The 71,285-nt window shown below is 46.3% G+C and overlaps 3 protein-coding genes, 2 long non-coding RNA genes and 1 pseudogene across 7 annotated transcripts; 4 read left to right on the plus strand and 2 right to left on the minus strand.

Annotated features, from left to right (window-relative positions):
* Positions 1 to 8,606: 8,606 nt before the first annotated feature.
* LOC136457975 (uncharacterized) lies at positions 8,607 to 9,279 on the plus strand. The gene is made up of 2 exons (XM_066457994.1): positions 8,607 to 8,731; positions 8,887 to 9,279. The coding sequence occupies exons 1-2, from the start codon at positions 8,686 to 8,688 to the stop codon at positions 9,081 to 9,083; spliced, it is 243 nt and encodes an 80-aa protein (XP_066314091.1). The 5' UTR covers positions 8,607 to 8,685; the 3' UTR covers positions 9,084 to 9,279.
* A 1,663-nt stretch (positions 9,280 to 10,942) lies between these two features.
* On the plus strand, positions 10,943 to 11,798 carry LOC136457976 (proteinase inhibitor PSI-1.2-like). Its single transcript, XM_066457995.1, has 2 exons — positions 10,943 to 11,081; positions 11,261 to 11,798. Exons 1-2 carry the CDS (start codon positions 11,036 to 11,038, stop codon positions 11,455 to 11,457), a joined length of 243 nt encoding a protein of 80 aa, XP_066314092.1. The 5' UTR covers positions 10,943 to 11,035; the 3' UTR covers positions 11,458 to 11,798.
* Positions 11,799 to 22,374: 10,576 nt separating this feature from the next.
* On the minus strand, positions 22,375 to 25,022 carry LOC136457977 (uncharacterized). 3 transcript variants are annotated; one of them, XR_010759861.1, is made up of 3 exons: positions 24,470 to 25,022; positions 23,127 to 24,336; positions 22,375 to 22,990 (listed from the first exon to the last, which is right to left on the minus strand). It is a non-coding gene; the product is annotated as an uncharacterized lncRNA (long non-coding RNA). The 3 variants fall into 3 exon arrangements; XR_010759860.1 differs by having other exon boundaries at positions 22,977 to 23,189; positions 23,442 to 24,336; XR_010759859.1 differs by having other exon boundaries at positions 22,977 to 24,336.
* Positions 25,023 to 25,723: 701 nt separating this feature from the next.
* LOC136457978 (uncharacterized) lies at positions 25,724 to 27,197 on the plus strand. Its single transcript, XR_010759862.1, has 3 exons — positions 25,724 to 25,880; positions 26,166 to 26,232; positions 26,310 to 27,197. It is a non-coding gene; the product is annotated as an uncharacterized lncRNA (long non-coding RNA).
* A 32,351-nt stretch (positions 27,198 to 59,548) lies between these two features.
* On the plus strand, positions 59,549 to 60,933 carry LOC136457979 (geranylgeranyl pyrophosphate synthase 7, chloroplastic-like). Its single transcript, XM_066457996.1, has one exon. The coding sequence runs from the start codon at positions 59,589 to 59,591 to the stop codon at positions 60,711 to 60,713; it is 1,125 nt and encodes a 374-aa protein (XP_066314093.1). The 5' UTR covers positions 59,549 to 59,588; the 3' UTR covers positions 60,714 to 60,933.
* A 2,220-nt stretch (positions 60,934 to 63,153) lies between these two features.
* Positions 63,154 to 71,285, minus strand: part of LOC136460419 (uncharacterized) — a 30,523-nt pseudogene continuing 22,391 nt past the window's right edge.

The following is a 71,285-nucleotide window of genomic DNA, read 5'->3' on the forward strand; positions in this document are numbered from 1 at the left end:
ATTTATTAAACCTAATTAATCCGACATTAGCATATATTTACTGTAGCACTATATTGTCAAATTATAGACTAATTAGGTTTAAAAGATTCGTGTTGTAAATTAATCGCAAATTATACAATTAGTTTTATAATTAACCTATATTTAATACTTCATATATATATATATATATTCTGATGAGGCAGTGACCCAAGTTTAGCACCCTTTTAATGTCGAAATCCTTAAATCCCGTGGTACTGATAGCAGCCGTCGTGCGCGGATGCTGTGCAGGCGGCCGTGCCACCTGCCACGCTCGTCTCACGGGCCAGGCCGGCCTGAGCAACCACGAGGCTGGGCGGTGTGTTGGGCTGCCGGCCGGAACGAACCTAGTTTTCCCTCCACCCACCCGTGCGCCCACAGACGCTCGCTCGTGCCTCCAGCTGTGGGCCGCGTTCGCTCCAGCGGATGGACCATGCTCATTCAGGCGTGGGCCGCTCGCTCCAGCGTCCGTTCGACCTGGTCGAATCGGAAGATTTGTGGCCCTACAGACCTCGCGGTCTCACCCGTCATTAGCAGAAAGGACCTGTTTGGATGGACGCCTCCCATGGAGGAGCATCACCAGACACATCCATCTCGACCCCGACTGAGAACGCTGCCTACGCCAGGCGGCTCAATGGGAGGAGCAAACCAAACACGCCCAAAGTGTCATGGTACCAAACTACCATGTCAGAATTTTAGGTATTTAGTTTTTTTTAAAGAATTTCACATTTAGTTTAGAGATCACTAAAAAACAATAATAGACCAAAAAAAAAAACATCAAAAGTTGTTATGACATATACAGTATTTAGATACAAGCCCTACTAGAGACAAGAGAAAATTTGGTCATGGCCAAATCACGGCATGACCAAATTTTTGTCATGTTAGATGTGTTTGGATGGTGACCGTGTTAAAACATGGCCATCGTTGAAAAAAATTGTTGTTTGTTTGGTAACCATGATAGTTTTTGTCATACCTGAGTATGACAAGTAGGGTCCATGTAACTTTTTTTTTCATCAAATCATAGGCATGTGAGATCATATTTTGTAAACAAATTAAAATCATAAGGAACATTATGGTGACAACATATTATATACCGGGTATGTTGCAAGTTTAAGAAACCTCAAATAACGAATCAGTGCCATGTCAACTCAGAATTTGGCATGCATGTCTGCCAAAGTGGGGCAGCCAATTTGCTGGCCATTCTATGGGCCGACAGGGGCTATTTGTTGTAGCAAACATCGGCCAAATTTTCTGGGGCCAGATAATTATGGGCCCGGATCCAAACAGTAGCCACGTTTTCTGGGTTTGCTGAAGATTGGCTTCGCTGTCATTTGCCTAAAATCAAACACGCGGTGGCGCCAATGTCCATTGGTGGCAAGGCCTGCCTACACGGACGTTATGTGGCATGACTTCATACAGACCGAGGCACCGAGCTTAGTGCTAAATAGTCTGGCGCCGAGGCCTAACTACTGCAGAGCTCTAACCATGGCTGCATGAACCTAGTCTCCAGCGGTCAGACGACCATGTTCGCTTGATCGTTTATGTGGCTTATAAACCGGCTGATGTTGCTTTATTGTGAGAGAAAAAACATTGTATCATACCTGATAAGCATGGCTGATACGATCAAGCAAACATGGTATAGCTTTACTAAAATTCTTAGATCAGAAAGGTTGGTCTTAGCTGAGAAGACATGAACAACATAGATCCATATAAGCAATTATTTCTATAATGCAGGCCCCACTATCCTATTTACCTCTTGGCCCCACCACTATATCTCTCTCCAATGGTCGTTTTCAAAGAATTGCTTTTTTAGTCTATCAGCTAGCTAGTGTCATCCATCCTCCATCTCAATTCTAGTGGAAGCTACCGCTTTTTTAATGAGACTTTTGGCCCTGTTTAGAACTTCTTAATTATTTGCAGCTCCTGCTACCTTTTAAGGCATCAATGCTCCCAAATGCATAGCTTCTTGTGGGTTTATTTAAGATGGACATGGACACTTCAGTAGGCTTCCACAGGAATAGGGGAGAGGGATGCTTCAAGTAGCTTATTTCTCTAGCCCGCGCCTCTCTCCGCCTGAGCGTCATCCGAAGCTCCCAAGCGTCGCCCGCAGCTGGTCCTAAGGCTGCCCCGCTTCTTTGCTGAAGAAGCATCATGTTAGGTTTTGTCCCACATCAAAATTTATGGTGGAGGAGCATAATATATAAGATGGATGTAACTCTCACGTATCAAACTAGTCTTTTTGGTTGAGTTAGGCTCGAGGCCTTGGCTTGTTGTGGGATCCTGTGGACTTGGACCTAGGGGGCGCCAACTCATGATCATAGCTAGCTAAGCTGGATTCACTGAGCACTCTAACAAGTTGTACGTATTAGAGCCTATGGTTAAAAAACCTGGAAAACCTGGAAATGTTAGAGTCTTTCGACCATCCGTGGTGTAGATCAGTGGGGTTTCATTGGGTTTCTTGTAGAAATGGTGTGTACGAAGAAGGACAGAGAGGGAGATGGAGAGTTAGGGTTAGGCACTGACCATCGGTAGGCATTGAGGAGGCGGATCCGGCCATCACAGGTTCACCGGTGAAGATCTGCGCTAGGCAGCGATGGTCGGAGAAGAAGAGCATCGCAGTGGAAACCGGGGTGAAGACCGTGGTGGCGTAGTGCCGTGGCGGCGGCGGTGCTTCCTGTCACTGGCTGCGCCCCTCTGTTAGATCGGAGTAGGGTTTGCCGGTGGGGCGTACGGCTCAGGCCAACCTCGTACTGAGAGCCGCCGGCCCCCACCTCTATTTATTGCGCAGTGTGACGGGGCCCGCCAGCCATAGATGGACTGGGCGCCCCCGATCAGGGCACGAGGTCAAGGCCCAAGTGGCCATTGGGCCACTGTGGTTGGGAGATCAAACCAACATTCTCCCCCTTGATCTCAACTCATACTTTAACTTTAAACTTTGACTTTTAATCCCTTTCACTTTTATTTGTTCCATCACAGATTAGTGCATAGATCATGTTTCATCGTCACGGTCAATCACCGATAGATTTAACAGCTACAATACACGTCTCTGTTCTAAAACAGATTCTTTAACTTTGGGCCCTTTATTGTCCGGAAATCATAGGCTTTCCCATAAACCCATGTCGACTGTGTGTTCTCTGAACACACTGGGTGGTAAGCCTTTTGTACGTAGATCCGTAAGCACTTGCTTGTTACTTATATGATCAATACTTTTAGTATGATTCCGGACTTTCTCCTTCACAACGTATAACTTTAACGTCAATGTGTTTGGCAGCACACTTGACCCGTTGTTATAGGAGCGAACTACTTAAATGGTTATTGCTGTTGTATACCATTATCAATTCCGGGTGTAAGTTCTTTTAACCATTTCGCCTGTCCTTAAGCCTCATAACAAGCTATACTGTGGGTATGCATCTTTGATGACACCACAACTGTTTCTTTGGAGCTTTTCCACAATAAAACTCCAACTACGAGTGTTAGCTACTATGTGGGTTTCACTAAACATCTCGCCAAAATTTAACATTTGTACCCACAACTATTTGAGAGTATTTATTCTTTCTTACTCACCATGAGGCCTATAAATCTTTGCACAATTGCAAAACATTCTCAACTCCATTCCAGTGATCTATATCTGGACTGGACTTCTGCCAAAACATCCTGGATACATGAACTATGTCAGGGTAAGTTCTTACTTATAAGCACTCATTAAGCTTCCAACAGCTGAAGCATATAGGACGTCCTTTCGATCTCACATTGGTTCTTGGAACACTGAAAGTTCCCAAAACTATTACCCTTGACTTTAGGAACAGACGCAGGTTTATTCACATATATACTTTATTTCTTTAGAATCTTCTCTAAGTATACACTAGAGATAGTTCTAATACCCCTTTTCCTTTTGTCTCGGTAAGTTCTAATTTCTGGAACGAATGACGCTTTACCAAGATCATTCTCATTGAAACTTGAGGACAAGAATTGTTTCTTCTCCAATAGTAGATTAACACCACTACTAGCGAGTAAGGTGCTATCCACATGCAGGATTAGGAAAAATAATTTTCCCATGTTTAAACTTTGCATAAATACAATTGTCCTCTACATTCTCTTTAAACCCAAACTTTCTTATTGTACTGTCAAACTTCAAGTACCAATGTCTTGAAGCTTGCTTTAATCCATAAATGGATTTTTTTAGGCAACATCCCTTACGTTCTTTTCCTTCCACGACAAAACCTTTTGAGTTATGCCATGTGAACTTTTCCATACAAATCCCCGTTGAGGAATGTGTCTTTACATCCTTCTGATGTTACTGTAAATCATGATGTGCCACTAACACCATTATGATTCTAAAAGAATCCTTGCATGCTCATTATAATCTATTCCTTCTCTTTGTGTAAATCATTTCACCACAAGTGGTCCTTTATAGCTTTTAATATTCCCTTTGGATATCTTTCTATATTTCCTTTGGAGTCACCTTTGTCTTGTAGACCCATTACAGTCTACTGTTTTGGCTTCATTAGAAATTTCTTCTAAGTCCCAAATATCGTTGGTATTTATCGATTTCATTTCATCTTCCTTTGCTTCTTGCCATTTAGACGAGTGAACGTCTCTCATGGCTTCTTCAAATAAGGTGGAATCACTCTCTATTTGAATTTCTTTCTTAACTTTTACTTCTTAGTCACCAGAAATATATGATTTTCTTATTCTTTGAGACCTTCTAGGGCCTCGTGGCACTTCTTTCATATGGGGCTATTGTTACTCTTCATTGCCAAAAGGCAATTATTCTATAGCCTCCTATATCACAAGATCCTTATTTACTTATTCATCTTCTTTAAGAGCTAACATCAGGTGTTGTATATGTCATACAACATCAACATGTATTAAGCAATTTGTTGCTCTAAAAACACTGTAGTGGATATGTAATCCCACTTCTATTCAAGCCTTAGGTATCTATATACCATGCTCCCCCAGATTACTCTATCTTCTGTAAAGATGGTGTATCTTCAAATTTCTTATTTTGGGTTTAATCTGCTAAAAACTCATATGGCGCGTTTAGCACCGCCTTGATAACTCTGAACTCGTCCAGTATGAATACTAGCCGACTATGCTATCTTCCTATTGGAACTGTAAAAGGTCCAGGAATTTAGCTATTTCTTTACTTTAGGGGTATCGTTATTATGACTGTCTTACTCCCTCAACGATCACATTTTTATAGATCACTTTTACCTTCAATGCATAGTATGCATTGCATTATTTGAAGTATGGGGAAGTATCTTTCTTAATTGTCTTTCTTAATTAATCTCACATTTCTCCCCCTCGAAATGTGGTATGAACTTTTCTACCATAATTTCGAAAAACATTCAGAACTCTTGTGAATGAGGAAACTTTAATTACTTACTTCATCCACATGATTACATCATGCAAACAAAGTTATTTCTTAATTCGTATGGGAGTACATTTTCCTCATTTCACTTCAAAACTCAACATAGTCTATTATTATCAATACTTCTGCAAGTCACGCTTGCATATCATTCTTATCTTTTGGTTCACATGTAACTTTCTTTTGTTCTTAAAGTCATTGAGTACTTAATGACCATGACACAATCAGAGTGTACGGTAAATTCTAGGATAGCATAAGAGCTACCCCAAACTTCTCTCCATGTGCGGAATACACTTAGAGCACATGAGTCATTATTTCCTTCTCCCGCCATGCGGGATAAGTACTATGCCAAACTCTCCCGCCATGCAGGATTGGTTAACATATGTACTATGCCAACTTTACCCCGCCATGCGGGTATTTTCTTAAACTTTTCCCGCCATGCAGATACTATCATAAACTTTTCTCGCCATGCGAGATAATTCCCTTGAACGGACATAAATGCCAGGATTGGCTCATGTTCAATCATCAAATTCAGAAATAAATCCGAATATTCTTTTAACACACATGTTTAATCCAATGTTGGTCAAATTAAACATGCAAGTGACTTTTACAACTCTCATAAGTGACACTAAAAATAAATTCTTCTTCACAGAGAGTACATAAAAGACATTTTTCAATGAAGACTCTCATTGATCTATCTCTTTTCTTGGATCAATATCCTAGAATTCTTTTCTTTTGAAGCCATTCTTTAAAGAGAACACAGTCCCTTAAGCAATGGCATTCTTTCATACATAACTTGCCCTTAGGCATTTCATCATCTGAGTCACAAGTACCCAGCTCATTTCTCTTATTGCCTTCAAGAATGAAAGCATGGAGGTCTTTTGTGTGAAAAATATTCAACAATAATGCTCATTAAACTTTAAAATCTTTATGCTCTATTCTATATCACCGTTGGGCAGAAATAGAATAAAACATCATTCTTCTACATTAATTCCACATCACCGTTGGGCAGAATTGGAATTAACGTATATAAACTCAATAATCTTGAAAACATAGAACTGCTCCTCAAAATTAAATTCTCCCGTTGGTTCGAATTTAATTAGAAGACAATCAACTTCATTGTAGCGGAAACATGAAAATACATTTCTCTAGTTTAAGAGCATTCCTTGATCTTTATCTATTCTCTGAAAAATTGGTCACTTTGATGCAAAATTTATCAGAGATTTAAACATTAATCATAAAACTCATAGAATTATAATATTGTTATCATCAACGTTGGTCAGAAAATAACAATACCATAATCTATCTTTAAACTTAAACTCATAAATAAACTTATAATATTGTTATCATCAATGTTGGTCAGAAAATAATAATATTATAATTCATTTTAATTATAAATAGACTATTCCTCCAAAAAAATCCTGTTGGTTCCAATTTTAACTGGAGGATAAACTTTTCATCATTTACTGAATAACTATAACTGCTCTTCAAATTAAATTCTCCCGTTGGTTCGAATTTAATAAGAAGACAACATCGGTGGTAGCCCACGCGCCGACGAGGAGTCATCGAGCTATGGCTCGGGGAAGGTAAGCCCCGTCTTACAGTACCATCTAGGGTTAGGGTTTCAACCAAAATTGAAATTGTTTCATCTCCTTCTATCTTCTTTCTACCCTAATCTAGATCAGACTAACCTGGCTCTAATACCCATGTTAGAGTCTTTCGACCATCCGTGGTGTAGATCAGTGGGGTTTCATTGGGTTTCTTATAGAAATGGTGTGTACGAAGAAGGACAGAGAGGGAGAGGGAGAGTTAGGGTTAGGCACTAACCATCGGTAGGCATTGAGGAGGCGGATCCAGCCATCACAGGTTTGCCGGTGAAGATCTGCGCTAGGCAGCGACGGTCGGAGAAGAAGAGCATCGCAATGGAAACCGGGGTGAAGACCGTGGTGGCGCAGTGCCGTGGCGGCGGCGGTGCTTCCCGTCACTGGCTGCGCCCCTCTGTTAGATCGGAGTAGGGTTTGCCGGTGGGGCGTACGGCTCAGGCCAACCTCGTACTGAGAGCCACCGGCCCCCACCTCTATTTATTGCGCAGTGTGACGGGGGCCCACCAGCCATAGATGGACTGGGCGCCCCCGATTAGGGCATGAGGTCAAGGCCCAAGTGGTCGTTGGGCCACTGTGGTTGGGAGATCAAACCAACAGATTGTTGTATTTCTTTCAATATTTTGAATAATCTTCAAAGAGGTAGCTATTTCCTTAAGAATTGTTACTATTGTTTAGTAAAAAATTAACATGCTGTTCTCGTTACATAATTATTTTAGTTGTTGGAGCCGTTTAGCGTGAAACAAGGATTTTGTCAATGTCAATATTTGCGATTTTTTCATTTCTCTCACTATTTTTTTATAGCCTCCTCCTTCACAAACTACACTAGTCAGTATTATTAGATATTTGGCAAATATTTTTATGAATACTTTCCTCTCAGCTGGAATGCATGCTACCACGATCCCACCTATAGCTGACCATTCATATGAAAATTGCAGCTGTATTTCGTCTAGATAATATACTTCATACTAAAGTGATCTACATCCCTCAAATTTTCTCTAGCTCTACCGCTTTGGGAGACCAAGGCAGCAGCGTGAAGTAGGGAGGCGGCACACCTGACCGTGTGATTGATCCTCGTCTAGGAGCGTTTTGCGAATTGCATTACAAACAACAGTCGTGATTGAGCCATATTATTGATGGACACGTCATCTACTATTGAAATAATATCAGCGATAATTTCTGAAATAAATAAACTTAGAGAAACACGAGTACTTAGATTAAGTCTAGGACTTAAACTTTGGTGGACAGCTAGGTTCCACTGCAAGTAGTCTTTTTCTGGATATTACCTGTTGGCAGAATCTGGTACGCAACTGAAGCATGACTTAGTTGACTTGGAACTACGAAAACCGTGAAATTTGGCGTTGGTTTTCTGGACATGTACCTGTTGGCACAATCTGGTCCGACTTCAGCCCGACTTAGTTGACTTGGAACTACGAAAATCGTGCATTTTGGAGTTGTTTTTCTGGATATTTACCTGTTGGCACTTGGCACAATCTGGTCTCAAAACCGTGCATTTTGACGTAGACGCTAGTGCCCATATCAGTACGTACTGATCTGAAATCTAAGGCAATACTTTTCTATATATACATGCAAGGGGTTAGCCGATGAGCAGAACGCAGAACAAAACCACATAGTTTGCACTTGCGGTGCATCATAAGAATTGATCAGCTGGCTGACCGGAGTAACTTGCAGTCTGCAGGCATGGCTACCTCCAGATTCCACATGACCTGCGCTCTCCTCCTAATTGGTAATAATCAAGAACTCCTAACCGATCTTTATGTTGAACTCTTCGTCAAGTTATATCTCCATTAAGCTAGCCTGAATTGATGTATATATCTCACCTGTGACACCGGATATATAGATACATGTACTATGAAACTAACTCTGAAGGAGTTGTTGAAGGTGCTGTGCTGCTCGGGCAGGAGCAGACCGGCACCGAGGCCGTCGTGTGCCCTCTCTACTGCCTGCAAGTGGACTACATGACCTGCCCGTCCTCCGGCTCCGAGAAGCTCCCGGCGAAGTGCAACTGCTGCCTGGCGCGGGCGCCCAAAGGCTGCACGCTCCATCTCTCCGACGGGACGCAGCAGACTTGCTCTTAGTTGGGATGGCCGATGATGGCGTGCTGGTTTCCTCCGCGTCCTTGTTTCACAAGTGGTACTACGTATACTGAATACTGGCTAGGAAGCGAAGCCATGTAATAACAATAATCTCTGGACCAGCAACCTGCTTAGCTATAGCTACCAGCAGGCCAGATAGCCGGTTAACTTCTTCGGCAAATAAAGCTTGCTTTGCCCAGGGCCATCGATCCTCTATATATGTTTTGTGACTTTGTGTAACTTATTTTGCATTGCATGCCTGGGCTGCATCGCGCGCAGTCGGAAGGCACGGTCGCACGGAGGATCTGATCTAGCGTCGTCAAACCCTACGCAACACTGTCTGCACATTGCCACTGCCTGAGTACGTTGTCTGGAGGGCCCAACTAGCTGCAAGGACGACGACAGTCGGAGCAATCCTCATATCCCATCCTGGCTTTGTTTCTACTCATCACTGTCATCTCTTCTTGCTCCAATGACAAAATCAGTATGGTATTCGGTTGAATCCGTGTGGGTGCCTCGTGTACTGCCGTGGGATTCATCCTGCTCCAGTGGTGGATCATGGATGGTGCGGTTCTTGATGGTCGACTTGGTGGTGGTGCTTCCCCTCCACCTCCATACAGTGCGTTGGTTGTAGCGGCGTGGCTGGCCTCCTCTTTGTGTGGGTAGTTCCCAACGCCTTCCTCAACATGCTCGTCCCCACGGGACTAGTCGTCCCTGTACTGTGGTTGTCTTTGTCACAAGCACAATCCGGTGACCCAATCGTGCACGCACGGACATGGATAGCAATAGGCACTTAGGGCCTCGACGTTTGGCAATGGTGTGGTATGGAACGCCCTTCCATTGTCTTTGAGCTTTGAGTGCTATGTCCCGAGTGTGTGGTGATGACGTGGTATGGGACGTGCTTTGTCGACCCTATAGGCTTTGTTGTGGTGGGTTGGTGTATGTTGGCGAAATCTATACCGGTCTTTATGTGGGTCTCGACCGTGATGTCACCGTTATTTAAGTGCCATTATCCTCCTTAGAGGCGACATTGTTGCATCTCATCCTACCCCATCATTAGGTGTTCAGGTCAAAATGTTGCCCTATTCTAGACAAGTGGCGGCGGCAACTATAGTCGTGTCTTTGTTGGAAGTGCCCCTTTGGAGGATTTTTGTGTGGATGTCCTATTTATGCATTTATCATGATTGCCCAATTCAAAGTCTTCAATAGCTTACTCGCAAAAAAAAAAAGTCTTCAATAGCTATTGGTATCCAGCATATTCCCGAGATGCCTATTCAGGTGGAAGTGTGGATGCTTATGTTAGAGGTATTGGTTTGGTGGTTAGAGCTTCAAGTAGCAGATAGAGCTGTTTCTCTTCTCCTATACTATTCAGCTCGTATACACATTATGGGACAAGCTAGCCACGAAAGGACGATTACTCAAGCTGCAATCTGAAGATTTTGAATCTCTTGCTTTACTTTAGTTTGATGTTTTCCTTTGGTACATCAAAGTTTTTTATGTCTTAGGTCTATGTTTTATTGCTGAGACATGTGGTATCTCTTTGTAATGATTGTCAATGCATGCATCTTTATTAGAAGAAAGTACGGGTACAAGAAAGTCCGTTACCTCTTGCAACAATTATCTTTCCTTGGTCAAGCCGAACCATGGACAAACTGCAACCTGAAACAGTTCGTTACCATTGCAATGACGATTCTGGTCCAAGATCCAAAAAGGTCATCATCATTATCATGTAGGCATGTGGCCACCAACAATTCAAGCCTGACTTAGTTGACTTCAAATTCGGAGAAGTGTGCATTTCAACGTAGACCTACGCTGGAGCACACAGCAGTGTTCCAAAAGAGATGGCCAGCAGCAGTTTCCTATATATAAAGGGACCAGCCGGCCGCTTGCATTGGCGAAGACACCACCATTTCACAGTTGCCGTGGTCAGATCGACTCAGCTCAAGGGTGAAGGCATGGCTGCATCCAGATTCTACGTCACCTGCGCCCTCCTCCTGATCGGTAAAATCCTCAATCCTGTATCATCGAACTACTCAGATTGAAGGCATAGATAGATCAACTAATGAGCGGAGAAACCATTGAGCTGTTCATCGTTTCTATGGCTGATAAGTCGGCTGATGCTATTTTGTTGTCTTTTATTTCATTATAAAACAAGGATGCATGTGCGTGTGTGACCGCAGGTGTCGTGCTGCTGGGGCAGCAGGGGCAGGAGGGGATAGAGGGCACCGTCGCCTGCCCCCAGTACTGCCTCGAAGTGGACTACGTGACCTGCCCGTCGTCCGGCTCCGAGAAGCTCCCGGCGAGGTGCAACTGCTGCCTAGCGCCCAAAGGCTGCACGCTCCATCTCTCCGACGGAACGCAGCAGACTTGCTCTTAACTGGGATGGCCGATCTGGACCAACCTGCTGCTTTGCCTGCGGGTTTTGGCAAATAAAGCTATATGGCGTCTATGGCCTGGCCGTCCGAATAATGTGCGATCGTCTATCGATTTGCACGAACATCTATATAAAATAAAAACTAGTCCTTTTTCTTTAAAGATTGGTGTGCAGTGCATGTTATTCCCTTTGACGGCTCATTTTCGAAGGCTAGGGGGTTAATGGATGGTTAGATCTACGGAAAATGTCACATCTAATCTACCTCTTGCTTAGTTCGATTTTCCTCCTTGATTCTAAATCAGACATCTTTTTCCCCTCAATTCTTAAAATAATTTAAATTACCGCACTATCCAGATTATCTAGATTGGAAATGTTTTTAATGTAATGACAGGAACTCTGTCATTCATCAATTAATAAATAGAGAAAAAAGTTTATATACAAGAGGCTCTAAGGCCAGTCTCAATGCAGGTTTCATATCACAGTTTTCAACACAGCCACGTCAGCTTACAGATTGAAATTGAAAAATGAAATTACCTCTCTCAATGTGCAGTTTCATTTCACGATTTCATAGGCTATCTTTGACATTTAATTCTTGTATGGTATTGTGATCAAATGTGCCATGCGATTTGTATAGCCATTAGACATCGTATCTAAACTAAGTATATTAACATGCTGGAACATGACCATGTTGGCAAATAAATCATGCGTACCTAGCAAAAACGTCCCTTAGCTCTGGACTTGTCAATCAAATCAAATAAAAAAAGAATGGAGGCCTTATCCTCCCTTTCGTTGGATGCTTCTTGTCCACTCATGAACACCGGCACAACCGCTGCCGCTCTTGTCCGTCATCTCGTACGGCATGGTTGGAGGCACGGCAGAATACGTCACCGTAGCCGCGGGGCACATGGAGGTGCCAAGATGGACGACGGACCGACCTCACCACCACCGCCGCAAGGTCCTCGTCGATTCACCTGGGTCGGCTTCTTCCCCGGAGCGGCTCCAGGCGGGAGGCACGGCGAGCTCCTCCGCACGGCAGGCAGGAGGCGCGGCGACCTCTCCGGTGCGACAGGCTGCTCGCTGGTGATTGTGGGAACGTGGGTTGACGATGCGCAGGTGACCGTCGGGTGCCGCACGGGATCTCCCGATGAAACTCTCGGCCCCTCAATGCGCGTTTCATTCGGTTTCATCGGCATAGGTAACTGAGCCAGTTGAGTTTCATCCCCACGAAACTCTGATCATCTCTCTCTTCATAATTATCATGACAAGTCATCCAAAATGCTGATGTGTCATAGTAATTAATGAGAATGAAACCCTTATGAAACCTCCATTTTGACTGGCCTAAGGCCAGGAAGACATGCTAAGTGCAACATGAAAGGATCGAGCCGACTAGGAGCTGACCAATTCGGCCCACTCTTTTTATTCTTGGGCCACGCTCCGCCACTGTGGTTGACACAGTAGAACGGAACAGCTAACTGAAAAGGTATTTCTCAAAAAAAAAAAAAGTTAACTCAAAAGGTTTGAATCTGAAGCAAAAAAAAAAAACAGCAGAAAGCTAATAGGAGCGTTTTCTGAAGTACCTCCTATATTTCTCCAAATTTTCTTTGGTTTGCTCAGCCACCTGAACGGCTGAAGAGTGTTAATTGTCGAAAAATCTAGTGGCTGAACTGAATGGAAAGGCTGCGCTCTTTCAGCAGGCTCCGCATGATGTAAATGGCCTATCCATTGAAGGTGCGCCATTGATCTTTAGGAATTGAAAGCAGCGTTGTTTTCCACTAGTCCAATATATTAGATATTAAAAAAACTACTTCCTCCGTTCTAAATTATAAGATGTTTTGATATTTCTAGATACATAATAGTTTTTTGTTATGTATCTAGACATAATTTATATCTAGGTGCATAGCAAAAGTTATGAATCTAGAAAAACCAAAACGCTTTATAATTTGAAATAGAGTGAGTAGTAAATACCTAATAAGGTTTTGAAACCACAAAAAAACTCTTTAAGCTTCTAAAAATTCCAAGAAAAAATCAAGAGATATATTGGGATATAAAACGTCTAATCTTTATTTAGACCTCGTAAAAATATCTCTAGAAGATTCTAAAAATTATATCAAACTCTAGGAAAATGAGAAAAATATCCAGGAAAACTAAAAAATTTGCAAACATTCTTAATGATGTCCAAATGCATTTTAAAAAATTTCTACAACAAAAAATATTAGATGCAACCAACAAGAATGCAAATTCATGCTAGTTGCATCTCATGATTTTATTGTAGAAAGTTTTCAAAACATGTTTGAGATCAAGTATATATTTTTAAGAAAGTTTCATATTTTTCTTGATATTTTTTTATTTTTAGACTTGAATATATTTTTGGAATATTTTATATACACTTTGAGGAGTTCTAAATATTCTATTAGGGTTTTTGTTCTTGAAATCTATCTCTAGGATTTTCGTACAGTTTAAGAGGCTTATAGATATTGTTCATGGTTTATTTTTTTATGTACTTATTGGATTTTTAACTAAATGAGGATGAAATCGCCTTCAAAATCACTTCTAAACAAGATAGAGAGGTAATTTAAACGGATTTAGAAAGGACTTTTTCCTCAGATCCATCAACTATGGACATATGGGTAGTTCTGTGCAGGAATGACAAATTTCTTTGTCTTTTATTTTATTTTATTTTTTGCAAAAATAAATGCCATAGACAAAGTTTTTGCAAATCTAAAGTCCTATGGCCTTCATATAAGTGGTATTTTAAAAACCTTAGGTAAATTAATGTTATGTAAATACCATTGAGGCCTCCATGGCACCGCATACTACACTACTGCCATTTGAATTGGCAGTAACTAGTAAGCAGGTACCGCTAATTGAACATGTGATTTTCTTGTGCAAAACAAATTGAACATGTGATTTAAATGCAGTTGGCAGAACTAGTTGTTTTAAAAATCATTTGGTTGAAATGACTGGTTTTGTAGTCCAGTCAATTGAACTCATCAGTTGGTTGTTTCTAAATAGACCCAATTGCCCTGAGTCCTTTTGCAAGGATAAAAGGTCACATAAAAATACATTTGAGCAATTTTGTTAATAAAAGGCTAAGAAATGTAAATAATATACTTTATAAAAAAAATCTAAGGTTTTATTATGTTTGTTGGAAAACATGTATATGAGATAATGGATCTAAAACCATCTTCAGAAGTTTCTTAAAAACGCTTGGTAAACCAATGTTTATGCCAAGTGAATTAAAATGATTGGAGAGCTCTACTTTTTCTTCATTTCTCCAATAGTTTCTAATAGTTAGATTCCTAAAACTCACAAAACGCAAGCGCAGAAGGCATGCTCAATGTGGGAGTTGAGAGGGAGATTTAACAAGTGGTTATTTTTAGAGAGTTGTTTTGCAAAACTGTTGAGAACCTTTTCCCCCTTTTCCTAAAACAAATTTATGAATTGTTTTAAGGAGCTTTTGGAGGTGCTCCTCAATACAAAAATGGTAAGTGTATTTGAACAGGGAAAAATCATATGAAATAGATTTTGTTCCTTAATGCAATATGTTGTCATTTGCTAAAGGATCAACATCATTTTAAATTCGTGCACTCTGAATACAAAACTATTGATTCAAGTTTTATGTCCTAAACTTATATACAATATTATAATTTGACTCATTGCTAGTTGAAGTTCGTAATATTTGACGTTTTCCTATACGGAATATATGCTTGTCATTCTAGGACGAAGGTACATGAGTTTGCACATTATCTTGTTATTTTTAAAGTGGAAGTGAATATGTATAAGCATTTTCACGTAAGGAGTAACATTTATAATATTTGCGAAATTAGAAAATAGTAGAGAATAACCAAAAGAATCATGTTTTTTTAGCAAAGCTAGCATCGTAACAGGAAAAATTTACTAAATAAAAGCATGTAAAAGCTATTTACTCATCATCACAAATTGGCAAGAAAAGAACATGCGGAGCATACTAGTATCCAAAGTTTTAAATAGCCGGCTATAGCTGAAGCTATAGCTGGAGATAGCTGCTGGACAAGGTAGAAGCTAAGATATGCAATTTTTAGCGCTATGAAACCAAATCAGCTAATATCCGGAGATAGCCGCTATAGCTGGGCACATTTTAGCGGCAGCCCAGCAGCTTCTACCACGCGAGAGCCCAAGATTTTCGCCGGCCCAACAACAGCCCAGCAGCAGCCCCCACCCCCACCGTAAGGACCCGGCAAGCAGCAAGCAGCAACCCTAGCTCCAAGTCCCATCCCTTTCGGTCTCTCTATCGCGCAAAAAGAGGCGGCGGCGGCGGCTGCTTCTTCTGGGCTTCAGCGGTGGCGGCGGCAAGGGTTTCCCAAGCGGCGCGGTAGCCGGTGTCTGGTGCGACCGTCTCCGCTCAAACTCGAAGCCATCTCTTCTCCTCGCGGCTTGGTAATCCACATACAAGAAGGCCGCACAAGAGATCACCGCAGCGTGGGCACCGCCTCCCCGTCTGACGAGCTCGGGCGCGTCGACATCCGTGTCGAGCTCTCCTGGTCCCCGGTGGCATCCCTCCGGGAGCACGCGCAGTTGGTGCTGGACCAAGGCGTCGCACTGCAGGCGTGGAGGCGCGCCATCCTCTCCAACCCGTACAGCCTGATGGGCTCGAGGTCGGGCACCAATGCGTGCGCCTACCACGGCAGCTTTTGTGTGCCCTCGCCGCAGGACCCCGACCTCACCGTCATTCCCTCCGTCGACCTCAGCCACGCCGACGTCGACGGCCGCACCACCGTGGAGTTCCTCCAGACTGAGGACCACCTTCCGCACCTCGGTGCCCCCTACCTCCTCGCAGAGCTCGCTGCCATGACGCAGCGCCTACTCTCCTACCACCACCACCACCACGGGATGCGGCTACGGCTTCACCAATCTCTACTCCACCACGAGATGCATCCTCGCTGGTCCTGGCTGAGGTGCTCACTCCGTTCATGCATCTAGGGTGTTCGACGAAATGTGGAGCTATCACTCAGTGCAGGTGCTACATTGACATGGCAATTCTCTGGGTGGTTGCTGTGCTTTGGGGTTCCTCAATTTCATGGGTAGCCGGTGAATCGATATTCGTAGTCTCTGCATATGCACTGGATATTGCCTTATAGAGTTTGCAGTCTTGATGTCAATGAGGCCACCACCAAATCAAATGATTAGTCAGTTTGTGAAGCCTGGACCAGCAGAGTGCAATCAAGATTTAATTCAACTGATCGAGCAGACAACATTGTATTGCAAATCAACTGCTCAGTTCCTTATACTGTTGCCGTCACTAGATGATGTTCACTGTTCAGCTTATGTCCAGAGTACTTGGCTTTCACCTTGGTGCCACTGTTTTGCGCCTCGTGGGTCTGTGGTGTTGCTACTGCCATGGCCACCTGATCAGTGTTTGGTCTCCAAATTCTAAGCTGTTAGTTGCAGCAGTTTTAGCACCTTGGGATCTTGGATGTTCTGTGCTGTAATTAGCATGGTGTAAAGTCTTCCAGCTAAGTTGTCCCTTTGTTTTTGTGCTTTCGGAAGAATTCTAGAACCCAGTGTGGTTAGCCGCATATACTTTCAAAGTGCTATGCAATGAAGCCAATGTGCAGTTCCGCCATCTGGAAGTGTTCTGGTGCTTCAACAGAGGCCTGCTTCCCTTGGCAATGGAAATGAACTTTTCACTTCAGCTTTGTCAATGTGGTCGTAATGGTAAGTCGTTCATCCACCAGGCCTGCATCAATCGACTCCAGTAGAAAACGGTGATTCGGACTTTCAGAGAGCCATCTGTTCCTCCAGATCCAAGCGGCGGCGGTGGCGGCGAGGGGGCCCCAAGCGGCAGCGGCTTTGTCTTCGGCTTCACCATGGCAGATCAACAAAGTAAGTGCTGGACTCTCTGAATTCAGTTCCTGACAAATCCATTTAGAGCAGTCTTGTATGAGCAATGTGTTGTAGCGGCTGCTATCATTGTCATAAATCCATTTAGTGCTGGAATCATAGTTCAATGTGTTTCAGTATTCTGTTCCACTTAGCCTGTGATGTAATGTACTCCTATGAACCTGTAATGTACTCCTTTGAACTGGTTATGTATCAATTGGTAATGGTTATGAAGTTATGCCAAGGTCATGTCTTTTTTCTATTTTTTTAACAGCTAAATGGCATAGCTGCAGCTATCTCCCGCTATAGCTGCGCTTAGCTGTTCAAAAGGCCAGCAGCTAAGAGGCATAGCCGGCGATTTAAAACATTGCTAGTATCTCACAAGAAAAAATAGTATAATAATAATAAACTCCATATAGCACCTGGAATCCGCGGTACCGCAACTATCCTGGTTACTGTTCACGTATCAGTCCTCCAGTCGCTGCCCTCCACGTAGTCTGCTCCCGCAAACGATCCCCACCTCCTCTGCTCGGTGCTGCGGCTGCCTACGCGGCTACGCCTGTCTCGCGGTTGGGACACGCGTTTCCTCAGGCCCACTCATACGCGCGGCACACCCCTCCTTTCCCTCTTCTATAATTTTAATTGATTGATGGGCCCAAGTTTGGTCTGGCCCAGTCCCAGCGTATCTAGGCGTTGCGCCTAGGAGCCGTCGCCCACCCTCGGAGGCGCGCTTCTCCACACGCCGCGCCACGACCTCGGCGCCTGCTCCTTATGCCCCTGCCACGCTGCATCTGTCGCCTGCGCCTTATGCCTCTGTCTCGCTTACCCACTGCCCCTTCTTCTCCGCGCAGCTGCTTCGACAGGCCCGACTGCTCCTGCCGTGGCCGCACCATTGCCGTCGAGGTTGCTGCACCTGCATAGGTCTATGCCTCCCTCGCGTCCATCGATTAGTCCCTGTCTTGCTTCCTTTTCTCCATTCATCTACGCTTGCTGTCTTTTCGATCTCATGTGTTGTGCACGGCTTCCGTCGTTTTCCACTCCCAGTCCTCGCTGTCACACGGCACGTGCTGGCTGCATGCACCAAGGATGAGGCAGGGGCAGAGCTCTGCTGATGGGGCGCCAGCAGAGGTGCCGAACGCACTGCCGAAAATGCAAGCCGTCCGGGAGTCAAAGTCCGGTGATGGGTGGCCGGCTTGCAGTCGTTGAGGATCTGGGCAACGATTCAGCTATGACCATTCTTTGCTTTTTAAAAAAAAATTGATTTAGCCTGTGCAATAGAACACCTTGGATTTGCTACAGATTGCCTGCTAATGGATTTGAGGCTGCGAATCTTTCTGCTCTCTTCTCTCTGAAAATTTTGTTTATTCTAACTTCAGTGGTATCATTATCCAAAAAAAACTGTGACATTGCAAACAGTGATATAAAACCAGTTCTGTCGAATTTATTTATTATGTTTCCAGGTCTGTTCTTATTGTACATCCGAGAAACTTTCTTCATGGTGTTTTTACTAAATCCATGCTCTGTTTCTAGGTGTAATACTAATATACTGTGTATATGTCTTTGCTGATGTCAGACTACCTATTCGTATTCTTAGCTGGCTAGGCCTCGTTCGGCTGGTAGAATTTTGGCTGAAACTCGCTGAAAACACTGTTCTTGCTGAATTGTTGTGAGAGAAAAACACTGTTCCAGCTGAAAAAAGAAGTCGAACAAACTGAATATGGGGTAAGCCGAACGGGGCCTAACAATTATGTCATACCTGTGTCCCGAAGGACCACAAATATTCATATTCTGTTTCATGTATGCAATTACTATTTGTTTTGATTCCTCTATTTTGCAGGTTATGGATTTAATTTTCAGTGCAAAAGAGCTATTCCCTGTGCCTTCTATTGCTAAAAAGGTGAATGCTTAGCTAAAGAAATTTGTTGTCGTCGTATTCTTCATTAGCCAATTTACTCCTACCTGCCATTTATTTGTTCATCACTATCCATATTAGTTGTATAGGTGCTACATTTTTTTGATAAAATCTATGTTGCACCAATCCATGTTGGCAGCATTGTGCCATCCTGCAGATCGATCGACCATCAATGGAAAGAACAAAACAATGGTGACAAATATTCCTGCTCCCATGTCACTTGCTGGGCATGGAACTTTGCAAGGAGCAGGCTATATAGAGATGACAAGCATTCCAACATTTTTTTAATCTTCCTGCTCCTAGATCTTGAGATGAGCAGGCCATTTATTGGGCATTCAATGGTTAGTCTCCTTATGTTTTTAAGTTTGGAGCTTTTTTGTTATATTACTCTCATGCTTTGTTATCCTTAATCAGTTCAGTTGGTGATTGGTTAGATGGTGACTGTCGTTGCCAATTCTTCCTGTTGCACATGTGCATGATTTTGGAACAAGTTGCCTGAGAGAGACCTTGCCAAGGAGGTGTCAGGGTTACTGGACCTCAAAACAAGACTCTCGGCCTTGGTTTCACATCCAATGCTGTTCTGTTATTGCTATATAGTGACTATAAGGAAAGGCTAATTGGTTATGTTAAAATAGAGGTCACTAACTCACATTTTTGGTTCCTGCCATAATGTAAAAATCTCATTACAAGTTGTCAACGTGTACTTATATTCTTTTGCAAAAACTAATTTATTTTTCATCTTCCCTATGGGCTATGGCATTGTTTCTACATGATCTATTTCAAACTCTGCTATGCCAACATACCTCATATTTTTTGTCAGACATGTGATGTTCAAATTAGAAATAACAAAATAGAAATGCCCTCCTTTCTTTGCATGTGATTTACCTTATCTGAGTTGTGTGCAGAATTAATTCCGTCTTTATTAATTGGTATTCCTTTATTATATTTACATTAACCTCACAATCTTTTTTTTGTTTTTGCTTCCAGACATAATCTCGTGTTCAAAGGGTGTCCCACGTATTTTGTTTCCCCCCTTTTATTCAGGCATTGTCCCTTGACTAATCTTCGTCTATGGTTTGCTGTAGCAATTGACATCAAATCGTGTATGCATTGCTGTAGTTTGACACCGAAGGGAGCAATGGCATGTTCCTAATGAATAATCCAATCCAAAGTTCATCCGTGATCAATCCAAACCATCATTCGAATTTACTTCAGCAAAGGAGTCTTTAGCTGGAGTGAAAATGTGAACAACTGTTTCAGCTTGCAGCTATGGAAGTATTTTCGCTTCGTGTAAATATTTTATTTTGAACTTCGTAAGAGAGCTGCCTGTCTTTTGTTCATGCAAATATGCTTAATCCCTTACTCTGCTGAAGTGCTAAGGGTGTCTGAATTATTTTGTTGTTTGCATCACCTAGGAAGCTTGTTTTTTCTACCAAATTTGTAAGGCATCTATTTCCAATCTTAAGGCTTGTGTGTGGTTCAGTTGTTTGATAAATCATTGCCAACTATGTTTTCAGGAGTACCGAGATTCAGAACATTGTTGGGTCCCATGATGTCAATTTCCCGACTAGGCTTAAGGGTCTTGCATACTCACATGGTGCTTCTCAGGTCTAAATTGCAATTTGTAGCTGCTTAGCTACAGCTCTATCACCTTCCGTATCTTATTTCTTGATTTTTCATGTGTGTGTTATGAAACTAATGTTTTGCTTCAATCTCTCGCAGTCTAAACCTCTCTTCGCTGCCTTGATCTATTGAATGAACCAACCAAAGATTGCCCTGGTGAATTTGCTTTTGGCAAGATCGTTCTGACTGCACTAAAGGTTAGCTGCAGTTTCCCATGCATTTGTCTGTCTTGATTTTGTAGTATATCCAAGCAAAACTCTCTCTAGGTGAGAGAATAGACATACACCGCCTTTTGTTATATTTACCCTGTCCTCACAAAGTTCGAACAAGTCCAACAATGGTATCCAGTATCTAGGTACAAGTTTAATGAATATGCATACAGTTGTATTATTCTGCCTATTGGTTGTGGTTCCTTTTTATTATTTTATTTATGGCCATTTCTAAATGGGACGTGTGATCACGTTTTTAGAAAATCAATGTTTGTGATCTCTTGGTGTTGGCTGGTAGCTCATTGTGGTGGTGAGCAGAAATGCAGAACGGGACATGTTATAGCTTCCTGCCACTTTCAACTTTCAAAGTTAAATATATTATGGACCCTCCTTTCAAAAAAAATATTATGGACCCAGGAGGAGCTTATGTTGTCCATCAATCTCATGAGGTTCGATGTGATGGTATACATGTTCCCGTCTTCAACGGCTCAAGTATTTGTCATACACGTTGTACCTGCAATGCTCTATAGAATTGGAATGCCAATGAGACTCATAAGCATGTTTTGGTTGCCGATTTTCAATAGTCTTTCCTGAATGTTTTGTACAAGGAAAAGGCAAAGTAATGTATCTATACTCTTGATTCACCTATTGGTATATTATTTTTTCTCAAACATTATGTAAATGGCTGGAACCCAACCTGCCCGCGCAGCAAAGCGTGCAGACCGTCCTAGTAATACTATACCAAAAGCAAACCTTGCTACAGCAGTTCTTATATATCTAATGCAAATTCTGGACAGTTGAACAATAAATCTGTAGAAATAGTGACCATTGACCATTATAGCCATACAAGTAATACTTCCAGGAAGTGTGAAATCTTGATTTTCTATCTAGAGTCGTATTAAGTGTGAAAAGTATCAAGGCACACATTACGCCCTGTTCACTTGGCTTATAAGCCGTACTTTTTTAGCCAACGAACAGTATTTTTCTCTCACAACAAATCAGCCAAGCGAACAGGGCATTAGTTGATACAAAAGATCTAGTGGGGCATTTCAAACAAAAATAAGGTAATTTAGCCACGAGACCTTTCATTTGAGTACACATGCGCCTGTGGTTCTGCATCAAGCCCTCTATAAGTTCTTGTTGATCTCCATGTCAGACAGAGATTTATATTTACTAGAAAGTTTTGCCCGCTTCGCGGCGCCCTACCACCCAAATTGTGAAGCACTGGTTTAACAAAGGAACCGTAGAGTCAATGGCAGCTGCAGAAAACTTTGCGTCTAAGGCAAAAGACAAAAGGAGACAAAGCGAAGATCCAATCAAACATTGTAGAGTATTATCCTCATCAACACATCGTAACCGCAGGAAATATTTCTGTTCTTATGTGGCATAGACATCATTGTTGAGGGCTGCAGAATTTCATAGATTGCTATGGGAGACATTATTAGAAAATTATATCAGCACTCAGCATTGTGGCTTTCGATCTGAGAAAAAAAATACATCGTGACCCACATCTTCCCAGTAAAGCTTCCAAGCAGGATCAACACCTCTCTTATTGATCACCATTACATCATTCAAATGTAGGGCTCGTCTGCCTGTTCAAATCGCTCGGCTAGAACAGCGGTAGCTTCCAATAGCAACAACACCTTCACTTCCTTGTAGTCGAAAGGTACACTCTCTTGCTTCACGAGGTTGACAAAGGCATTGCCGTCAACATTGTAGGTCCTTAGTGCCCTCTAGCAAGGCGAAGCGTGGCCTATACTTATATAATCAAAACTCAGCCTGCACCTAACTAACTATGAAAGTGCCAGCAAAGAAACATCCAAAACAACTCATTTAAAGATATCTGAAAAGGATGTATATATAGCACAAAAGTTTCTGTTAACAACACAGATCACAGATGTCTTCTTCGATCCAACGAATGCATCAGAAATCACTGCAGTGTATTGGTTCATGGTTCAATGTCTAAATCGAGGGATTAAGAAAATGAGTCAAGAGCTTTCCTGCATTGCCTCATCTACCAAATATGAAAAGTATATACTACCAGAATATAACACAAAAAATGTGCCCACCTTCACATGGCCATGGTCATGTACTGGATATCGTACATGCAAAGATCCTTAGGAAAGAAAAGCCTGCAAGGTTGGCAGATCTATTAATCATGTATTCACATCAGTAAAAGAACATTAGTACTGTAGTACATGTGAAACACCACAGAGCTGGAGTTAGCAGTTAGCAACATGGTCTCTAACATTTGGAAACTAATCAGAATTAGCCAACTATTTATGCTATTATATCCACAAGCATAAGCAGGGAGGACACGGGTTGTTCCTAGCTATTAACAACCAGCAAAAAAATTCTGAGGTTGGTACAAAAGTTAAGCTTACATGCATGTGTTGTGGTACAGAGAACTACTCAGGCCTTCCATATGAGAAATTCCTTTACATCCAGGCATCCAGCTACTACCTCAAGAACTCGCCTAAAGTCTGACAGTTATGTAGTCATCATTGTTTTTGGGAAAAATGCATGTGCAAATATAAATTTGAGTAGACAAGGCTGATAGTTTGTAGTCTTTAGGATAATTATGACTTAGGGCACAAGGCTTATGAATCATAAAATTAGATTACCAATGCTCAAAACTTCACTGATCAAGGTGAAGTTACAAATTTATGTAAACACATGTCTCCTGTTCAATGTTACATAGAAGCGCATGAATTATGATGGGTCTCTTCCAAAAAAGGGAATGAAGTACTGGACTGAGGAGCAAAAATCTATACAGGAAATGTTTAGACTGGTTCTTATATCTGATATGTGCATTTGTCAGAGTTGAAAATAAGGAACCAGCTACTGGTCTAAACATTTCCTGAATCAAAAACACTTATAAATAGTGCAGAATTGTGAAGACTCGTCTGAAATTTTGAATAAACAAATCTCACAGAGACCATGTACCTTTGAATTTGACTCATACTTCTATTTTTTTGGTTTGATAGCAAAACGATTTTACATAATGGCTTCCAGCATGAGTACTTATGTCATTCCAGCATGAGTACTCGTGTGACAATATGGACAAACTATTTCTATCATCAACCTATCCATTGGAAATTACCTCCCTTGAAAGAATGGTAGGGAGAAAGAGTGAAGCCGAGCTTAGGTCGAAGGAACGACTAGGGCTCGAAGCAGACAACGACCATACCCTGCAGGATGCAGCTCTGGCGTGAGGACGATCTAGCAACCCAGGCGCCCAGGAGGGCCCCACATTGCCGCGGTCCCGTCATCGAACTTCTGCAAAGCATACATGAAAAAAATTAGCATGTAAAGCCAGAAACTGGTCCGTCATCTAACTTCCGCAAAGCATAAACGAAAAAAATTAGCACACAAAGCCAGAAGTGTTTTGCTGCAGTACGATGCCACATACCTTGGTGAAAGTGTCGCCTTGCCAATGACGATCAATGAGGGAAAGGAGGACTGACAGTAGATCGATGTAGGGTGCGCGTGGGGTAGGTGTCAGAAGGAAACCGCAAGCGTTGGAGCCAGATGCTGAGATGCCAGCTCCATCACGTCGGCAGCCGAGATCCGCTGCGTGCCTGCGTGAAACATCGGGATCCACCTTGAGGCTGCCTTTGCCCTCTGCTACACGCGTATGGCGAGTGCGTCTTCGGGGCGCCCGGTTGTGAGTGGATAGCCGAGGAGCACGAGCGTCACCACCATCCCGCGAACTCCTCCTCCATGCCGCCGGCGTTGAGGGGGACGCCAGATCTCGCTTCACCGGATCTGGGAGAGAGGACCGAGGTCTTTGAGACAGCTGCCGGATCCCACCTCCTATCCGACATGTCACAGCTGTGTGCCGTCGGGCCACAAGCTGTAGACGTGAGGGGCAGGTGAGCGGCGGCGGCGGCGACGGTGGGGGGAAGAGGAAAGAAAAGGAGAGGAAGGAACAAGGGGATCTAGGTCTGGTGCTGGGGAGGAGGCGGTGGTGCCGTCCGCGAAATGGCCCACGGGGGCTTTTCTGTAAAAACGATGAGGATCTCGAATTTTCTCTTCTTTACGTTGGAATAAAGTTTAGATAAATGGTCTATACGTGAAATATCTGAACGTGGTACTGTAGATGACCGACTGAATTGGACTGCGGGTTGATTATTAAATAATGAAAGAGCTTTTTTGCTAAACCTCCGGGAGCACGTGTCTGCAGACCAGGACTCGCTGTGCTAGTGAAAGCGGAGAGAGCTTGAATCCGCGGTAAGTTTTAGAGAGAATTATCTATTTGCTACTGAAATAAATCAGTTTTTCTTATTTGGCATGAAAAAAATCGAACTTTTTTATCTGACATCAAGTTCAAATTTCCTTCCCTAAATGACACTACCGTTCATTTTATCCATTCATCTGTTAGTGGACTGTTTGGACCATGTCAGTTTTTTACCAATATGACCAAAATAACCCTCTTGTACTCGCACAGGCAAAATTTCTCTCCCCGACTCCAACTGCCCCGAGCGTTCCTATCTCCCGCGGCGTTCTTCTCCGTAAAAAAAACAAACCCTAGATCGATGGAAGGAGGAGGAGAGGATGATGGAGCAGAGGATCCCGCGGCGCGGCCGGCGGCGCCCAGCACCAGCTGCGCACGTCCTCAGGCGGGGGGGGGGGGGGGGGGAGGGCTCACCCGGTGGAGCCAAGCCAAGCCGCGGCGGGGCAGGCCGGCGCTCTAGCCAGCTCGTGGCGCGGCGGCCTTGCTAGCCGGCGGCCGCAGATCCTGGCGCACAGGTCGCCGGGCAGCGTCCCCAGACCGTGGTTCGTCGCACAGAGGTCAGGCACGAGCAATAGAAGCTGGAAAGGTAACAAGGCTGGCTATGCATAACTATGAATTCCCGAACACTTGCTTTGACCCTTTTTTGCTTGACCATCTGCCTTCCCTCTAAAAGGAAATATGCCCCTAATAAGTTGAGTTTTCTATTTGCAGTTGAACTGCTCAAGTTTTGCATTAATGTACTTGTATGCAGTGTGCCAATTCCTTTATCACAACCAACCGTCATGCTTTACTAAGTCTATGTTATTCTATTATTTCTTGGTTACTTGATAGATAACGCCATTTAAACATGGGATCTCTTTAAACATTGCAGTGGACGTGTGAAAGCAGAAGATTTTTGGGCTCATTTTGGTCTGGATTGCAGTCCTCTGTGCAAGACGGTATTGACACAGTATCTACAAATGCTATTAGCTTAAATGGATTTCCCTCTTTGCTGAACTTCTAACTCCTTTTCCAGATATTTCACTACTTCGATTTAAGCATTAAGGAATCGATTACGTTCCCTCGGGTATGGACCTTAATTCGATTGAATTTCACATCTCCCTTGGTGCTTCGCAATTTTTACAGACGACACCAAGGATACTATAATGCATTGGTACTCTGTATATTTCACTAGCACTAAGGTTTCTAGGTGAAGCATCTGAGATCTCCAGGGCACAGCTAGCTGATGTCCTACGGTTAAGCATGCTGCTGCCGTCTGATGATAAGGTAAAATCCCCATTGCCCCTCTGCTACAGGTTTCGCCACCATGATGTCATACTCATCTGACCATGTAACCTTTTGACAAATGCTGGAGCTGTTCAAGATGTTCGACATAGATGGTGGCGAAAAGATCAGAAAGGAAGACTTCATGACGTGTCTTAGGAGGTTACCGTTCTTGATTGCGTTCTTTGCAGCCCCGATCAATGGGGAAGTGTACATCGAGATAGTCTGAATGCCTGAGGGCTGAGGCAAGGCGATGCCATGCAAGAGTAAAGCCTGGAGCTGCCAGTGCGAGGCACGTCAAGTATTTGGTTGCATCAAGTGTTTGACCGTATAGTGCTTCGTTCAAATTATTATATTGTCATTACGGAAATCTGTTGTGAGATACACATTGTACTAGTAGATTGTCGATGGAACTGAGAATACACATAGAAAAGCATTTGCAATCTGAACTTATGTTGATTCTTGTTGGCTGTAGCTAATGTGAGGTGTGAAAGGTGTGGTTCCTCTTTTTTTTTAAGTATGCTGATAATGTGATGACATTTGTGAAGCTTGTGTATGAAACTAATGTGCATCTGCTCTTACCTTAGAATTTGAATTTATTGATTATTTATTTCCAATCTTCGATTATTAAAATCCCATGTTTTAGTTCACAAGTATATTTGTGATATTTATAATTTCCTTATTTGATAACCAGTCCATTTATTCTTTCCCTATTTGGCACTGCATGCTTCTGCTACAGATAAGGGCATTCACGTCATTTTGTCAGCCACTTGACATCGTTAGTGGCTCAAATGGACGGTAGTGCCATCTAGGAAAGGAAATTTCAACTTAGTGCCTGATAAGAAAGTTTAATTTTTTTAGTGCCAAATATGAAAGACTGATTTATTTCAGTGCCAAATAGATAATTTTCTCTAAGTTTTAAGGGCCCTGATGTCCTTGCTCTATGCGTCACCGACAAGCACGTACCCAACCATTACTCCTTTTCTCATATAAAAAAAAGTGTCGGAGATTCACGTGGGTCAAACATTCTCAAGTTTTATTAGATTTATAAAAAATATTATCACTATTTATATCTCTAAATAAGTTTATTATAAAAATATATTCAACGATTTATCTAATAATAATAATAATGTATTACAAATATTAATATTTTCTTACATATTTAATCAAAGTTAAAATATGTGACTTTTTGAGATGTGAGAATGATACTTTTTACCGGACAGATGCAGTACCTTTAGACACGCTATGCGTAGCTGGTGCTCTGAGGAGAATTAAATCGAACAGGTTACCTGTATGTACGTCACTGGTTCAGAGGACGCCCTTGATTTGCAGAAAGAACTCACACTAAGACCCTATTTGTTGGTTGGTGCTGGTGTTGGTTTGGGCTAGCTGGTGCTGATTTTTTGTGAGAGAAAAATACTGTTGGCTGATTGAATAAGTTTGGCTGAAACCAACAAAAGAACATGGTGTAAGTAGATATGATCCAGCAATCATTAAGTATTAGTGTCTCATCCTAATTCGCAACTTATTCTTCGTATAATTCATTATTGAAAACATTCTCTCTAAGGTAGCAACTGAGGTTTGACAAAACTGAGCAAAGTAAATGGGGGCTATGAGATTTTACGTCTAAATTTGATCAAGGAAGAAATTGAATTGGGCTATGATGGACGGTAACTGTGCTGGCGTGCACTGTTGCGCTGGCTGGATGGGCGGCGACGGCCGAGCAGCGAGTGCCCTTGTGGACAGCGGGGCAAGTAGAGCTTACAACGCTAGCCGCTGCCCGCTAGGGTTCTCGGTTTGGCAGACGGCGGCTCTGCGTCTCGTTGAGTCATGGCTCCATGCCCAGCACAGGACTCTCGGCCACTCAGGGTCAGGAGGCGAGATCATTAGGACAAACGTGGGATTAGCCTGGGACGTCGGGTACGGTGTTGATGGTGGGCCAGTGAAAAATGGGTGGGTGCGATAAACAGATAGGCGTATAGGTTCCGGCTCGCTGAATCTCGGCTGAAACTAGCTGAAAAACATTGTTCTAGCTGAATTGTTGTGAGAGAAAAATATTGTTCCGACTAAAAAAACAAGCCGAACAAACTAAATATGGGGTAAGCCGAACGGGGCTGCTTCGAATGAATAGACTAGTAATTTGAAACTTAACTATATTATAAATATGTTAAGCCTGTTCGGTTGGCTGGTTCATATCATTGTTGGTTCGTGAAGAAGTACTGCTGACTGATTTGTGTGAGAGAAAAATACTATTCCAGCTGAAAATTTACGATCATTTACGACAAGCCACAGCCAAACGAACAGACTGGTAGTATATACCTACTAACTACTAATTTTTGAAGTACAGATTTTAATTGTAAAAGCATATATTTTCATCAGTTAATATATGTAGGTAGACGCATTAATTCAAAATACTCCGTGCAACAATTTTTGAACGCAATTTTAACACTTTATATACGGGGATTTGTCGTGGTAGTACATTTAAATATTTAGGGCAAGGTACATTCATTTGAATTATTTCTTTCTTTTGCAAAGATATGAAACTAAAATATACTCATTATACATATATTTTAGTCGTTGCCAATTGGTGTGCGTCATGCCTCCTCGGTCAGTGGATAGCCGTGTCCCCGCCCACCAGCGGCTCGGCCCTCACGTCACGTCTTCTTGACGACGGGTCTCCGCTCCCAACGCCGATGGCTAGAGAGAGATCCTATCTCGACAGGAGGCGCGACCTGTAGAGCCTAGGAGCCTCGCCGCCAGCGGCCGCCACAAGCCCAGAAGATCCCCGCAGAGCTTCATGAAAGATGTTTCAACTGCCTATCCTACTCGCACCGAGTAACGACTTGCCGGTTGTCACGTGTTGTCTACGCTGCCACGGCTTTCGCCACCTCGCTAGAGATTGCAAGCGGTCCAGGTCTGTTGCGACGACGGTAGCAAAGGGTGTCGACCTGCCACGGCACTCGGCTCGTGGTGATAGGCCACTGACCCCAGCACGCACCCCACAGTGGTCCACTGAGCTCAGACAGGCCGCACAAGGTGCCACGGGGCGCTGGCGGAATCCGGCGACGACATTGGCGGCGCCGGAGTAAACCGGTGAGGGACGTCTATAAGTGCAATCAAGCCCTAATGTAGATTTTGGTGTTGATGACCACCTAATTAGAGAACTAATGAGATTTATTAAGATGACAAGCAGGGAATTCATTATAGAGGATGTTACATGAAAGGGAAGAGCCCCCAATTATAAATAAGGACGGTATCGCGCTCAAATGAGTTTTGAATTCTTTTATCTTTTGAAATTGAGTATGGAAAAAGCCGTACTATAAAGGGGGATACTACAACTGGTTAAAAGTGTGCAACCAAATGCTTAATCTTTACACAAAACATCCTCACACCTCAGCCAAGACAGCCAACTTAACAACTCCTTCACCCTTGCTGTCTTGCTAGGTGCGGTAGTGCCGCACTAGGAGAGAGGCACTGCCACACTTAAGTAACTGTTGGGAGGTAGGGGGTATTTATAATTTCCCTTGTCCTCCATAACGGCTCTCTCTTCTTCCCCAACGGTTCAAATCGACAAAAATCAGCAGGTGCTCATCTCCTCTCTCCTCCATTGGTGCCCTTCAAGCTCTCAAGCTTTCCCTTTGACTTCCCCATCAATCCTTGAGAGAAAAGGTGCCAAAAGTGATTAGAGAGCAGCTCCACTGATTCCCAAAGCCTAAAGAGCATTTGGTTCACGTTTTGGCCGATGGTTGTGTTTGGTACGCTTGGAGCTTGGCTCCTAGCCGGCTAGAGCATTGCTCGATGAGCTTGCCAAGTTTGTGGCAGCCCTGGGAGGTTTGTAATCATCTCTTACAACGAGTAAAATCACCCCTCATCTCAAGAGTAAACTCTCTTGACTTGAGAACGAGGTAGGGTTGCAAAGCCCTAAGCCTTAGCGGTATACCTCAACAATATGGACTTAGGCAAGCCTTGGTGGCGAGCTGAACCACAGGATAAATCCTTGTGTCATCTTGTGCTTGTGTTGCTATACTTGTGTTCTTATTGTTGTTGAGGTGATTTCTAGGGTTTGAGGCCAATCTACTTGTGTGTGGTGTTCCCACCACTTTTAGCTATCGATCTATGATCTACTACCCTGTAGGAAGCTAAGAAATTTACCCGATCTAAATTTCGTCGGATAGATTTTGAACTATGAACTAATCTCTCCTGCAGGTACGGCAGTGCCGCTGTTTGGTGCGATAGTGCTGTTGTGCGGTAGTGCCGTGCTCACAGAGCGGTAGTGTCATGAGTGAATTGGACTTCGGTTTGAGTTGAATTTTTACAGACCTATTCACCCTCCCTCTAGGCGTACCGGAGATCCTACAAGTGGTATCAAAGCGGGTTATCTCGTGTGCGCTTTACCACGTGAGGTATGGAGCCTGGGGGAGGATCCGGTGTTGTGAAGCCCATCAACGTCGATCCGTAGGATGTTGGGCTGCATGACACCGACAAGAGTGAGCTTAGCGCCTCTACAGTGAGCAACTCCACGCTCTCGCAGCTAGAGGCAACCGATGATGAAAAGGCTCAAAATGAAGAAGAAAGAAGAAGAAGAAGGGCAGCTAGAAAAGAGAAAAGAGAAGCAAGAGAGAAGAAGAAGAAGAAGAAGAAGAAGAAGAAGAAGAAGAAGGAGCAGCAGTGGTTAGAAGAGAAGAAAGCAAGAAAAGAAGAAAGAAGACTCAAGAGAGAAGCTAGAAGAAAAAGAAGAGAAGCAAGAAAGAAGAAGGAACAAGAAGCAAAAGCCTCCAATGCATCTTCAAGTGAGCTATCTAGTAGCTCTGAAGAAGATGATGATGATCAGTCCTACCAAGTGCATAGCAAGAAGGACAAGAAAGGAAAGGGCAAGAAGAATGACGACAACAAATATGCCATCATATCCCTTAACTATTCTTCTATGTCGATGACTAACCATGATCGCAAGTCTTTCATTAATGTGCCTGTGGGCAAGTGAAAGGTCCTAATGGCTAGATGAGGGTGAATAGCCTATTAAAAAATTCTACAACAACACTTAGCAAACCGGTTAGACAATTATGAGGCGAAGCAAGTGTTGCGCTAGCCTACTAAAAATGCAAGCCACCTACCACAATTCTAGTTTATATGGTTTCTATCCACACAATAGCTATAACACTACACTAAGTTAGTGCGCTCTCAAAAGCTAACTAAAGAGCCACACTAACCAAACTAACAAGCTCTCACAACTAGCTAACTAAAGAGCTTGATAACTAGTTTGCGGTATTATAAAGAGAGAGAGAGAGCAAGATAGTTATACCGCCGTGTTGAGGAGTGAACCAATCAATCACAAAGATGAATACTAATGAAGATCAATCACCTCAGAATCAAATGATGACACAATGATTTTTTATCGAGGTTCACTTGCTTGCCGGCAAGCTAGTCCTTGTTGTGGCGATTCACTCACTTGGAGGTTCACGCGCTAATTGGCATCACACGCCAAACTCTCAATAGGATGCCGCACAACCAACACAAGATGAGGATCACACAAGCCATGAGCAATTCACTAGAGTACCTTTTGGCCCTCCACCGGGAAAAGGTCAAGAACCCCTCACAATCACCACGATCGGAGCCAGAGACAATCACCAACCTCCGCTCGACAATCCTAGCTGCTCCAAGCTATCTAGGTGGCGGCAACCACCAAGAGTAACAAGCGAATCCCACAGCAAAACACGAACACCAAGTGCCTCTAGATGCAAACACTCAAGCAATGCACTTAAATTCAATCCCAATCTCACAAAGATGATGAATCTATGATGGAGATGAGTGGGAGAGCTTTGGCTAAGCTCACAAGATTGCTATGTTAGTGCAAATGGACAAGAGAGTGAGCTAGAGCCAGCCATGGGGCTTAAATAGAAGCCCTCACAAAATAGAGCTATTGTACCCCTTCACTGGGCACTGCTCGGGGTGACCGGACGCTCTGGTCATATTGACCAGACGTAGGATCCTAGTGTCCGGTCACCCGATGCTTACCACATGTCATCAGCTTCAAACGCTGATTGCCCGATCTCAACGGTCATCAGTACATTTAAGTAGTGACTGGACACGCTGCTCAAAGTGACCGGACACAGGACCCCAACGTCCGGTCGTTTCTAGTAAGGTTCCAGAAGCGAAAAAAAACATGACTGGACGCGTCCGGTCATGCCGGACCAGACACACCCAGCGTCTGGTCACTCAATGTCATCATACGTCATACTGACCGGACTCAGGCCCTAAGCGTCCTATCATTTTTCGTGCTAGCGTCCGTCATGAGACCGAAACTGCGCGCTCACTGCTGCCACTAACCGGACACGCCAGTCCTACCGAGACCAGCGTCCGGTCACTTATAGTGACCACATTCAACTGGGTTTAGCCACTGGACATGTCCATTACACTCTGTGAAACCCTATCTTTTCTGTACAGGGCGCTGGTGAAGTCCTAACTCTTGCTCAAATGTGCCAACCACCAAGTGTATCACCTTGTGCACATGTGTGTTAGCATATTTTCACAAACATTTTCAAGGGTGTTATTACTCCACTAGATCTTAAATGCATATGCAATGAGTTAGAGCATCTAGTGGCACTTTGATTACCGTGTTTCGATGCAAGTTTCACCCCTCTTAATAGTACAGCTATCGATTCTAAATGTGATCACACTTTCTAAGTGTCTCGATCACTAAAACAAAATGGCTCCTACCACTTATACCTTTGCCTTGAGCCTTTTGTTTTTCTCTTTCTTCTTTTCAAGTCCAAGCACTTGATCATCACCATGGCATCACCATCATCATGTCATGATCTTCATTTGCTTCACCATTTGGAATATGCTACCTATCTCATGATCACTTTGATAAACTAGGTTAGCACTTAGGGTTTCATCAATTTACCAAAACCAAACTAGAGCTTTCAACAAGTTACCTCATTTCGATGGGACTAACTTTGTCAAGTGGAAGCACTTGATGAGAGCCTATCTTATAGGTCTTCATCCCGGCATTTGAGAGGTTGTTTGCAATTGATTTGAGCCACCGATTGATCCCAAGAATCCAACCATGGAAGAAATGAGAATCATCCACCTCAACGGCCAAGCTACTAGTGTGCTACTTAGTGCCTTAGATGGTGATGAGTACAATAGAGTGATTGGTGTGGATGTTGCCAAGCAAATTTAGGATACTTTGCATCTTGCACATGAAGGGGTTGACAAAGTGAGAAAGGTAAGAATTGATTTGTTGATGTCCAAGCTCAACCAATTTGTTATCTTGGATGGAAAAGGGCCACAAGAGATGTTTGATAGGTTGATGACCATTGTGGGCAAGATTAGAGACTATGGTTGTGATGAGCTAGATGATCACAAAGTTGTCAAGATTATGTTGGAAGCTTATTCACCAAGAAATAAGACCATAGTAACTCTAATTAGAGATAAGAAGTTTGAGTACTTCACACCAAATGATGTAATTTAGAGGATCTTGACCTTTGACATGCAAAGAGAAGAAGCAAATGAGAGGAAGAAGGTTGAAGAATTGTAAGCAAAACTAGAAGGCATCAAGATCAACAAGGATGTAGCTCTCAAGGCCAACAAATCAAGCAAGCAAGGCTCTACTAGCAAGTCCAAGACCAACAAGCAATCTTCAATTAGCAAGCCCAAAGCAATCAAGCAAGTTCAAGAAAGAGTAGAGACCACCTTATTCTCTAGTGAGAGTGAACATTATGATGACCAATATGAGAAAGTGGATGATGTTGCTCTCTTTATGAGGAGGTTTCATAAAGGGTTCAAGAAGCAAGGATACAAGGTAGTAAAGAGGAAGTTTCCAAACAAGAAGAAGAGGACATGCTACAATTGTGGAAGCACCAATCACTTCATTGCCAAGTGCCCACATGAGATCAAGGAGAACAAGTATAAGAAAGAGAAAAAGGAGGATAAGGCTGATCGGAGAAAGAGCAAGAAAAACATGGGAGAAGCTCACATTGGGCATGAATGGGATTCATCTATTGAAAGCTCAAGTGAAGAAGATGAGAAAGTTGCAACCATTGCTATCCATGAGCCATCTTGGATAGCAATGATGACTACTACTCCCCTCACATTTGTTCGATGATGACTACTACTCCCCTCACATTTATCTTATGGCAAAGGGTGAGAAGGTAAAATCTAAATCCAAGGCCAAAGCTCCTCCACCTCCACCTCCTAGTGATATCTCTAGTAGTGATATTAGTGATAGCTCTAGTGATGAAGAAATTGATAAATTAACTAAGAACTTAGATGGAAAGACTAAACTATTCATCACTAAACTAATGGAGGACTTAGAGAGTGTCCAAGCCAAGCTAGAATCTAGAGAGGAAACTCTTATCCAACAAGAGGATTTCTACATTGCTAACAAAGAAGCTCTTGCATTAGAGAGAAGTGTGGTGAAATCCTTGTGCAAGGCCTTGGCTAAAGAACAAGGGGACCATGCTATCACAAAGAAAGAAAATATTGCTCTCAAGAAAAAGTATTGTGACTTAGATGAAAAGCACAAAGAACTTGAGCTACAATATAACATTCTTTAGGATAGCAACTCACATCCCTCTAATGCAAAGGATGCCTCTACTACCTCCACTAGTCAAGGTTGTGGAAAATATTATAATATTGATTTAAATGCTTATTCCACTAACCTTGCAAACATGGAGGCAATGAGAAAAGAAAATGCTAGACTCAATGAGATCATTGGCAAGGGCTGTGTCGGTGCAAAAAGTGACCAACTAGTAAATATTTGTAGTTTTGTTGTACGTTGTGATCGGAGGTGGCCTAGCACTCAATGACATCGGATTTATACTGGTTCAGGCAATGTGCCCTACGTCCAGTCGGAGTCGGTCGGTGACTTTATTCCTGAGCCTAGGTGCTCAAAGTCTGTAGTGGGGTTACAAACGAGAAGGAGAAAGGAGGGGGTATACAAGAGGTTCGGTTGGCTCTGACCGGAAGGGTTGCGGTTGAAACTTGGTGGTCCTACGGTTGTAAGGTGTTGATGTCGATCTAGTGAGTCTGAGCTTCGTGAAGTTGATCTCTCCTCGTTTGGAGGGAGCGTATCCCCTTTTATAGATGAAGGGGATGGCTTTACAGGTGAGAGGGAGAGAGTACAGATATTTCTAAGCCTTGCTGCCTACGGTGATGAAAACTAGATAATGGTTGACGCCCCTCAATACTGTCGATGTCGCTGTAGGATGTTAGATGTGCATGGGGGGTTGAGCTATCTTCTTCAGGAAGGATGGACGTCAGTACCTACAAATACTTCTTGATGCCTAGTGGCATGTGAGGAGCCACACTATGTTCACTCGGTATGGCAAATCTTGGAGCCCATACTGCGATCGATGTCTAGAGACATGTGGGGGGCTTACCATATGGGAGTTTCTAGCGACCCCTACAACACTTTATGTCAGGGTGGCTGCAGAGCACTGTTTCGTGCAGGGTATGGTCCCTAGTACAGTGGGTTTGACTTGTGTGCCATGCCTTGCCTTTCTCCACATGTCTTTTGGTTCCTTCTGAATGAGGAGCCCCTAGTCGGATGGCTCCAGTTGGCTCTTGGTGTGCCGGTCGGAGAAGAGCGGTGAGCAGGCTTCCTATGAGCCCCTGGCCACGGGGGCGGAGTCACAGGGTTGAAGTAGGAAGCAGCGTTTTGGGCCAATCCTTTTGATTGGAGAGACTGCTTAGAGATGACTGGTGCCCGAAGCGAGTGCTCCGGTCAGAGAGGTGGGCCGAAGAAGTTGACGAGTGGACGCCTGCTCTTAAGGGTAGATCTTCTGGTCGACGACCGGACTAGCCTTCTGGCCCACTGTGTTTTTAGCTTTTTGGGCCAGCCCATGAAATATATGTTGTTTTCCTGGGCCGAGCCCGGGCATGGAAGCCGGTCCTCGAGGGACCCCGGGTTTATGAACCCGATAGCAGCCCCCGGGCGATTCGAGACGGAATATCTAGGGGATTTTTTGTCTTGCTGGCGGGTGCGCATGAGCGCACCTGCGGGTGTAGCCCCCGAGCCCCCGGGTGGTTTGGGCAGAACTGGCTAGGGGGTTCTTTGTATTGTGTCTGTGGGTGCGCGTGTTTTGAGTTTTAAGACGTGATTTTGTTTAATCATGGCGTTGTTGTGCAGCCGAGGTGTTTTTTAAGCGTGGGGATTGGATTGAGACAGAACTTACCGATCCTGGCGTCGGTGCACGCTGGGGATTGGGCGAGGAAGTTTAGTTTGAGACAAGCCTTGGCGTCGGTGCGCGCCGTGAACGGATATAGCTTAGTTTTGGATGCAACAGAGTTTGATCTTTAGCGTTGGTGCGCGTCGTGGGATCGGGTAAGGTGGAGTCATGCGTAGACCCTGGCATCGATGCATGCCATGGGTGGAGATAGCTCGGTTTGGTTGTGTTAGAGGTCACTGATCTTTTGGCGTCAATGCGCGCCGCGGGATCAGGTGAGGCGGAGTTATGAACGGACCCTGGCGTCGGTGCATGCTGTGGATCGAGAGAGTTAATTTAGTTAGTTCAGGAAGCCGTTATGTGAGTTTAGGAGTCATGGTCCCAGGAGCCATAGCCGGATGTCGCCGATCCTGTCGATGCGAGTTTAGGAGTCACGGTCCCAAGAGGCGTAGCCAGATGTCACCTATCCCATCGATGCGAGTTTGGAGTCACGGTCCCAAGAGCCATAGTCGGATGTCACCGATCCTATCGACGTGAGTTCAGAGTCGTGGTCCCTTGGCATTTGAGCCCCTGAGCCCTGTCGGGCCTTCATGGGGGTTGGTGTGAGTTGTTTTGTGCTACCCCATCTAGTTCCTCACAACCGGAGGGGCTGAGTTTCGTCGCCTGTCCCGATCACTCGGGCTCGAAGACTAGCTCGGTGAGCTCGCTAATGGGTGTGATGGAGTGAAATCCGGGTCCGTCGTTCCTGACAGGGTCAGCATAGCCCTCTTGTGGCATTCCACTACTCCTTTACCTACAACCCAGCAGATGCCTAGGTCATTCCAGAGACTAGCCCAGGTGGCTTGATGGCCTCCCCTTGATGGAGATTCTGTGGGCTTGGCGAGAGGTTCAGGATCGAACGAGAAGGTTGAGATGACCCGGTTTGCTAGACCGGGCAAAGGCCGCACGGTGCTCATCTACAGTTTTCTCCCCTGGCTCTGTTTGGTTGCTCATGTCGAATGAGGCAAGCCGCCGCTTCGTGGTGCAACACGGAGCGTTTTGGTGCATTTCGCTGCACGTGCGATGCTTAGTTCCTGAGCCCCCATGCGGTTCATGCCCTAACCGTCCAAGGGGTTCAGGCGTATGAGATGAATGCGCGTATGGATGTATGAATGATTTGTAAAGAAATAGAGGGGGTTTTGGTAATGTTTACCTTGACGACTGGAGTGACGGGGCTCAGAGAGCCTCAGTCGAAAAAGTCCAACTGGGACTCTGACGACCTGAGTGATGGGGTTCGGAGAGCTTCAGTCAGAAATGTCTGACCAGGACCCATGCTCATCGTCTACGATGGAGTCGGCGTGGCCTACATGGGGCACCCCTTCGCTTCCTTACCTGTCAGTCGGTGTCTATCCTTACTTGTCATTCTGGTTCCTTTAGGGCCTAGCCTAGGGAAGTGGGGAGCCACCCGCGTGCGGTGGTGCTTTGATTCCTATGCCCGTCGTGTGGTAGTGGTTGATCGTGTGGTAGTGGTGGGCCATAGCCAGGCCACGTCTCGTCCGATCAGGAGCCGTTCGATCGAGCAGGGCACGTCTTATCTGCATTAAATGAAAGAAAGAGAAAAAATCTTGCCCCGTCGTTCTGTCTTCCCCAATCAGTGTGTCCCTCCATAACCGCCGCTCCCTTTTCCTTAAGTAGGAGAGTGGAGGGGGGTTTTGTTCTGTTCTCTTGCCTGTTATTCGTCTACCGCCGCCTTCTCTCCTCCTCTTTGTCGTGAGCGTTCCTGAGAGCTGCAGAGGTTTCTAGGAAAGAAGGAGAGAGAGCAAGGGAGAAGGGAGGTACTCACAAAATGTCAGACTGGAGGTCGTCCACCGTGAGGGCGTCAGTGCTAGAGGCGTTCGTCGTGAAGGGGTTCCTGCTGTCGTAGGAGGTGGCGCACTAGAGGGTCCCTGGGAAGGAGGAGTTCTCGCAACCTCGTCCTGATAAGGTGGTGTCTTTCCTTACCTTTCATGAGCGTGGGTTAGGATACCCCGCGCACTGGTTCCTACGTGGGCTCCTCAATGAGTGGGGTCTAGAACTATAGCACCTCAATCCGATGGGGGTGCTGCACATTGCTGGCTTCATCACCGTCTACGAGGCTTTCCTCGGGATGGAGCCGCACATGGACCTCTTCTGGCTCTTCTTCTCCGGGAGAGCCATGGCGGACTGGAGTTCGGCCGAGATCGCTCTGGTCAAAGGCTTTGCCCTGCAGCGGAAGCCACATGTGGGAGGATCGTATCCCATGTACTCCCCATGTGACTCCAACCGGGGATGGCATGGGGAGTGGTTCTACATTAGGAATCCGGTGGGGGCACTATTTCCGGCATTTACCGATAGGAGGCCGGTGAAGTAGAAGAGTTGGTTGTGGGGCTGTGCCCACACGGAGAGGCACAAGGTGGAGGCCATCAAGGAGGAGCTTTGAAAGCTCGTAAGGGATGGCCTCGATGGGGTGCGGGTGTTCTACACCCTTTACCGCCACCGGGTCATGCCGTTGGCGGAGAGGACGCACTCGATGTGGAAGTACGACGGCTAGTCGGACCCAGATCGCGCATCGTCGGAGGAACTATCAGATGACGAGATCTAGAGTCGCGTCGGCCAAGTGCTGCAGCTGAGGCCTAAAGAGATGGTGGTGGGGAAACCCATACCGTTTAATGCCTCGATCGTGCCTTCGCTGGTATGCTCCCTCACTTTGCTCGTGCTTTTTCTTATGCCCCTCTTCTTTTTTGATTTCAGTTTAATTATTCCATAGGGGCTTGGGAGGTACAAGTCCCGGCCACACCTTCCCAAGGGGCCAACAGACCGGGCCCGACAGGCCGCCCAGAAGGAGGCGGCAGACGCCCAGAAGAAGAAGAAAACCAATGAGGTTTATTGGAAAGAAGAGAAGAAGAAGGAGGTCATCCGGCGCATGAGAGCTAGGGAACGTGCAAGCGACGTCGATTCGGAACTCATGTAGGATGATCCTATGGATCTAGATGACATGGTCTTCTCTGATGAGGAGGGGAGTTGGGAGGTCGTCGCAACCTCGGTGGTGCATCGTGACCCTACGGCGACGTCTGCTGGTGAGGAGCGGGAGGCCACGCGGCATGTGGAGGTTCCTATGTCGAGGAAGCGTGTGGCTAGCGTGGACGCTGTTGGTGAGTGAGCAGTGAAGCGGATGCGGTCACTACGCCCCTTAACAACATTGCCAGCTCCATCGCCGCCTGTGGCGGACGTGGCTGGACGAGCCGGGCGGTCTGAGGGGTGGCCCGGCGACTATGCGGCGATAGGACTGGTGCCAATGCCGAACTTGCATCTGGAGGAGGCCTCACCTACCGTGGGTGCGGTCGAATAGTCCGGGCAGTCTGAGGGCTGGACTGGCACTCGGTCGATGCATGACTCATAGTCGGAGGACGCCCCGCTCGCCGCTCCGATCAAGGAGCTCCGAGCCAGAGGTCATAGCGACCCACAGGCCGGGCAGGAGCGGGTTGGGACAACTCTAACTCTGTCTAAAGTGAGGGGGCGCGAGTCATGGTCCGGGAGCAGTCCTCGTCCTATGGGTCTAGCGTCGGAGCCTGTCTTCAGAATAGTGTCGCTCGCCACTCGGTATGTTTCTTTTTGTTGCTTCTTTGACTTTTGGTGGTCGAGTTTTTTTGGAGTGTTTTTGGAGTGTGGCTTACCCATGATTTTTGTCAGCGGCCGGGGGATGCCGGGGTTAAGCATCGCCTCAACCTCTGTGCAAGAGGTTTGGAGGCCTACTCTACAGTGCGTTGCGGCGAGCGAGGGGGGGGGGGCAGCAGGGTGGCGGCTGCAAAGCCTTCCCTCCCGGGGGTGGTGTCCCCCGGGGCAGCTGCTGGTAACATGACAGCAGCGGCGACATTATTGGTGTCGATCTCGATGCTGGTGGCAGAGGTAACCCTTGCTGCCCCTCCTTCGCCGGTCGCGGTGGAGGAGACAAGGGGGGCGAGCTCCCCACCTCGCCGGGTGGAGGGCTGCACGCCCATCCCTACCGTCGGAGCCGAAGTCGTAGGTGGCAAGCATGGTCGGAACGGAGTTGGGATGCCAGGTGGCGTCTCATGCGAACATGGTGGTGGAGATCCTGTCTAACGACGAGGCGGATACCGTGGCGGATCCACTGGTGTCACCGCGGGAGCTGGCGGTGGTCCGGTTGGAGGCTGGGCCCTCTGGCGGTTCATCGGAGGGTGACCTGGAGTGGCCCTTCCCCAAGAATCCGTCGAAGGCGAGGTTCATCCTCCGCGATTCCTGGGAGCACCAGCTCTGGGACATTTTTGGGGGGCAAGGGCATGCCATGGTGTTCGAGCTCACCGAGTTGTCCGCGAAGCTAGAGAGCGCCTAGAAGCAAGCTCAGTTTGCCCGGCAGCTGATTGAGGTCGACCTATAGCTTGCCGCAGAGGTGAGTTTCTAGTACTTCTTCTTGCCCTTTGAATCTTTCGTCGATTGTTTTTATAATGCCTATTTTCCACAGGAAATAAGGAAGGTGTCATCCCATAAGTCCTACTTCCTCTAGGCGGAACACGCCCGGATGGCTGAGCTTGAGCACTAGGTGGAGTCCGCTTATCGCGAGTCCTAGGTCCGAGCGGCCGAGGCGGCTGTGGCGTGGGCGGAGGAGCAGCATGCGGTAGAGCAAGCGACTGCTGCTGAGCAAGGGCTCAAGGTGGCAAAGGTCTGCTAGGCAGAGACTGAGGCGGGGCTACGGACATCCCTAGCAAACACCGAGGTGGCGCTCCAAGAGGCCTTGGCAGCCCTTGAGCCAGAGCGAGCCACCCTGGAGTTGGCACAGAAGGCCCTGGAGGCGGAGCAGAGGGCCCGGTCGAAGGCGAATCGGGAGGTGCTCATGCTCCGGGACCAGGTGATGGGGATGGAGGACGCGAGTGCCCAGCCGCGTGAGCAGGTGGCTCAGTAGGCAGAGGATATCTCCACCCTTGAGGCCTCTCGCGTCGGTGTGTACCTTTCTGTTTTCTCATGGTATTGATTTCTTTTCCCCCCAGCCTATTTCTGAGCTTGTCGCCCTTCTCGCAGAGCTAGGAGAAAAGGTGAAGGCGCTGGAGCGAGACCTGGAGACGACCAAGGTGAACTTCAGCCAGAATGTCGAGGAGCCAGCCAAGTCCCGTGAACAGCGATGTGCTCTTGAGGGGGAGCTTGGTCAGATTCGTAATGCTGCCCAGTTCATCGTCTTAGAAGTCTTCGGGTCGGCGCAAGTACCAACGCATCCGTGATTCAGCTAGCGGAGGTCCCGGACTTGGTCAAGGACCTTGTCAGGAGCGGGCTGTTTTATGGAGCGTCGGGGGTGCTGACCTCGGTGGCGACATACCACCCGAACCTAGACTTTGCCACTATCTGCTGTGGGTATGCTGAAGGCCTGAGCATGGAGGACATCCAGTCAATCGGGGTGAGCCTGCTGCCACACGCGCGGTCGGTGTCCGAGCAAGTCTTCGCCGAGTGGGTGATGGATGTTCGCCATCAAGACATGGCCCGAAGCATGCGTGGAGAGGATACCTCCGAGCCTGTAGATAGCATGGAGCCTGGTTCAGGGGGGAACGTCGCCTCGGCTCTGATCGAGCCAAATGTCTTGCTGCCAGGGAGCGAGCAGCCTGCGCCTTCGTCGGTCGTGCCGTCAGCAGATGCCGTCGGGTCAGTTTAATACCTTTTTAAATATAAGTAGTTAGTAAATGTAATAAGTTTAAGTTCGTGGGGGGGGGGAACCCCTGTGTAAAACGTTCATGTGTGTTTTAATGACTGCAATCGGTTTTTGTTTTTGTGATGGAGTTGCTTCGTTCGGGGAAGCTTGTTCCCTTTTGTTCCTTAGTTCTCCCTTAGCATAATTTTGTTTTAAATTTCTTTCTTTCTCATACCTACCCATTTGTTCCATGGGCTGCAACTTTATGAGCCTAGGGCATGGCCCACGAGGCTCGGCCGGTCGTAGCCGTAGGAAAAGGCGGGGTGCGATCAGTCGGAATGTTCTAAAGCAAAGTTACGTAAGGTAAAACAAAGGAACGAACTACCCTTTTGTTTAGCTAGGAAGGAGTTTCTTCATACAAAAGCAAAAGAGTACTTAAGGTAAAAACAACAACAAAGGGGTAGTAGATCCCCCTAGTGGAGCCCCCAAGCGCCCCGAGCCGAAAAGTGTTTGGGCCGGGGTGCTCTTATAGGAGCGTTCGCTAAGTAAAGGTAAGACTGAAACTTAGGAAAGGAAGAAAAGACATTGTTGTTCCAAGGTCATCGGAGAGAGCATCGTCGTCATTGTCCTTCAGTTGGTAGGCTTCCGGTCGGATCACTTCAGTCGTCTAGATCCTTGTCCATTGCGCCCCCTTCTTCGGTCGCTGCCTCCTCGCCTTTTTCTTCCTTTGGCCTGTCGGCCTACCTCAGCAAGCGCTTGAGGAGCTGGTAGTCCTTGTAGAGATTGTTGATGGGATAGTTGTGGTTGGTGCATGGGCTCTCCATGAGATCATGGAAGTGGCCTAGAGGGTCTTGCTGGGGCTATGTGCCTGCGTGATTGGCCGCGGCGACCAATGCGAACTTAGCCGGTTGGCGGCGATCCTTTCTGTCCTTTTTTCCCCTCTATGTGGAGAGGCCCTCGTCTTGATCCTGGTGCTTGGCCTTACCTTTGTCATGGCCCCCGTTGAAGCGCGGCAGAAAAGGCGCTTGCTGGGGGTGTTGGACAAAGGTCCGTGGTTCTAGGCTGTTAGGGCTAGGACTTCGATCGACGCTGCGCACGTCTTGGTTCGGCCTGAGCCGCGCGTAGATAGGCGGTTGGCACGGGGTGGTCATCAAGTCAAGACGAGGAGCGGTTGTGGCTTCTTGTGCCGCAATCAGTGGTTGAGACAATGACAGGGTGTAGTGCCCCATCTGCTGCGTCCCTGTTCCCCAGACAGGGAGCGAGGTCACGAGTCGGTGTCGCGATACGGAGTACTCTGCCTGTTGAACAGCGCCGGTCTCCAATAGTGCCCGGAGGTTTTGGTGGATTGCCCGTCCGCGAGGGTCATTCGGCTCGGGCAGGTCACGCAGGAGCATTGCCACGGCGGTAATGTTCTGACTGGCCTAAGCAAACTGTGGGGGGGTCGGTCCCCTGAATTGGAGCATTACGCTAGGGCTGACGGGCGTAACCCCAAGCGCCGCTCACCGGTCTATGCGCACGGGGCGTAGTGTGGTCCGCCGAGCATGTTGGTGCAGTTGGTGGTTGATGCGGCCACTGTCATCGTAGATCCTCCCCGTGCTCACGTGTGAGCTCGAGGGTCTCTGCGTGAGGGCCTAGCATGGCATGGGTCCTGAAGGACTCCGTTACCCTTAGCGGTTGTTTCGGGGCATCCATCACAGCGTACTCCTAGGACCGACGGTGGCTAGGCGCCATGTCACCGATGTTGGATCCGTCACTCCCATCGTTGTCATCCATGATGTCGAGGAAACAGGTGGGAGCATAGCTCACCATCCCCACGAACTCAGACGTGAGAGGGTGCGGCGCCAGCACCTTTTGGAGTCCCCAGGCGTATGCGTCCGTGGAAGACGTGAGGCCATAGGGGAACCGGCCGTATGGCGGCTGCGACGGGGACAACGGTAACCCACTAGGTATTTGGCGGAAGATAGAGCATAGTAAGTAAATAACAGCAAGTATATTACTCACAACAGGGTTTGAGCAGAGAGGTTGCTTGGAATGAAGCACAGATGCCACGCCGTCAAAGTTGCGCGTCCTAGAGTTGATGGAGGATGTCCCTCCGGCGGGTGCCGGGTCGCGAGCCTCCTCGCGGAGGTGGAGTACGCTGAGCTGGTCAGCGACAAAGTCCAAGCTCCTGATGCGAAAGGCCTGGGCTAGCTCAAAGACGAGTGGAACCCGCATCCCAACGGGCGAGAGTGCAGGGAACTCCAGCGAGCCAAAATGAATTGTATCACCCGAGCCCTCCACGGCGGGGGTGGTGGAAAAATAGGCCATCCGATTACCAAAAAAGTGTTGAACGTACAACGTCTTCCCCACGGACGGTGCCAACTATCAGTGCAGAAAGTGACCAACTAGTAAATATTTGTAGTTTTGCTGTACGTTGTGATTAGAGGTGGCCTAGCACTCAATGACATAGGATTTATACTAGTTCAGGCAACATGCCCTACGTCCAGTTGGGGTCAGTCGGTGACTTTATTCCTGAGCCCAGGTGCTCGAAGTCTGTAGTGGGGTTATAAACAAGGAGAAAGGAGGGGGTATACAAGAGGTTTGGTTGGCTTCGATCGGAAGGGTCGCGGTCGGAACTTGGTGGTCCTACGGTTGTAAGGTGTTGATGTCGATCTAGTGAGTCTGAGCTTTGTGAAGTTGATCTCTCCTCGTTTGGAGGGAGCACATCCCCTTTTATAGATGAAGGGGATGGCTTTACAGGTGAGAGGGGGAGAGTACATATATTTCTAAGCCTGGCTGCCTACGATGATGAAAACTGGATAATGGTTAGGATGTCAGATGTGCACGGGGGGTCGAGCTATCTTCTTCAGGAAGGATGGACGCCGGTACCTACAAATACATCTTGATGCCCAGTGGCATGTGAGGAGCCACGCTATGTTCACCCGGTATGGCAAATCTTGGAGCCCATACTACGATCGATGTCCAGAGACATGTGGGGGGCTTACCATATGGGAGTTGCTAGCGGCCCCTACAACACTTTGTGTTAGGGTGGCTGTAGAGCACTATTTCATGCAGGGTATGGTCCCTGGTACAGTGGTTTTGACTTATGTGCCATGCCTTGCCTTTCTCCACACGTCTTCTGGTTCCTTCCGAACGGAGAGCCCCCGGTCGGATGGCTCTAGTCGGCTCTTGGTGCGCCGATCAGAGAAGAGCGGTGAGCAGGCTTCCCATGAGCCCTTAGCCGTGGGGTTGGAGTAGAAAGCAGCGTTTTGGGCCAAGCCTTCCGATTGGAGAGACTGCTTGGAGACGGCTGGTGCCTGAAGCGAGTGCTTCGGTCAGAGAGGTGGGCCGAAGAAGTTGACAAGCGGATGCCTGCTCTTAAGGGTAGATCTTCCGGTCGACGACCAAACTACCCTTCTGGCCCGCTGTGTTTTTAGCTTTTTGGGCTGACCCATAAAATATATGTGTTTTCCTGGGCCGAGCCAGGCGTGGAAGCCTGTCCTCGAGGGACCCCAGGTTTATGAACCCGGCAGGCTGCTTGAGTGGTAAGGCTCAAGTAAGTGACAAGAAGGCAAATGACTCAAAAGTACCTCAATTCAAGTAAGGGAGACACCCCTCAATCAAGCATGGGCTTGGGCACACTACAGGAGCCAAGACAAATGGAAGAAAGATCATAAATGGCTATGAGTGTGTCAAGTTTGAGAGGAAGAAAAGAGTTGGTATAGATCAGCCTGCATAGACAGCGGCAGTGTCGTAGTCTAGAGCGGCAGTGCCGCACCGCGGTAGTGCCACAGTGAAGGCCGGCTGTGCCGCTCCCCTAAAAAATGGGAAGGCTACCAATTCTTCTCCTGGTCAAACTAAGCCCAAGAAGAAGGTGTCCTAGCAGAAATAGGTTCAGCAGAAGCCAAAGGAATCAGTGTGGGGCACTATGAACAAGTATGCCTACCAACCAAAGTTTCAAACACCTCGACAAAGCTTGACTTCATGTTTTGTTTTAAGGAACAACAACAGTGGGAAAGTAGTTGCTAAATATGTTGGAAAGGAAGCCAACACATATAGGAATACTTCTATTTGGGTTCCTAAATTTCTTATGACTAACATGCAAGGCCCCAAGTCTAATTGGGGACCTAAATCAAGCAACTAAATCTGTTTTGCAGGCATACTCCTCCGGTGGGTCAAGTTGGGTGCTTGATAGTGGATGTACAAATCATATGACCAGAGAAAGGAGTATGTTCTCATCATATACCCTGAAGGTGGACTCAAATGAAAATATTCTCTTTGGAGACAACTCTAAGGGGGATGTGATTGGTCTTGGTAAAGTTGGTATAACCCTTGAGCATTCAATTACAATTGTTTTACATGCTGATTCGTTAGGTTACAATTTATTGTCCGTCTCTCAATTATGCGAGATGGGCTTCAATTGTCTCTTTACGGATAAGGGTGTGGAAGTCTTTAGGAGGGAGGATTCCTCTATTGTCTTTATGAGTCATTTAAAGAACAAGCTTTACCTAGTTGATTTCAACAAAAGTAAAGCTAATCTTGAGACTTGTTTAGTGGCAAAATCTAGCATTGGGTGGCTTTGGCATCGCCGACTAGCCTATGTTGGGATAATGAACTTGGTCAAACTTCAAAAGGACAAACACATCCTTGGGCTAACAAATGTTCACTTTGAGAAAGATAGGATATGTAGCGCTTGTCAAGGCAGAAAGCAAGTTGGCGTACCTCACCCACCAAAGAGCATCATGACCATGACGCAACCATTGGAGCTCATACACATGGATCTCTTTGGACCGGTCACCTACCTAAGTATCAGGGGTAACAAATATGATCTTGTTATTATTGATGATTATTCTCGTTTCACTTGGGTATTTTTCTTGTTTGATAAGTATCAAGTTAGAGACAAAGTGAAGACTTTTGTTAGAAGAGCTCAAAAGAAGTTCGGTCTCCCCATCAAGAAAATGAGAAGTGACAATAGGACCAAATTCAAGAACACCCAAGTTGAGGAGTTTCTTGATGAAGAAGGCATCAAGCATGAGTTCTCAACTCCATACACCCCTCAACAAAATGGTGTAGTAGAGAGAAAGAATTGTACACTAATTGACATGGCAAGGACAATGCTAGATGAGTACAAGACACCAGACCTCTTTTGGTGCGAAGCCATCAACACTGCTTGCCATGCCATCAACCACCTCTACCTACACAAGAAGTTGAAGAAAACTTCATATGAGCTTCTAACCGGTAACAAACCAAAGGTGTCCTACTTTAGAGTATTTGGGTGCAAGTGTTACATACTTAATAAGAAACCCAAAACCTCTAAGTTTGCACCTAAAGTTGATGAAGGTTTTCTTCTTGGTTATGGATCAAATGAGCATGCCTATTGTGTTTTCAACAAAACCTCTGGGAGAGTTGAAATAGCGGTAGACGTGACATTTGATGAATCTAATGGCTCTCAAGTGGAGCAAGTTGATTCAAGTGTTGTAGGAAAGGAGGATCCACCATGTGAAATAATCAAGCAATTGGCTATTGGTAATATAAGACCACAAGAAGATGAAGTCACTAAAGTGGAGGTTACTCAAGCTGCTGATGAACAAAGTTCTGCTGATGTACCTGATGCTGAGGGGGAGCAAACCCCTGCTGCAAATCAGCAGAGCAACAGTGCCGCACATAAGAGTGGCAGTGCCGCACTCCCTCTAACAGCAGCAACAAGTCCAACTCTGATTCAAGGATAGAACCTACAACCCATATTTGAGCAAGAAGATAATGAAGATCGAGAAGATGGACAAGAGGCCATTGATCATCCAAGGCTAAGGCAAACAATACAACGGGATCATCTCGTTGACAACATCCTTGGGAGTCTTCAAAAGGGGGAAACAACTCATTTGTTTCCTCTTTGGAACCTCTTAAGGTTGAGCAAGCACTTGGTGATCTAGATTGGGTGATGGCCATGCAAGATGAGCTCAACAATTTCAAAAGAAACCAAGTATGGACCTTGGTGGAGAGACCCAACACCAATATCATTGGCACCAAGTGGGTCTTCCGCAACAAGCAAAATAAGAATGGCGTGGTGACAAGAAACAAGGCAAGATTGGTTGCTTAAGGTTTCACTCAAGTAGAGGGCTTGGACTTTGAGGAAACATATGCACCGGTGGCAAGACTTGAAGCAATCCGAATGCTTCTAGCCTATGCTGCTCATCACAATTTCTAGCTATATCAAATGGACGTGAAGAGTGCATTCCTCAACGGCCCCATTCAAGAACTTGTCTATGTTGAGCAACCACCGGGTTTTGAAGATCCCAAGTTCCCCAACCACGTCTATAAACTCCAAAAGAGACTTGAAGCAATCCGAATGCTTCTAGCCTATGCTGCTCATCACAATTTCTAGCTATATCAAATGGACGTGAAGAGTGCATTCCTCAATGGCCCCATTCAAAAACTTGTCTATGTTGAGCAACCACCGGGTTTTGAAGATCCCAAGTTCCCCAACCACGTCTATAAACTCCAAAAGGCGCTCTATGGGCTTAAGCAAGCACCAAGAGCATGGCATGAATACCTTAAGGAATTCTTGCTTAAACAAGGCATTGAAATAGGCAAAGCCGACCCTACCCTTTTCACTCACAAAGTTGGTAAAGATATATTTGTGTGCCAAATATATGTCGATGACATAATATTTGGTAGGACTAATCATACTTTTTGTGAGGAATTTAGTAGGATCATGACGAAGAGATTTGAGATGTCCATGATAGGTGAGTTAAAGTTCTTCCTTGGATTTAAAATCAAGCAAGTGAAGGATGGAACTTTTATTAGTCAAACGAAGTACACCCATGATATGTTCAAGTTTGACATGGTGAATGCCAAGCCTATCAAAACTCCCATGCCAACCAATGGACATCTTGATCTCAACATTGAAGGGAAAGCCGTGGATACCAAGGTATATCGTTCCATGATCGGCTCTCTACTTTATTTGTGCACATCTAGGCCCGATATTATGCTTAGTGTGCATGTGTGCTAGATTTCAAGCTAACCCAAAAGAGTGTCACTTGGTGACCGTTAAGAGAATCTTGAGATATTTAGTACACACTCCTAACCTTGGTTTGTGGTATCCTAAGGGCTCTAAGTTTAATCTACTTGGGTATTTGAATTCTGATTACGCCAGTTGTAAAGTAGATCGAAAAAGCACTTTGGGGACATGTCAATTCCTTGGACGATCCCTAGTGTCTTAGAGTTCTAAAAAGCAAAATTGTGTAGCCCTTTCCACTACCGAGGCCGAGTACATTGCGGCCGGTGCATGTTGCGCCCAACTACTTTGGATGAGCCCAACTCTTCATGATTTTGGGTGTCATTTTACCAAAATCCCATTATTATGTGACAATGAGAGTGCCATTAAGCTTGCAAACAATCCCATAAGCTACTCTAGAACCAAGCATATAGACATCCTTCATCATTTCTTGAGAGACCACGAAGCCAAAGGAGATATCGAAATTCGCCATGTGAGCACCGAAAAGCAACTAGCCGATATCTTCACAAAGCCCCTCGATGAGTCAAGGTTTTGTGCTTTGCATAGTGAGCTAAATATACTTGATTCCCATAACATGGTTTGAATTTTAGCATGCCTCTATTTGATAAACTAGTATCTAGGCAAAAGAGTTGAAAATTTTCATATTGTGCATAAAAATGATTTATAAAAGGCAACTTATGTATCATGATCATGGTCTGTATTGATTATTTATTTCTGGTCATGGTATATAGGTGATATGTGTCCATATCTTATATAGAGAGAGTCATATAGATTATAGCTAACTCCTACTATTTTGTGGAGTGCGGCAGTGCCGCACTTTGAATCTCAATTGAGATTCGGCCCAAACAGTTTTACTGTATGGCCCATTTATTCTTCCTCTTATCCTTAGGTCCATAGTAACTTCTTTCCCTCTCTCTTCCCCTTGGCGCTGACGCCCACGCCTCTCTCTCCTCTCACGCCCGTGCCATCGCCGTCGCTTGCGCCCGCGTGTTGCCGGTCTCTGGCAGTGCCACGGCAGCTCCGAGCCCTTCCTTAACATTGCTGACGACTGCTACTACCCTTAGCCCGAGCAGTTTCTTCCCTCTCCTCTCCAATCCTCGTTTGAGAAGGTAGAACACTAAACCTACTCGATCTATGCAATGTGAGTGTTTCTATGATGGATTCGGGTTGTTAGTGGTACTATGAACGAGTAGGAGGGAGATTTGATGGACAAATTGAATCAATAGGTCAATTCATTTGGGGGCGGTGCACAGCACGTGCGGTTGTGCCGCGGTAAGGTGCGGCAGTACCGCACCCCATAGTTTGAGACTACATCTGGTTGTGACTTTCCCTAGATGAATCGATGTATTGGTTGGATTTATTCACCACATGCTCTCTCCCACTCAAAATGTTATCACTATTCCCATCTATTACATGACATCATGTGTTTTTATCTTGAACTATGCTTTGGAAATTGTTTGGTGATGTGGGAAGACATTTGAAAAATGGATTTGCTAAGAAAGAAGAAGGAGGTCATGAGCTTGTGGAGATACTGAGTGCGGTAGTGCCGCTCTTAGGGTGTGGCAGTGCCGCACTGCCTAGGCAGCACTGTCCATAGTGTCTCTCAAGTTCATGATCTAAGTCCTTTTTCTTATCAAGACTATTCTTCAAATGATTTTCTATGTCCCATTTGTACAGTTCTTATCTAGTTCATTATATGCATAGATGGAGCATGGAGATAGTGACCGAAGGGGGAAAAGGAAGATGAATGAGAAAAGGGACAAGGATCCACCTCGCTGTGGTCGAGGGAGGTCAACAGCAGCAGACAATAGTGCAGCTCCAAGGGGACTTGGTAATAGGGGAAATGTGAGCAATACATTGAAGATGAGGAGAGACTATAGATGATAGGTCATATCGCTGATGCCATTCCTATCACCCCACAGCATCTCTCTAAGTTTGATGGTAGATACATGAGAGATTTTGAGGGTGAGATCATCATGAGACCTCCAGATAACTCCCGCCAGCATGTAGTTGTTGACTATTCCAAGAGTTGAAAGCTGGTGGAAGAGTCAAGGGGGATCAATCCCTATGCAGTGCGTAAGGATTTGGGCATTGATTATAGATTCTAGAATGAGTTTCATTCCAACTTTTATGCCACTGCCATTCTTGCATTTAAGAAAACCAAGATCATCAAGATGCAATATATTGATTGTGATGAGATACAGGAGAAGGAGGAGCCTGAGTTTGACAAGGTAATCAAAATTTGTGATAGGTTCCAGCTTTCAGACATCATGGGTTTCTAGTATAACTGGAATGAGGAGGTCCTTGCATAGTTTCATGCCACATACTTCTATGCCTAGACCTCTGATGAGATTCACTGGATGACTGATGGTCGGCACTACTGAGTCGACTTTGTCACTTTCAGCCATATTCTTGACTTTGGGGAGGAGCACAGAGGTTACACTTACATTCATGATGAGCCTCGAGCTGAGATCCGTGACATCAATTACATGTGGAGAGATAGAAGGATTATAGATGGCAAGAGGAGTGGTCTACATAGTTTCTATTACATCCTCAACAACCTCATTAGGAACACCATCAACCCAAAGGATGGAGCAGCCTCAGATATTAATGGCTATGTGAGAAATGTGTTGGCTAGATTTGCTCTAGGTGGGGATAGGTTTAATGTCCCTAGATCCATGTGGACTGAGTTGAGATTTGCAGTGAAGAATGGGAGGAGGGGGCTGCCCTATGCCCCTTACCTCATGTTCATGATCGAGAGGGTCACTGGATTTTATTTTCTGAAGGATGGGACGCACTCCATCTACAAAATTAGGAAGACCCAACTAGCTGTAGCTACTCAGGCAGCGGGGAGCTCTTATGCTCATGTAGATATCCCTGAGTCTTCCCGCTCTAGGTCTCGCAGAGGAGGCAAGATGAAGAAGTTTGGCAAGTGGTTGAAGGTAATCTTCAGCAAGTGCACCTATGTAGCTGATAGAGCGTATGAGACACAACTTGAGCAACATTAGCAGCGTGGATAGGACCTTCCACCACTTCCTCCTATTCCACCTACTCCACAGTATGATCTTCTAAGTCTCTTTGACATAGATTCAGATGATGAGGATGATAATGAGGAGGAGGAGCAGCAGGGACAAGCAGCAGATTGGGATGAGACCCTAGAGGGATACCGTCAGATACAGGAGCCAAGGCGTTCCACTCGTTTCACTCGCTACACTGCCACTACTCACCGTCAGGGCCGTGCACATTGTCGACACAGAATTTTCATCTTCGTTGCGAGGACACACGCAGCAAGTCGGAAGGGTCCGCTCGATGGAGCAGATCCGCCTAGCTTCAGCGCAATGGTGGTCGATCATGCGCAATCCTCCCAAGACGTGCCAGTCAATTTGACCCTGCAATTGACAAGGAGAGAAAACTTATCAGTAATTAAGGGTGGAACATGCCGGTGTTGCCAGACAGTCCCGAATGTGCGGCTCTGAGAGTCGATATGAAAGGAGATCGACTAAATAGTCGATTCCAGCATATTCATAAGAATAAATCAATTAAAGCTCATGGGGTTGTATAAGAAGAATCGGTTATCATTCAGGATAAATACTATTTAAGCAAATATTAATCAATGGCAATAAGATATCAATGACGATCGGTTTATACTGAGCCAATGATTATAAATAACCAAACTCCTTTTATATAAAGAAATAATTCAACACCACTTAACCATTTAATAAAGATAAATCTAATGAACATGTTAGATCTCATCTTTCGCCATGACCAGTGGGGCATGAGGCAGAATCATGCAGGCCATAATACAATAATAAGATCATGGGGCTAACATATCTTTCAACTTATCTTTACTTCAATGATCTTGTAATGTGAACTGTTCGTGAAAGCGCTCGATATTGGCTAAACAGCCGATTCAGGCATAGCGCACAGTTAAGGTCATGCCTTCTTAGGAACGGATCTACCAACTAACAATCCCTACTCCACGGCGCTAACAGTGGGGTGAGAGGCAGAATCCCACAGGCCGTGATAACGGGCCATGAAACGGTTCTCGCTAACCAATAGATCTACTCAAGATCGAACATGCCTTAACCACACGCTATGCATGATTAATATTGACATAAAACAGCCGATAAAACATAACTCATTGTTTAAGGTGTAGATTAGATCAATTTTAGATTAGCAAACGATGGGTTAAACAAGATATAAGGCCGATCCAGATCAATCTCAATCGGGCAGAGTGATATTGCTGTAATTAGAGAAACAATGAAAGCAATAAGCAATATCGGTAACTTAACGAATCTACCAAAGACTGCCATACCAAGGTAGAGCCGATAACTTGACCTTGATCTAATTCAAGCAGTAGGGTGTGAGGCAGAATCATACAGGCCATACTTGAATTAGACAAGAGTCGATAACTAGTCTATACTAGAGTCGCAGTGGGGGTCGACCGGATCGATGCAGCCATATGAACAGAGGTATAAACCATGACGATACTCATAGACAAGCGGTGGAGGTCGACCGGATCGATACAGCCGTACTCGCTGAAGAACTCGCCGAGATCTACTCTACTCCTACTCCTAAGGGGTGGCCAGAGCCGAAAAAAATAATTGATTTGTATTTGATTGATTATGTTTTTACAAAGTGCCGTAACTCTTCATATTTATAGGGGTGCTTGGCCTTCGGCGGGTTACAAGACAGGAAAATAGTACGTGATATCTACGCATGCACATTAGACTCCTAGATGGATACGTTGCCACATAACTTGCTGGCCAATCTTTCGAATCCTGTGCTAGCTTCCCGTACGTCAATGACTCCGGCAACCATATATATATTGCTCTTGTACTTGTACATAATCTTTCATTATCTGCATGTTGCCGAAGCAGAAACCACGAATCTTCCTTCCTTTTTCATCTTGCTTTTCCCTTGTCTGGCTGAACTTGGAAACTTTCTCCACAATAACCTGCTCCACATTCCTTTAATATCCGATCCTGCACGTATGTGATTTATTTCGCTGAATACGTATACGAACGTGACATCTGGCTGGCCTCGTACATGTACACACACATGATGCGTGTCTTTGCTTCTTCCATTGTTGAATTGCACCCGGATGGCATGTTTTATCACAAATAAAATAATCTACCTTTTCCTTCACGTACGGACTCCGGTCCTAGCAGCATATAGCCATATATCAACCCAATAGGATTAAATTTGGCCAAATATGTCAATTGGCCGTATGTGCGAATAGCTAAACATGCATATTTCCTTTCCTTTAATCTTCTAGCTTTTCGTGTGTGGAATTCCTGGACGCCTTGCTTCTTCAAAATATATTAAATAATATTTCATGGCCGGCTCGTAAATATCCCTTAATTAGGAGACTTTTTTGCTTTTGACATCATCAGCCGGTCTCTTCCTTTTTAGGATAAGCTTGCCAAATTTTGGTGTAAACACACGTATTGACTCCGATGACGATGATGGTGATGGTGGTGCCGAGACTGCTGCAGGAGGTGCTAGGGCTATAGGAGGTGATGATATTGATTGGACGGACATCCAGGGAGATGACGAGTAGGAGTTGATCTTTCTTCTTTTCTTCTCTTTTTGGTGCTTTATGCCAAAGGAGGAGAAAATTAGAGGGGTCAACAACTTTTCGACGCCATGGTCAACCGCTGTGCTTCATGTCCTATTCGATGAGTGTTAGTCTTCGCTAGGTGGAAAGTTTGAGAGTTGCTCAAAACTCTAAATTGTGAAATAATGCTACTATTTGACTCTTTGTGTATCGGATATGGACATGTATCGTTTGTGTGGATTAGAAGTCATCTTATTGTGCTAGGTTGCATATCTTTTTTTTATCTTAGCTAGCTGTGTGGTGCTTGACTCTGTCTTGCTTGTACAGTCAGGTGCGGTAGTGCCGCACTCCTAGTGCGGCAGTGCCGCACTCAGCTATAGCAGCAAGCACATGTGTGCATGATCTGTCATATGCATCACATATATATTTTCTTGATACTGTGTGCAGCACCCCACAAAGGCATGGATGTAGGGGGAGCCCCAATTTTCACTTCACTAAAGTGTGAATCTTGGCCTCTTATGCTAAGTTGAGAATTCAATTCTCTATTCACATATTTAGGGGAGGCTCTACACCCATGGCTCCAAAAAAAATCTCAGTTATTCATTTCATATCTTTTGTAAGTTCTAATTGGGTTGTTATCAATCACCAAAAAGTAGGAGATTGTAAGTGCAATCAAGCCCTAATGTGGGTTTTGGTGTTGATGACCACCTAATTAGAGAACTAATGAGATTTATTAAGATGACAAGCAGGGAATTCATTATAGAGGATGTTACATAGAAAGGAGGAGCCCCCCATTATAAATAAGGACGACATCGCGCTCAAAGGAGTTTTGAATTCTTTTGTTTTTTGAAATTGAGTATGGAAAAAGTCGTACTATAAAGGGGACACTACAACTGATTAAAAGTGTGCAACCAAATGCTCAATCTTTACACAAAACATCCTCACACATCAGCCAAGACAGCCAACTTAACAACTCCTTCACCCTTGCTGTCTTGCTGGGTGCAGTAGTGCCACACCTGAAGAGAGGCACTGCTGCAACGCGGCACTGCCACACTTAGGGCGGCACTACTGCACTTAAGTAACCGTTGGGAGGTAGGGAGAGTATTTATACTTTTTCCTATCCTCCATAACGGCTCTCTCTTCTTCCCCATTGGTTTAGATCGACGAAAATCAGTAGGTGCTCATCTCCTCTCTCCTCCATTGGTGCCCTTCAAGCTCTTAAGCTTTTCCTTTGACTTGCCCATCAATCCTTGAGAGAAAAAGGTGCCAAAAGTAATTAGAGAGTAGCTCTACTGATTCCCAAAGCCTAAAGAGCATTTGGTTTATGTTTTGGCCAGCGGTTGTGTTTGTTACTCTTGGAGCTTGGCTCCTAGCTGGCTAGAGCGTCGCCCGGTGAGCTTGCTAAGTTTGTGGCAGCCCTGGAAGGTTTGTAACCACCTCTTGCAGCGAGTAAAATCACCCCTCATCTCAAGAGTTCACTCTCTTGACTTGAGAACGAGGTAGGGTTGCAAAGCCCTAAGCCTTAGTGTTATACCTCAACAACATGGACTTTGGCAAGCCTTGGTAGCGAGCTGAACTATGGGATAAATCCTTGTGTCATCTTGTGCTTGTGTTGCTACACTTATGTTCTTGTTGTTGTTGAGGTGATTTCTAGGGTTTAAGGCCGATCTACTTGTGTGTGGTGTTCCCACCACTTTCAGCTGTCGATCTGTGATCTACTACCCGACAGGAAGCTAAGAAATTTATCCGATCTAAATTTCATTGGGTAGATTTTGAACTATGAACTAATCTCTCCTATAGGTGTGGCAGTGCCGCTGTGCGGCAGTGCCGTGCTCACAGAGCGATAGTGTCGCGGATGAATTTGACTTCAGTTTGAGTTGAAGTTTTACAGGCCTATTCACCCCCCTCTAGGCGTACCGGAGATCCTACAACATCAGCTTAGGTGTGCCTGCCGACTACGCTGATAACGACGCTCCATCAGCTGCTGCACACTGCTCCCCCGAGACAGATCCACTGGTGTTTGAGCTGTGAGCGAGCACGGGGGCCTCCCGCTTGGGTCGACCCCATGCTAGAGGAGCTCGATGCCTCACTCATCGTGAGCCGGCCAGTAAGTGCACCAGCGCCTAGGTGCCCGACTACTCCGGTAGTGCCTCCAAGGATGTTGAGGCATCATTGGCGGAAGCTCGTTCTCCGGTGAAGGCTTTCCACAGGACGATGGACTCGCCTCCGTTGTCGCCTGTGCAGCAACCACAAGTCACGCCACCATGGGAGGACAACATGGCGTCATGGATGCCGAGGCACACCCAAAGCCCCCAAGGTGAGGACTTAGGCGTTCCTCCCTGGCCCATGAGCCTAGCACTGGCCAACGCCAACGTCGGGGCAGCCGCCCTGGACGACACGATGGTCGTGGCTATGATGGACTAAGTCAACCACGCTCCTTCACCTCAAATGACCTTGGCTGACAGACGCCTCAAGTGCTTCATTAAGCGAGTCACAAGGCCGAGGCAACCACCACTCCTAGAGCTGCCAGCTGATGATATGGCCCTCAGTGGACATGCACCGCCATCGCTCTCTAAGCAAAGCAGGCAGATAGCAGCGCAAAGCATAGCTCATATCTCTGCTGCCAAGCGAGGTGAGTACCTTGTCATGAAGTGCTTGGGGTTTTCCAGTGGAGGCCTTCTCCGTCTCCATTGACGTCGGCCAAGAAGGCATACGAAGAAATATTCGGTGGTGACCCCGCTTATATGCAGGCGTTGCGTGAGTTGTTCCTAGCAGATGGCGAGGTAGTCACGCGCAAGCAGCGCCGCCGCTCGGCTCACCGGGCATAGGCCCCCTTGCCAGCGGCGTAAATTTGGGTTGATCAATGTCCAATGGAATAGCCTAGCTTACAGTACATTAGAGAGGGTCTGAGCGTTCATGTACAACTTTATTGAGCCCCTAGGGCGCTAATAAGCTGTGTTGTATCTCTCTACCTTAATAAAAAAACATGCAAACCTTTTGCGTGTTCGAGAAAAAAAAAATTATACACGATGGACAAAAAATATGTTTGAAATTTGAAAACTTACTCGCTCGGTTTCAAAATAAACGCATCTCGTTTTTCAACATGTCGAACTTTTTAAAGTTCAACTAAATATATATAAAAAATATAAATATCTATGATATATAACAACTATTATTAGATTGAACATTGAATATACTTTAATATTTTTAGAGATACAAATATTGATACTTTTTTATATTTTAATTATTTTTTAAAAAGAACTCCTCGAAAATTTTGTGTCAGAGGGAGTACACAAAATACAAAAGAAACATACCATGCATAATAGACACAGTTGATGTGACTCAGCACCACGATTAACACATATCGGACTATGATACCCACACTTGTGAAAGATTCACCTTTATTTTATTAAAAAGAAGATTCACCTATATAGCCTACTAAAATGCAAACCGTCCTTCACATGCAGTGGTGAAAATATTGAGGTTTCGTGTGCGCGGCCGATGATGTTTCAGTGGCCTGGCGCATGTGTTCCACGTGGTGCAGACTAATTTTCAATAATTGAACGCTGTTCGTTCTGTTTGATAAGAGGCTATATTATTTATTATATAAACTATTTTTAGAGACATCGCATGTGTTGCACGTGATGCAGACTAATTTTCAATAATTGAACGCTGTTCGTTCTGTTTGATAAGAGGCTATATTATTTATTATATAAACTATTTTTAGAGACATCTTGCTTTTTGATAGAGGTGGCTCTATCAAAATCTATCTTTAAAAATAGTTTTTGAGTTGGCCCGACTCTAAAATTTAATTGATAGAGATGCCCGCTGTTTTTTAAGATGACTAGGCTTTTCAGATGCTTTTAGAAAATGGAGGTATCTTTAGAGGCGGTTGGGAATTTCAGCTGTCTCTAATAGTTTTTTAGAAGTAGATGATGGAACCAGATAGAACAAGAGCAAGATATTAATTGGGCTTGACCCACCTATATTTTTATTAAATTCTAAGTCCCATAGTAAATGTTACTTGCTACAAAGAGTTGATCCCGTATGAAAAAAATAATTGAAGGTTGAATCAACTTTTTTTTTGTGGGAAAAGGTTGAATGAACTTAAATAGGTAGTTATTGTCTATATCTATCATGAGGTTAGAAAAGGTGGAAGGTAAGCCACATGTATGTGTGCCATGTTGCAGCAAACATAGATTTAGGTTCGACTGACTAGGCTATGTTATGAGTTATGCAATGTCAATAAAGTTTTTTCAACTCCAAACCAAGTGAAAAATAGTCAGAATAGAAGAGTGATGCCGCCGCAAGCAGCTAGGAGAGGGTAGGCAAAAAAAAGATGAAATGTTATCCTTTAATATTAAATATATATAGATATAGATATAGATATAAGTGAGAGATAGCGAGAGCGGAAGAAGAGTGATGCCACATGTAGTTAGGAGAAGGTGGAAAAAGGATGAAATTTTGACTCTTCAATATTAAATATAGCTATAGATGTAGATATGTATTAAAATTAGTATTCAGGATAATGAGCCATTTCATGTCCAGTATGTTCGATTTGCAAAAGAAAAAAAAAGTTCTCTATTTAAAGTGCTCACTCATCCCCGAAGGTTAACTACCCCCAAACCTTTTCTCCTTTGTTTCCAATTTTCCATACCCGCGCAAAAACACAGCAAGGCTCCATGAACAAGTTGGCATCCTGCTTCCTCCGGCACGGAGCACCATCCGCCCAAAGCTTCGAGTCCTACCATGTTCAGAGATCCCCTTCGCTGCACTCGCTTCAGAGACGATCCGTTTCCATGCCCCGAAGCCGCACTGCGGACCATGCTGCCACAGCCGCCAAAGCCACCATCAGCCCCCATGCCAACACGCAAGGCGCCGATGTCACCGTCGTCAGTGGCACCAGCTTCGATTTCGAGCGGTACCTGTCGGCCAAAGCCAGGGCCGTGCACGACGCGCTGGACCTTGCCCTGCAGGGCCTGCCGTGCCCCGAGGTTCTGAGCGAGTCCATGCGCTACTCCGTCCTCGCCGGCGGCAAGCACCTCCGCCCCGCGCTGGCGATCGCCGCGTGCGAGCTCGTGGGCGGGCCCGCGGCCGCGGTCGTCCCGGTGGCCTGCGCCGTCGAGATGATCCACACCGCGTCGCTCATCCACGACGACATGCCGTGCATGGACGACGACGCGCTCCGCCGCGGCCACCCCTCCAACCACGTCGCGTTCGGCGAGCCCACGGCGCTGCTTGCGGGCGACGCGCTCCTGGCGCTCGCGTTCGAGCACGTCGCCCGCGGCAGCGCGGGCGCCGGCGTCCCCGCGGACCGCGCGCTTCGAGCCGTCCTGGAGCTCGGGAGCGCAGCTGGCGTGGGCGGCATCGCCGCGGGGCAGGCCGCCGACATGGCGAGCGAGGGAGCCCCCTCCGGTTCCGTGAGCCTGGCCGCGCTGGAGTACATCCACGTGCACAAGACGGCGAGGCTCGTGGAGGCCGCGGCGGTGTCGGGCGCCGTCGTCGGCGGCGCGGGCGACGGCGAGGTCGAGCGCGTCCGTCGGTACGCGCACTTCTTGGGGCTCCTCCTCCAGGTGGTGGACGACGTGCTGGACGTGACGGCCACATCGGAGCAGCTGGGGAAGACGGCGGGCAAGGACGCGGCCTCCGGCAAGACCACGTACCCGCGGCTGATGGGCTTGGAGGGGGCGCGCGCATACATGGGCGAGCTCCTGGCGAAGGCCGAGGCGGAGCTCGACGGGTTCGACGCCGCGCGCGCGGCGCCGCTGCGGCACCTCGCGCGGTTCATGGCGTACAGACAGCACTGACTGACGGCGATTTGGGGGACCGGCCGGCTCATCGGGAACACCTGAAACTGATGCGCTGGCTAGTTGGAGCTGGACACATTTCATGATCGAGCGATTACTTCTTTTTTTTTTTTTTTTGAGAAACTCTCCCCATTGTGTTCAAGTGTTATGGGTTACAGCTCAATCTTTAGTTAGAAGGGCAGGCATGTTTGGTTTCTAGCTCCACCTTCTGGTGTTTGTAACTCTTATTCTAGCCTCAAAACTTCTTCCTCTGGCCTTTACCTCCCTGCTGCCCATACCGTCGCCTGTGAGATTTTTGACAACGTTTGCATAATCGCATGCCAGCCTGAACCTCCGGACTCGCTAAAGCCAGTCCTTCTCATATGCACGAGATTCAACAATCTCAGCTTCGGTTATCCCTTTCAACACAAATGTTGATGCTCCCAAGAACGTACTGCCTGCATCTCGTGCAACCGCCACCGTGCTCGAGTTCTTTGAGGTTACCGCATCAACATTAATTTTTGCATAATTAAATGCTCATGCGTTGCAACGGGTACACATAATATCACGATAACATATGTATAAACACGTGTTATACTGTATCTAAAATAAATAGTGCAATCATGATGTTTTACAAGTTGCAATACACGAGCATTCACCTTAATCATAACAATTTTGTGTTTTACAATACATGTTTTACAATATATTGTACAATTAAGAATCTAATCTCTCAATGTTTCGACCAAGAGAATGTGCTTTGCACGAACACCAAGCTGCAGCCGGTCACCAATCAAAGATAATCCAGAAGTTTTTTAAGTCCAAAATGTGGCATCTAACTTCTTGCAGCTGAAACGTGTAGATAGTTGAAGCTGTAGTTAGAAATATCCTGCACATAAGTTATTTGTTAATTTTTAAAGTTAAAGTACTATTGATATATCTTGAAAAAATACGTATCGCCGTGTAATGCATTATCTCTTTCATAGAGTTAGAACCTCTTTATATACAATATTCTTTGTGAATATATCATTTGTCGGTCTCTTCTTTCCCTTCCCTTTTCCTTTTCCATTGTTCACGTCCTTCTCGGCAGCCGCCACAACCAAGATCCTAATGTTCGATCTTGCTGTAGCTCTTGATAGCGCCACATACAATTGGCCATGCGAGAACACTGGTTCCGGCAAGTATACCCCGGTGTTAGGGATAGTCTGCCTCTGTGCCTTGTTATCAGTCATTGCGAAGCTGAGTCGAATAAGAACTGCTTTCGCTTAAATTGAAAAGGGAACATCTCATCGTCCGACGGACGTAAGGGTATTCGAGGCAGAAAAACCCGCTTTCCAGCGTGCTGTCCCAACATAATTTCTGTGTCTATGGTATTCTTTTGAAACCCCCGTATGATAAGCCTGGTACCATTACAAAGTCCGTTCGCAGGGTCAATGTTCCTAAGCAATATGACCGAACAACCAATCTTCAGCTTCAACACATGTGGAGGTAGACCATTGGGTGTCAAAGTGTTAAGGAATTCCTCATGGTAGTAGTTGTGCGGATCGTCCACCGCACAGTCAAAGCTATGGTACACCATCTCATCCCCGTGGAAACGACCTATCATCTTCATATTAATCATATCAACCCATTCGTTCCGCATAGATAATATCGCTCGAGAGGTGATATAATCTTTGCTTGACATATTTGCATTGAGGTTAGGGAATATGCAATCAATTATAGTATCAAGATCACTATCTTCCCCGGTGTGCGGAACCCATATATCATGAGGAAGACGGATTTCATCATCAACAGTCGCCTCCTCAAAACGTCCACCAACGCGTAACAAGTATTCTGCAAACCACGGATCGCTCTTTGCCCTCATGTTGTGCACCAGTTTTAGATGCCGCATGGAATCCCAAAGGTACGACATCCGCAGCAAGACACCAACTACCTGAGCCCTTGACCCTCTCCGAACAACGGAAAGAACCTGTCTAAAATCTCCACCGAACACCACGGTCTTCCCCCCAAACGACAACTCTGGTCGATCCATTATATCACGAAGGCTGTTGTCTAGTGCCTCAACACCTTGCCTCTTTATCATTGTCACCTTGTTCCAAATAATAAGGGATGCGGCCCGAAGCAGCTTGGCAGTACCACTCTGTTTTGTGAAGGTGCAAAAGGCCCCATTATCGATGGTGAGGGGAATCTTGAAGCACGAGTGGGCGGTTCTGCCACCAGGTATTATTGAGGCCGCAACACCAGATGTAGCTGTTGCCACTGTAATCTTTTTCTGACTACATATAGTAGCGAGAAGTGCTCTGTATAGATAAGTTTTTTCGGTCCCGCCAGGACCATCCACAAAGAAGAGACCCCATCCTCGGTATCAATCGAGGACATGATCTCATCGTATGCAGCCCGCTGCTCCTTGTTAAGGGTGTCTGACAGAGCCACATCATCCTCGTTAACCTCAATGCTAGCCTCCTTAAAAATCTCTAGGAATATCATGAGAGGCATCATATGTGTCGTCGATATCAGGAAGTGGGTACATCTTTATATCCTTCTGCATTGATTGTAACAATTTTCGAATATCCATGAGGACCATCTGCTCCACCATGAAGGTGGATTGATTATTGCGCCTGTAGTCCTCCGACATTGCCTCCTTGTGTTTCTCCCATAGTCCAAACACATCACTAGGCTCACAAAATACTAATATTGTTGCAAAGAGACTTCGCGTCGCATATGGCATCATCCACCCGGTTGCCTCAGCGAGACTCTCGTTCAGCTGTTGTCCTCTTCGATTAAGCCCCTTCTTTCTGTAGCTTCACGGAAGGTCGGTAGGATTTTGCCATCCACGGCCCTTAGACACTCAAACGAGGTTGCACCTGCCACATGGTTCAGGAGAACCCTAAGATAGTAACGCTCCCCCTCGGCTGGATTAGCAGACATGATTCTTCCAATCTGACATATTGTATCACGATGTACCCTATTTTGCCAAACTTTGCCATGTGCTTGCCACATATAGAACTCGGGAAAGTCCCAATACAATATACCTCGAGCTGTTTCATCTGTCCTACTCTTCTCGAAGTACGCTGTAAGCATTGACTTGTCAACACCTAGACGATCAAGCACTCGTCGAATCCCCTAGCGTCGATGAAATGACACCATGTGCATGTCTAGAAGATGTAGCTATAAGGACAAAACAGAAGGGTACCTATCATTCAATTCAAACCCGTATATCCTCCACAAGGCTTCTGGGGGGTTACCCATCTAGCATCTCTGTACTGCTTGATCTCATCAACGTTCCCTTCACTATCCTCCTTGTTAGTCTCTCTCATAGCCACAGACGCCCGGTCATGACCCTTGTAAATGTACTTAAACAGATACTTGACTGCCTTGATGCTCCCACATGCCTCAACATTGATGTGGCAGTTGAATAGACGGAGGAGATACGTGTTGTAAGGCATGACCCATTTGTTGTCAAGCTTGTGTCTGCGAACTTTTTCTTTTTGGCCATCTTCACGCTGTTTGTAAACTAGATATGAATCCTTGCCTTGTACTATAACATCGCAGAAAGGTCTAGGGTAGCAGTTCTTGTAGGAATCACGACCCTTTGTGCATGGACAATCATTATTAAGAAGTCCTCAAGGGCCATGCATCATATGTTTGGTAACCATCTTGTACAGGATTGGGTACTTCTTCTTGTTCGGGAGCTCAGCTGAGATGAGGCAATCATACTGCTCTGGACACATGATCTTGTACTTCCTATCCATGATTAGCAAAAAAATGTGCATGTGGCAGACCCCTCTTCTGGAACTCCACAACATAAAATGTGCTCGCACCTTTCCAAGGATATCCTTTTTTAGTAGTCTATCCTTTAGCTCTTGTAGTTTTGCTCTAAAGACCCAAACAACGAGATTTGGACGATCCTGTGGTGTCTGGCCAGGGTAGAGTTCACGCTTGATCTCATCCCAGTTTGGGTTACATGTCATAGTCAGGAAGATGTCCGGTTTACCAAACCTCCATACCAGAGCCATGGCGTCCATGTACCGACACCTCATGTCACGTGGGCCTCCAATAAATGATGAAGGCATCACTATCCATTTCCCAATAGCTTCTGCTCTACCTTCACCAGCATGTAGGCTATCAACCAATCCTTGGTAGAGGTTGGCCCTAATATCATCTTGATGGTTGCGTATATAATCTAATCGAGAACTCTCGATGTTGATGTACGCGTCGACTGTAAACTGCTGGAATAGACGCTTGCCGTATAGTATGGGGTTAAATATTCCTAGACGCATCTAAAACTTGTAGCAGTAGTAGTCACGCACAGACACACATAGTCTACCAGGGGAGTCTACAAAAAATAGCCATGAATTAGAGTTGTTTGTAGAATAACCACTGAGGTACATGTATGCGAAGTATTTAAATAAGAAGAATAACAAACCTATTTCCTTCTTCTGACCCACTACGAGCCTTCTGAAGGGCACGATACTCGATGACTTCTTCCATACTAACTCCTTTCTTCAGAATATCCATGTGCCACCCAAGCTCACCCTTAGGGAAGAATAGAGGGTATCAAAGAGCATCGTAACATCCATGATATGAGCAGATGCCATGTCTACTTCTATCTTTCCCATGCAGGACAACACTATTCTAGAACTGACCAAGGAGTTCACTTCCCTCGATCCAAACAACAGCCACCTCTGAAGCTGGCGGCACATTGTATGTTCTCTGGTCCAGCCTCTGGTCAGGGTTTAGTGTGACACGATAGTCCTCGAGGTGGTCAGCCTGGCCAAAACTCCTAAGTTGTTGTGAGTATGGGTTGTCATGAAGGATGGCCACAAGCCTCTCAATGACTTCCTTGTCTTTTTAGCACTTCTCTTCACAACATCGTCGATAGCGGTGCTCAAGGCTTGTATCATCATCGTAGAAGTAAAGCTCAAGATGTCTTGGCTCCTTACCATCTTCTTTGCCAAATGACCTTATGTTATGATAGATCTGTCCATGTGCATAGAAGGTGTATATGCCAGAGTTTTTCATGCTTACAGTAGCGCTATCGAGGCGACAATATAGAGAAGTGAAAGAAAAATGGCCATTGAAAAACCTAATGTTGTTACGAAAGTGCCTAGCATCTACGTTGTTACTTGACCAAAGCCTCATAAGCTCATTAGGTACGTTCGGTTCATTGAGCTCGATCTTTCCGTTGCGACAACAGAACCTAGGTGGTTTATGTTCAAACCTTTTCGCATCGCAGTGCTCACAATTTGCAACAGGTTTTAACATATGGGTATCTATTGACATGTTACTATACACCTTATCATATCGGTCAGGTACTTCAAGGACAGAAGTCGTGTATTCCTCAAGGTCATTGTCTTGGACATCATCATCATCTTCCTCTTTTGAAATAACATTTAAGTCGTAATAGTTTAGATAAAGTAGTGAAAGATTTGATTTATATTCGGTCTTTCATACAAATACCTTGCCTGGCAAATAGGTATCCCTCATCCTCTTCATCATGCTCGTCATCATCCTCTTCAAATATATCTCCCTCATCATCATCTATGGTCGTCAAAGACACATGAGTTAGTAGAACTACGGGTAAAAATAAACAAAGGAGTTCAAATAGTTTATAGAATGTTACAAAATAGTGTAAATTATCACTGTCATCAAATAGTGGTGTCATCGGTGCATCTAATGCAGGCTGAGGGCTAGGTCCTGTCCTTTCTGATAATCATGTAATGACCATGGTTGAGTTATGAATAATATGGTATACAATATAGGTCACCTAAATGGGGTCATGAGGCATTAGTATTTACCGTTGTTGGTCAGGACTGATTGAGGCAAGGGTGTGTTATCATTCGGGTATTCTTTAGCCATGCATTCACAATCATCAAACAGTGGTGCCGTCGGTGTGGATGATGTAGCCTGAATTTTGGGTCCTACCCTTTCTGTTAATCACGGAATTACCATGGATCGGTTAGGTATAATATGGTATATAGGTCCCCTAAATGGGATAATGAGGCATTAGTATATACCGTTGTTCGTCACGACTGATTGAGTCAAGGGTGTGTTAGCACCCACTCGGTCTTCAGCCATGCAGTCACCATCTTTATTGGACGCCCTTGTGTTCGAGCCAATGCGACGCTCAAACATCGTGTTACGACGCGTTAACAATGCATGCATTTGTCCAGATGGAACATGTGATCTTTGTGTCATATGGCCAGACAGCAACTCATCGCATCCTTCATCATCAGTCTCCTCATAAGGTGGAGGAATATAAAGAGGTGTTGCACTGAACTCTGGGATATAAAGAGGTGTTGCACTGAACTCTAGGATAACCCAATCACTGGATTTTGTCGTAGTTCCATGATTTCCATATGCACCCATAGTGGGCCACACAACCTCAAGAATATATAATGGGTTCTCCACGGCGATAGACTCTAGGTGTAGGGTGTGCTTCCGCACCTCTTTGAATTTTTTCTTAGACAATTCCAATGCCTCCTTATGCTTGGGTTCAACATTGTGCAGCCTTTGATGCTCACGCCTTGCTTCCCTCTGTTCAGGCATCATATTTTTGTACCATCCACTCTTGTCGTCACTTCTCGATGTACTTTTTGTACCAATAGTGCTCTCCTTCTCTATAGTTTTTATTTCTGGCTCATCTATCAATGAAATCATATAAATACATTCATTAGCTATATTGGGTCATATTTTTGCAATATCATTTTTTAGATACCTAAAATATTTTAGCATCTTTAATTACATGATAATCGAGTGGACATGTTCTCATCAGCAATATTGTTGGTATAATAGGAAGCATTCCTATGGAGCCAATCATCTTGTCGGGTACCTTAGGATGGGGTACCCCTAGCAAAACATCAAACGGGTTGCCAAGGTCTCATCTAAAAATAATAAAAGCAAGAAGGTAAGTTGTGGGCCCCTCCTCCACCGTGACCGAGCCCACTGAGTCCTCCCCCTCCTTGCTTCGAGCCTCGAGCAGGAGGCCTCGGCATCTTGACGCCAACTCCGCTTCGCGTGAGGCCCCCCCGGGAAGGCCTTGGCAGGAAACACCGCCTCCGCCTCGCCCGAGGCTCTCCACGAAAGGCCTCGGCAGGAGGCGCATTCTCCGTATCGCGTGAGGCCTCTCGCAAGAGGCCTCGGCAAGGAGCCTGATCTCCGTCTCGCACGAGGCCTCATTCTCCGTATCGCTCGAGGCCGGCTCGTCCACGGTCCGTCACCCCCCGCCTCGGCCGACCCTCCCGATAGCGAGTCACGTCTCATTAATACTTTCAACCACTCTCGCAATCTCAGCCGGACAGTGGCTCAACGTCACAGAATGGCCGACGCAACCCGAAGTCGCATCAGCGCCATACCGGCCGGGACAGGGCATGGCGGGGATTACCGGCCACTGTGTCCCAGCACTGTGTCCACGATCAGCGCCTGGGGCAGGGTATGACCGGGGTTACCGGCCACTGTGTCCTAACGCTGCACCCACGACCCGCTGTCCTGTCAAGGCCTCGGCACTGTACATCGGGGCCTCAGCAATCTCGGGGTTCGTGCCTACCGAGACCCCCCACCGCAGTACAAGCCTCAGCACCGACCGGGCCTCAGCCTCGCGCACAATCTATCCACCATGGCTTGCACGTTCGCCGCCACGTCCGCTCTGAGACATTCCCGGGGCTCCCACGACGCACAGGATCTGATGGGGACAACCACGCCGCCCCCGTACTTCAAGGACGGATCACTCCTACGACCACGCCGCAACAGGAACAGGCCACAGGGTTCGGACGTGCCGCTCCTATTAGCACAACGCCGCATAGTGATACATGTACTGACCTCGTCCTCCCTTCAACTATAAAAGGAGAGGACTTGGGCCACTTAGGGAGGGGGGCACCGGATAACACACACACACACGCACATTCCAACCGCTTGAGAGCAACGTCTCAGACGGCCCACACGACACCCTGCCGAGACCTGGGACTAGTTCCCTCTCTCCCTTAGCTTGTAACCCCCTACTACGAGCACTCCGGTGCAAGGAATACAAGTTCGATCTCTCAGACTGGACGTAGGGCGCTGATTGCCCAAACCAGTATAAACCTTGTGTCTCTTTGCATCACCATCCGGAATCGGGAGCACGCAGAACAAATTCACTAGTCGATCGAGGACCCCCCGGTCCGGAACACCGACAGTTGGCGCACCAGGTAGGGGACGCTGCGTGTTAGTTTCGTCATCCCAGCAAGTTCTGGATGGTAGACCCCGGACGACCATTGCGTCTCGGCACCGTAGTTTGGTTCGGGAGCCTAGAATTCATGTCTCTAGGGCATGAATACGACATGGTACTCCTCACTCCCCGAGCCCCACCGTCCGACGATGAAGTTACGCACCGGCAGCCTAGGCGCAGGCGGCGCCCGGGCGGCCGCTCTTGCCGCGCTCGTCAGGCACGACGCGAGCAAGGCCACCCCGACGCTACGCGAACCTGGGGCGGCATGCCACTCCCCGTCGATATCCTACGACCAGCTGTTGGTACGGGGTCCCTGGCTAGGGACCTATCTGGCCTAAGCTTGGACAAAGGGAAAACGCCGGTGGCTTGCGATGGTGCCCAGTCGTCAAGCTCCGCTCCACCACTCCCTGAAGAACCGACCCCGGCGGAGCAGAATCTGGCGACGGCACCATCCCCATACCCCTTTGGGTTAAGAAATGCCGCTGCTTCTTACGCCTACGCATACGCTGCCGCTCATGAGGATCCCTCAGAGCCCTGCCAGCGCTTCCGTCTTGACCTAAGCACCCATGCTGACTCCACGGATGAGGACGAGGCATGTTGGCCGCAAGCGACTACTGCTTCGGTTACTCCAACTCCGACGATGAAGGCACTTACGACCCCACTCGCGAGTGCTTCCACGTTGGGCTCGGGATGCCGAGGGCAGGCGAAGAGGATGAGGGGGCAGGTAGCCGCTCCCCACTTCGTCCAGGGGCGGGCGCCGTCACACCCCCACGCAATGTCCTGCCGGCCGCACGAAATGAGAACGTTGCTCTTGCACGACCTCAGCGCCTAGACCTAGAGCAACTTCGTGAGCTCCAGGCCAAGGTCGAACAAGACCAACTCCTTCTGTAGCAACTTCGAGACTCTCTCGAACAGGAATAGTGAGGCCGCGGTGAAGGTGGGGGAGCCCGACGAAGGGCCCACGATGTGCATCACCGCATCCATGACGACGAAGGGAGCGAGCAACCCCCGGTCTTCAATCGCGCCAGCCAGAACGTCGCAGCTACGGCAATGCTGGTCCGCGCGATGCCCGAGCCTTCTACCACGGAAGGGCGACGGGTCCGCGGCGAGCTCCGCGATCTCCTAGAGACCGCTGCGGTTCAGCAGGCCGAGAGTTCCGCCTCCCGATGGCACGGGGGCACCTCGAACCTTCTCACGGCACCACCTTGGCAGGACAGGGAAGCCCTAGCTTGTCCCAAGCCCGACCGAGTGCCAATAGCCCATAGGGTCCCCATGCTCTTGGACCGCCTTAGCAATCGACGTGAGGTGCAAGGAGACCATGAGGCGGTCAGCAGGCGATGACGCCACGACAACGAGGGGCCTGCTTAGGGCTACCATCCACACCGAGGTGGTCGCTACGACAGCGGCGAGGACCGCAGTCCTTCCCCTAAGCCGCCAGGCCCTTGGGTCTTCAGCAGGGCCATCCGTGCTGCTCCTTTCCCCGCTCGGTTCCGATAGCCGGCCAATCTCGTGAAGTACAGCGGTGAAACCAACCCGGAACTCTCGCTCGCTGATTACCGCCTGGCCTACCAGCTAGGCGGCGCGGACGATGACCCGCTCATCATCCATAATCTCCCCTTGCTCTTGTCGGACTCAGCACGAGCCTGGCTCGAGCATCTCCCTCCCTCTCAAATCCACGACTGGCGTGACTTGGTAAGGATCTTCGTTGGAAACTTCCAGGGCACATATGTGCGCCCTGGGAATTCCTGGGATCTTAAGAGCTATCGCTAGAAGTCGGGCGAGTCTCTCCGAGACTTCATCCGGTGCTTCTCCAAATAGTGCACCGAGCTACCCAGCGTCGGTGACTCGGAGATCGTCCAGGCTTTCCTCTCTGGCACCACTTGTCAGGACTTGGTCCAAGAATTAGGTCGCAACGTACCGCGCTCTGCCGCCACGCTCCTCGACATTGCCACCAGCTTCGCCTCGGGCGAAGAGGCTATCGGAGCCATCTTCCCTGACACCGACGCCAAGGGTAAGCGGAGGGAGGAGGCCCCCGAGGCCTCAGCCTCCCACCTCCCTAAGAAAAAGAAAAAGGGGTGCCTGAGGAAGCAGGAGGTCCTGGAGGCTGATCTGGTCACGGCCACAGAGCGCAAGAATCCCCGAGGCTCCAAAGGCCCTAGGCCCTTCGACAACATGCTCAAGAAACCCTGCCCTTACCACCAGAGCCCGGTCAGGCACGCTCTCGAAGATTGCACCATGCTACGGCGCTACTACGCTAGGCTCGGGCTCCCCGACGACGACACCAAGTAGAAGGGGGCCGGCGGTCGGGATGAAGACAAGGATGACGGGTTCCCCGAGGTACGCAACGCTTTCATGATCTTCGGTGGGCCCTCGGCATGCCTTATGGTGTGGCA

This window comes from Miscanthus floridulus, chromosome 6, assembly GCF_019320115.1.
Source record: "Miscanthus floridulus cultivar M001 chromosome 6, ASM1932011v1, whole genome shotgun sequence".
NCBI classification, from domain to species: domain Eukaryota; kingdom Viridiplantae; phylum Streptophyta; class Magnoliopsida; order Poales; family Poaceae; genus Miscanthus; species Miscanthus floridulus.

Bases quoted from the DNA above. Each gene is read 5' to 3' on its own strand.
- LOC136457975 (XM_066457994.1), top strand. From the start codon at position 8,686: ATGGCTACCTCCAGATTCCACATGACCTGCGCTCTCCTCCTAATTG. The intron at 8,732-8,886 runs GTAATAATCAAG...GAGTTGTTGAAG, and splicing joins CTGCGCTCTCCTCCTAATTG to GTGCTGTGCTGCTCGGGCAG.
- LOC136457976 (XM_066457995.1), top strand. From the start codon at position 11,036: ATGGCTGCATCCAGATTCTACGTCACCTGCGCCCTCCTCCTGATCG. The intron at 11,082-11,260 runs GTAAAATCCTCA...GTGTGACCGCAG, and splicing joins CTGCGCCCTCCTCCTGATCG to GTGTCGTGCTGCTGGGGCAG.
- LOC136457979 (XM_066457996.1), top strand. From the start codon at position 59,589: ATGAACAAGTTGGCATCCTGCTTCCTCCGGCACGGAGCACCATCCGCC.